The 72,089-nt window shown below is 32.6% G+C and overlaps 2 protein-coding genes and 1 pseudogene across 3 annotated transcripts; all 3 read right to left on the reverse strand.

Annotated features, from left to right (window-relative positions):
• Positions 1–17,127: 17,127 nt before the first annotated feature.
• Positions 17,128–17,904, reverse strand: LOC139855015 (uncharacterized). The gene has a single exon (XM_071844278.1). It carries the CDS (start codon positions 17,902–17,904, stop codon positions 17,128–17,130), a length of 777 nt encoding a protein of 258 aa, XP_071700379.1.
• Positions 17,905–19,270: 1,366 nt separating this feature from the next.
• On the reverse strand, positions 19,271–22,680 carry LOC139855016 (serine/threonine-protein kinase Aurora-2-like; annotated as a pseudogene).
• A 4,240-nt stretch (positions 22,681–26,920) lies between these two features.
• LOC139856000 (uncharacterized) lies at positions 26,921–37,172 on the reverse strand. 2 transcript variants are annotated; one of them, XM_071845240.1, is made up of 22 exons: positions 36,160–37,172; positions 34,949–35,064; positions 34,642–34,850; positions 34,436–34,555; positions 33,132–33,260; positions 32,928–33,053; positions 32,310–32,365; positions 32,119–32,218; positions 31,916–32,033; positions 31,436–31,648; positions 30,993–31,326; positions 30,809–30,902; positions 30,413–30,521; positions 30,053–30,321; positions 29,522–29,649; positions 29,159–29,393; positions 28,856–29,044; positions 28,278–28,522; positions 27,907–28,126; positions 27,552–27,794; positions 27,374–27,453; positions 26,921–27,257 (listed from the first exon to the last, which is right to left on the reverse strand). In XM_071845240.1, exons 1-22 carry the CDS (start codon positions 36,984–36,986, stop codon positions 27,107–27,109), a joined length of 4,311 nt encoding a protein of 1,436 aa, XP_071701341.1. In that variant the 5' UTR covers positions 36,987–37,172; the 3' UTR covers positions 26,921–27,106. The 2 variants fall into 2 exon arrangements, with proteins under 2 accessions (XP_071701341.1, XP_071701342.1); XM_071845241.1 differs by having other exon boundaries at positions 34,915–35,064; positions 36,160–36,284.
• Positions 37,173–72,089: the final 34,917 nt, after the last annotated feature.

The following is a 72,089-nucleotide window of genomic DNA, read 5'->3' on the forward strand; positions in this document are numbered from 1 at the left end:
GACCTTTTTGCCCACAATTGTAACATGTGGTCACGTGAACACTAGGAGCACCCTTCTTCACGCTACCAACACTTTTGGATACTCCTTTACTCTTCTTGTTCGAAAAACTAGAAGCTTTAAACTTTCTTTTACTTGGCGCATAACTAACCGGACTCGGAGCTTGCGCTTCAAACCCCTTCGCCACCGCCAAAAGCTTAGCAAAAGTCTCAACATGATCGATACTAATTTTACCCTTCAAATCATCTCTAAGGGTTGCATGAAAGTCTTCCATTAGCATTTGATCATTTCCCGCATACTGGGGGCAAAAACGTGCCTTGGCGAGAAAGTTAGTTTTAAGAGTGTTTAGGTCCAAAGACCCTTGACGCATGTTCCTTAATTCGTTGCGCAATTTAGAAAGATCTGCTTACGTACGATATTCAAGGAAAAACTCCTTCTTGAAATCCGCCCAAGATAACTCTACAAAAGCCGCATCACCCACCATGTCAATCTTGCCATCGAGCCAATCTTTAGCATGGCCCCTTAACAAACTAGTAGCAAGCCTTGTTTTTTTTCCGGGAGGGCACTCGGTCGTGCAAAAACAACCTTCAACATCGGAAATCCAAGCCGCACTCTTCATGGGGTCGGGATCCCCGTGAAAGTGAGGAGGCTTAGTCGCCAAGAAGTTCTTATAGCTAAACTCCAACTCGCCCACATTTTGAGGTTTAGGAAACCTCCTTTCAACTTCTTCTTTAACGGCATTGGTCATCCGTTCTTGAATCATATCGACAATTTGTTCTGAAACCGACTCTTAGAATATTTGTTTAACCCTTCGTGAGAAAACCGAAACATAGTTTTCTAAAGCGGCTTCTATCTTGGTAGTCATCTCATCTTCCTCCACATGAGAGGGACCACCATTTCCATTCGTATTCGTTCCGATTCTCGTCTTCATTCTAAAGATTAAAAATGGATTAGACATCACCAACAATTTAATACACATATATACCTATGCATATTACTGCACACACACCACATCTAGCTCGATACTTGTCGCACATCCTTGCTTGACTTGACTTGCAACCGTAATAGTTGAAAGGACCCGTCCTAATCCATCCGGACAAAGTCCATATCAATTATAAACGATTCACAACAGTTGATTACATCGTGAGGTACTTGACCTCTATATGATACATTTTACAAACATTGCATTCGTTTTTCAAAAGAAAATCTTTCATTACATCGAAAGTTGACGGCATGCATACCATTTCATAATATATCTAACTATAATTGACTTAATAATAATCTTGATGAACTCAACGACTCGAATGTAACGTCTTTTGAAATATGTCATGAATGACTCCTAGTAATATCTTTAAAATGAGCAAATGCACAGAGGAAGATTTCTTTCGTACCTGAGAATAAACATGCTTTAACGTGTCAACCAAAACGTTGGTGAGTTCATTAGTTTAACATAAATAATCATTCCATAATTTAATAGACCACAAGATTTCATTTTCAGTTCTCATAAATATACGTCCCATGCATAAAGACAAAATATCATTCATATGGATTGAACACCTGGTAACCGACATTCACAATATGCATATAAGAATATCCCCATCATTCCGGGATCCTCCTTCAGACATGATATAAATTTCAAAGTACTAAAGCATCCGGTACTTTGGATGGGGCTTGTTGGGCCTGATAGATCTATCTTTAGAGTTCGCGTCAATTAGGGTGTCTGTTCCCTAATTCTTAGATTACCAGACTTAATAAAAAGGGGCATATTCAGTTTCGATCATTCAACCATAGAACGTAATTTCGATTACTTGTGTGTATTTCGTAAAACAGTTATAAAAGCAGTGCATGTATTCTCAGTCCCAAAAATATATATAAAAAGGGAATAATGGAACTCACCTACTGTATTTTGTAGTAAAAATACATATGACTATACTGAACAACGCAGGGTTGGCCTCGGATTCACGAACCTATATCATTTGTATAATTATTAGAATATATAATGAAATCACATAATTTCATTTATTAGTATTTGTTATTTATATAATTTTAGTTATATAGAGTCTATTCTAAATTCCATTAAAACTTTTACTTATATTATATCTTACATTATATGTTATATTTATTTATTTTGTATTTATATTTAAAATGATAAATATTTATATATATATATATAGCTGTGTCAATATATTTATATGATCAGTATTATTTTTAAAATCATTAGTTGGTTAAATGTAAGTATTTATATAAATATTATTAATATGTTTGATATATTGTATATGAATATTAATGTACTTTTAGTATAAGTAAAGAGTATATTTTATGTACAAACTATTTAGCTGTTAACAATGTTAGTTTTGATAACAAGGATTTACTCATAATAATAATAATAATAATAATAATTTTATTGATAATGATAATACTAATAATTACATAAATGATATTAATACTAATATTAATAATAGTTCGTAATATTTTCATAACAACATTTATAATAATAATCTTAATTTTAATAGTACTTCTATTGTTATTATTATTAATGATACTAATAATAACATTAATAATGATGTTACATAATAGTAAAGTATTAGTAATATTAATCATAATCTTACTAATATCTAATAATAATAATAGTTGTTACTTACTACATCTATTAGTAATATTGATAACAATAATAACAATAATATTAATATTAATAACAATAACAATAATAATCATAACAATAATAATAATAATAATAATAATAATAATAATGATAATAATGAAAATAATAATAAAAATGAAATATAAAAGGGTATACCCTTTTTTCTAAAGCTTTTTCAAAAAAAAAATTACCCACAACGGGGCTCGAACCCGAGACCCCTCGCTCACCGGAAACACCCATGACCATTACTCCAATTCGTTTTTCCTGGAATCTTATCCAAAGAGTTTAATATAACCTGTCTGTTTTCTGTGTTTTTACTTTCTTCTTCTTCAAACCAATCAAGCAGCCCAACAATCAACCATAGCTATCCATTAGGGATTTGGTTTATGAACGAAAATAAGAACGAATTATATGTGGTGTTTCGATTTAACAGAAAAAGAAAATTAACGCGAAATAAAAAAAAAAAAAAGGCTGCTCAGCCCGTCACTGTATAACAAAGAAAAAAAATGATTTGTGACATTGGAACGTTTTTTAGACCTCCAAACCTTCATAACATATTTTCTACATCATCATTATAACACTCTAGAATTATTAATTGCATCAGAAACAACATACAATTCATGAATTTGAAGGAAGGAGAAAACAGTTGACTTTTAAAATTTCAACTTTGACTCGAGAATTCGTGTTTGATATAACGAATTAAGACCTGCGAATTTGAGGAAACATTCACGAGATGATTTCGGACACTTCTGTAATTTTACATCTGGTCAATTCGTTTTGAATCAAATTCAAGGTTAAATGGGTTTGAGAGGAAGAAAGAAGAAAAAAAAAATAAAGTCAGGTGTTTTCTATTTGCGTTTCTGTTTGATTCCAATTAATGATATCAGATATGCACATATTGGAACCGAATGATTCATATAGAATTAATAATTGATCAAGTTGTTTGAAGGGTTGTTGAAGGTTGACTAGTTCCCTGATCACAGCAAGAAAAGGCAGAAAAAATAAAAATGGTAGGGATATAGAATATCACGGGTATATTAGAGATACAAATAAATAAATAAATAAAAAGTACTGATGATGATATCAATAACTAGATAGCACGCGGAAAAAAAAATCAGATTATATATGTGCATTTTATATACGAAGTATTTGTATTTATATTTATATATTTGTATAATATGATGTATTATAATAAATCTTATTACTTAACAAATATAACAATAAGAATATTACTCTTAATGTTATAAATAATAAAATTTCTTTAATAATACCCTAGTAATAATAATATTATTATTAATGATAATAATAATAATAACTATAAAATTTATAACCATAATAATAATAATAATAATAATAATAATAATAATAATAATAATAATAATAATAATAATAATAATAATAATACTGATTATAATAACACTAATATTATTATTGGTAGTAATAATAATACTATGGAAATTCATATATTTCAAACTTCATATCTATATTATATATTATATTAGTACAAATAATAATATTAATATTAATATAAATAATAGTGAAAGTAATAATAATAATAATATTGATATAATATTATATCTAAATTTGTAGTTTATATATTATTAACTATGTAATATTTAATAATCATACCATATATTATATAATAATTTTATTGAATATTTATAATTTATAAATTTTCTATATATCATGATACACATATGATAATAATTATACCTATAACTTATATTATATATATATAGATTCATTTTTAATTACACTTACCTATCTTGTATCCTATTTAAAATATTTAATTCAAATGTTAAATTTATATTTTTAGTTTCAATTTATTATATATATGCTTACATTTATATACATATTTAATTTACAAGCAATTGTTCGTGAATCGTCGGACATTTCAAAGTTTTTGAGATTTCAACATTACAGACCTTGCTTATCATACCGGGAATATATAAAGATTAAGTTTAAATTTGGTCAGAAATTCCCGGGTCATCACAGTACCCACCCGTTAAAGAAATTTCGTCCCGAAATTTGAGTGAGGTGGTCATGGCTAACAATAAAAATGTTTCCATGACGATTATGAGCTGATAAATTGAGTTTTATCATCATTTAGTAATACGGATAGAAATAATTCGATTATTCGAAGAGTACGAATGAAGCTATCACAAAAGAGTGAAATGAGAGGATACAATTTCGTCATAACCTTTGACGTAGTCATGGTTGAATTCAGAAAATAAGGTGCGTCTTATCTTTTGACGTAGTCAGGATTGAATTCCGGAATTTAAGGGATTTAAAAGAAAATCTAGGAAATCTATAAGATCTGGTTATTCGGGATTTATGGAAATTAAGATTCCTTTAATTAAATGCGATTATCTGTATCGATTGCTTTGTCTGGTATCTTCATTATAAATGAACTTCTTCCGTTCCCTTATTTTCATCATTTCTATACTTTCATTCTTAATTCTTACTTCTAAAAGGTTGGGAAATTGCTTCATCCAGTTCTACTCCTTGATATTTTCGTAATTATCATTTCTGTCATCCTTCTTTTCAATCTTCCACCAGAAGAATCTGTTTACTCCTACTATTACCTTGGGGTAATACTATTCTTAATTATACCATGTCTTTATATTGTTATTTGTATTAATATCCACGGTTTGTAACCTCCGTGTTGTTATTGGGCTTTATATTTTCTTTTATATTTTGGAGCTTTGTCCCTTCATTTCTTCTTCTTGCGATTAAACACTGCTTGTAATGGTTCAGGATTCGTAGATATAAACTTCGGAATGAACATTGTTAATGTTCTAAGAAGGAAATCGTAATGGTACGATTTGTTTTGTCAAATTACCAGAATTACTGAGAATAGAACTATCAAGAATATATTTTCTTGATATGTTCGGAGGTGAAGTAGAATGAACGAGTCGTGTAACATGGCACATATTGATGGTATGATCTACTGTGAACCATCATCACGTTTCATTAGAAACTCAGCATGACTTACTATAATATAATCACGTTGATCAAGTGTCATTATATTATACTAGTTCATGCATCAGTTCTCAACATTACTTCAATAACATTCATATTTTAAGCTCGAAAGTTTACAGAATATAGAAACTAACAGTTTCTATATGATGTAACACTGATAGCACGAAGAGATTAATGATTTCAGATAAGAATAGTTATAAAAATATCTCCAGAAATATGGAGGATATTTATAATGAAAGATACGATAATATCTCGGAATATCTAAGATCAGAGGATGATAGAAACTATTGTCTGCAAGGGTTTAGAGTAAGGAGCAAGATATTCACTAAAAACTTTAGCAGACATTGAATCATTTGGATTCTTTGAAGTTAAACTTATTCTTTGTGATTTGTCCACGGCTTTCTTCATAGTTTCGCATAATCTGCTTTTCGGTACTAAATTTTCTATTGAATGTTTCCAATATAATGATACACAGGAAGCACGAAGAGGTATATAATTTCGGACGAGAATATTTATGAAAATATCCTCATAAATATCGAAGATATTGATGATGATATTTTGGAATTTTTAAATTCGATGGTTGATGGAGAAAGATTTTCCGCAAGATTTTTAACATGACTTCGGAGCAAGATATTCTCTAAGATTTCAACGGATCCAGAATTACCTGAATCCTTTGAATATAGGGTTTGGTCCTTGTATTTGTCCTTGGTCTCCTTCATGAGTAGCTCAATCTGTTTTTCAATACCCAATTTTCTATCGAACGTTCCTAACACTCCTTTCTTTATCATCAAACTTTTGGTCATTTAAACCATCTACCATTTTTCTGTTTCCTCTGCATTTAATGCTACGATATCTGAATCATCGGCTATTAATCCGAGGTGGTTTCAGGAAAATTGTATTTTTAGAAGATTAAACGCTGATGGTAATATGGTGGAATATGAAAGGTTCCCTGGTAACGATAAAAGAGAACGCATATATATCATCGTTATAATAAGGTTGTTTCATACGAAAAGTCGAAGTTGTCTTGCTGGAGCTGTGACAAAACTGGCTATCTCGAACAGCAGATGCAAAGTTATTTTCGGTAATAATAACGCTAAAGGAATTAGTACAGCTACGTGTTAAATGTTTACTCAGGTTCCGAGTGTCTTCAGGTGCATAACTATATGCATCAATCTTTTCTCCCGTAAATGAAGTGCGGTCGGTTCATCCTCTCGATTGAGGTGTTTTCAAGAATCATGAAAGGTTTGAACGCAGAATGTAATCGTCAAGATACAAATGAGATTTAAGGTGAAATCAAGTGGCAAACTTGAAGAATTGTTTAGTTTCATATGTTATAGTCAATATTTTAATTCATTTTAATTGTCGAATGTTATTAGTCTACAGTCGATAGTCCACAGTTGACAGTCCAATAATTCATTTTCATATATAATATTCGAATTAATTAATACGTGTCGTGACCCGTATACGTCTCAGACTCGATCACAACTCAAAGTATATATATTATTATAGAATCAACCTCAACCCTGTATAGAGAACTCGATCATTACTACATATAGAGTGCCTATGGTGATTCCAAATAATATATATAGATGCGTCGATATGATATGTCAAAACCTTGTATACGTGTCCCGATATTTAAAGTGCGTAAAATAAATACAGAAATTAAATGACGATAAAAAAAATGCGTAAAGTAAATAACAGAAATTAAATAACGATATATAAAATTGCGAGAATTAAAATTGCGATAAAATAAATTGCGATAATTAAATTGCGATAAATAAAATGTAATATGGAATTAACATTTAGCTACTAACAGTTAGCTAGGATTTTGTTAGCGTGGTTTCTTAACAAAATTTCATATTGTCAATTAGTCTGTTTCTAATAAATTTTATTTTGTCAAATGTTTTCTTCATTATGCCACTTGTTGGATTCTGATAGGTCAAAATCCAAATATGAAATTGAATGAAAATGGTTATTAGGCGGTGAACGGATACGTATACCTGTGGATGTAAGTAGGATAGTAAAAGACTATTGAATCAGATTCGAAGAACGTACAATGTAACTTATTAATGTGAAATCTTAAATATCCCTCGGGCATTACCTACCCGTTAAAATATTTTCACCATTAACAGTTTGTACAAAAGAATTTTTAATTACAATCTTTATGAAAACATATATACATATATATTTTCTTCAGATGTAATCATGGATTTAATGAGTTAACTTAATATTAAACTCATTTAGTTTTCGGTTGGAACTAGAATAAATAATCTCTAAAACTTTAGAGATTACATATTCGCCATGTCGAACGAAGATAAATGAGGTAGAACGATACATTAAACGAAGATCATACTCGAAGTACAGATGGTGATATTGAAGCATGGATTGTTGATGGTACTGGTGCTGTTATTGATGGTAAAGTAGGTGCCGGTGATTTTGCTGAAGCTGGTACATTTTGCACCATATTCTCTGATTTGATTATTCGAGCGCGAAGTTCGTTGACTTATTACTCCAGGATGATTGTCGGTCAGAACGAGCGGATGAATAAGATTCAGATTTGTGGATAGAATATAATCTTGTCGAGTTATCCTGGAAATGAGACTGAAAATGGTGTCTCGAACAGGTTCGCCGGTAAACGCTTCAGGTTCATTGTCAAGAGGTGAATTCGGTTGGTGGAAGGGATTACCTTATGCATTTTTCCATTAATTAAGTCTACTACGAACCCATCAGATGAATTGATAATGGCTGATTGGTTGATTCATGCCGATGACGCTGTTTTCGGAGCTTAGGTGAACATCTATGTCGGAATAGCTGTCGTTATAACTTATCGAAATAGCTATCAGAATCTGAAGGACTCGAACTGGTTGAGGGATTCATCTCGTACGATCAGACGAAAGATTTTCAATAAGAAATAGATTATAGGATGTAGATTAGTACCCTGCAATACATAATTTACATATGCATATATAATACTAAAATCCCATAAGTTACGGAGGAATCTACGGAAGTTGTCAGGCAAAGTTACAGTAACAGATACGCTAAGATATGAAGTAGCAGATACGTTAAGATATGAATTTTGTCTATACACTATTCATGCAGTCAATGCAGTAAAACGTGTCTAGACTAAGAATGATAAGCAAGTGATTCTCTGAGAATGATAAGCAGGTAATTTACTAAGGATGATAAGAAAAACTTTTGACATGCAGACACGGTCGAAGTCCAGACTCACTAATGCATCCTACGACTTATCAGTTAGACACATTAATGCAGACCCGGTTCACTAAGACCACCGCTCTGATACCAACTGAAAGGACCCGTCCTAATCCATCCGAACAAAGTCCATATCGATTATAAACGATTCACAACAGTTGATTACATTGCGAGGTACTTGACCTCTATATGATACATTTTACAAACATTGCATTCGTTTTTGAAAAGAAAATCTTTCATTACATCGAAAGTTGATGGCATGCATACCATTTCATAATATATCTAACTATAATTGACTTAATAATAATTTTGATGAACTCAACGACTCGAATGCAACGTCTTTTGAAATATGTCATGAATGACTCCTAGTAATATCTTTAAAATGAGCAAATGCACAGCGGAAGATTTCTTTCGTACCTGAGAATAAACATGCTTTAACGTGTCAACCAAAAGGTTGGTGAGTTCATTAGTTTAACATAAATAATCATTCCATAATTTAATAGACCACAAGATTTCATTTTCAGTTCTCATAAATATACGTCTCATGCATAAAGACAAAATATCATTCATATGGATTGAACAGCTGGTAACCGACATTCACAATATGCATATAAGAATATCCCCATCATTCCGGGATCCTCCTTCGGACATGATATAAATTTCGAAGTACTAAAGCATCCGGTACTTTGGATGGGGCTTGTTGGGCCCGATAGATCTATCTTTAGAGTTCGCGTCAATTAGGGTGTCTGTTCCCTAATTCTTAGATTACCAGACTTAATAAAAAGGGGCATATTCAGTTTCGATCATTCAACCATAGAACGTAATTTCGATTACTTGTGTCTATTTCGTAAAACAGTTATAAAAGCAGCGCATGTATTCTCAGTCCCAAAAATATATATAAAAATGGAATAATGGAACTCACCTACTGTATTTTGTAGTAAAAATACATATGACTATTCTGAACAACGCAGGGTTGGCCTCGGATTCACGAACCTATATCATTTGAATAATTATTAGAATATATAATGAAATCACATAATTTCATTTATTAGTATTTGTTATTTATATAATTTTAGTTATATAGAGTCTATTCTAAATTCCATTAAAACTTTTACTTATATTATATCTTACATTATATGTTATATTTATTTATTTTGTATATATATTTAAAATGATAAATATTTTTATATATATAGCTGTGTCAATATATTTATATGATCAGTATTATTTTTAAAATCATTAGTTGGTTAAATGTAAGTATTTATATAAATATTATTAATATGTTTGATATATTGTATATGAATATTAATGTACTTTTAGTATATGTAAAGAGTATATTTTATGTACAAACTATTTAGCTATTAACAATGTTAGTTTTGATAACAAGGATTTACTCATAATAATAATAATAATAATAATAATTTTATTGATAATGATAATACTAATAATTACATAAATGATATTAATACTAATATTAATAATAGTTCGTAATATTTTCATAACAACATTTATAATAATAATCTTAATTTTAATAGTACTTCTATTGTTATAATTATTAATGATACTAATAATAACATTAATAATGATGTTACATAATAGTAAAGTGTTAGTAATATTAATCATAATCTTACTAATATCTAATAATAATAATAGTTGTTACTTACTACATCTATTAGTAATATTGATAACAATAATAACTATAATATTAATATTAATAACAATAACAATAATAATCATAACAATAATAATAATAATAATGATAATAATGAAAATAATAATAAAAATGAAATATAAAAGGGTATACCCTTTTTTCTAAAGCTTTTCCAAAAAAAAATTGCCCACAACGGGGCTCGAACCCGAGACCCCTCGCTCACCGGAAACACCCATGACCATTACTCCAATTCGTTTTTCCTGGAATCTTATCCAAAGAGTTTAATATAACCTGTCTGTTTTCTATGTTTTTACTTTCTTCTTCTTCAAACCAATCAAGCAGCCCAACAATCAACCATAGCTATCCATTAGGGATTTGGTTTATGAACGAAAATAAGAACGAATTATATGTGGTGTTTCGATTTAACAGAAAAAGAAAATTAACCCGAAATAAACAAAAAGAAAAGGCTGCTCAGCCCGTCGCTGTATAACAAAGAAAAAAAAATGATTTGTGACATTGGAACGTGTTTTAGACCTCCAAACCTTCATAACATATTTTCTACATCATCATTATAACACTCTAGAATTATTAATTGCATCAGAAACAACATACAATTCATGAATTTGAAGGAAGGAGAAAACAGTTAACTTTTAAAATTTCAACTTTGACTCGAGAATTCGTGTTTGATATAACGAATTAAGACCTGCGAATTTGAGGAAACATTCACGAGATGATTTCGGACACTTCTGTAATTTTACATCTGGTCAATTCGTTTTGAATCAAATTCAAGGTTAAATGGGTTTGAGAGGAAGAAAGAAGAAAAAAAAAAAAAGTCAGGTGTTTTCTATTTGCGTTTCTGTTTGATTCCAATTAATGATATCAGATATGCACATATTGGAACCGAATGATTCATATAGAATTAATAATTGATCAAGTTGTTTGAAGGGTTATTGAAGGTTGACTAGTTCCCTGATCACAGCAAGAAAAGGCAGAAAAAAATAAAAATGGTAGGGATATAGAATATCACGGGTATATTAGAGATACAAATAAATAAATAAATAAAAAGTACTGATGATGATATCAATAACTAGATAGCACGCGTAAAAAAAAATCAGATTATATATGTGCATTTTATATACGAAGTATTTGTATTTATATTTATATTTATATATTTGTATAATATGATGTATTATAATAAATCTTATTACTTAACAAATATAACAATAAGAATATTACTCTTAATGTTATAAATAATAAAATTTCTTTAATAATACCCTAGTAATAATAATAATATTATTAATGATAATAATAATAATAACTATAAAATTTATAACCATAATATTAATAATAATAATAATACTGATTATAATAACACTAATATTATTATTGGTAGTAATAATAATCTCTGTTGCAAAACACCCCGTCTCGAGCCGTTGCGACGCCCGTCTCGACGGTTTGGTGACTAGCCCGTCCCGTCTCGAAGAAAACCGTCTAATATGACAGTCAACGGTCAAAATTCGGGTCAAAGTTGAAAAAATCGGGTCAAAGTCGGTCAAAATTCAGAAAAGCGTGAAAATCGGTAAAATCGGTGAAATATATCGTATTTTAGTTTGAATTTTTTGTATTAAATTGACGATGATAGCAATTATGGGTACAAATTAATCAATTGAAGTTTTTTGCTTTAAAATATGTGTACATATATGCATTTTTATACTTAAATATTTAAAAGTCAACTTTGGTCAACGTCCGTCTCGACCTCCGTCTCGACCCCGTCTTGAACGTCTCGACCTTTTTAGGACCTGACCGTCTCGACCCCGTCTCACGTTTTTTGCAACCTTGATAATAATACTATGGAAATTCATATATTTCTAACTTCATATCTATATCATATATTATATTAGTACAAATAATAATATTAATATTAATATAAATAATAGTGAAAGTAATAATAATAATATTGATATAATATTATATCTAAATTTGTAGTTTATATATTATTAACTATGTAATATTTAATAATCATACCATATATTATATAATAATTTTATTGAATATTTATAATTTATAAATTTTCTATATATCATGATACACATATGATAATAATTATACATATAACTTATATTATATATATATATATAGATTCATTTTTAATTACACTTACCTATCTTGTATCCTATTTAAAATATTTAATTCAAATGTTAAATTTATATTTTTAGTTTCAATTTATTATATATATACTTACATTTATATACATATTTAATTTACAAGCAATTGTTCGTGAATCGTCGGACATAGCCAAAGGGTAATTGATTACATTAACACATTTCAAAGTTTTTGAGATTTCAACATTACAGACCTTGCTTATCATACCGGGAATATATAAAGATTAAGTTTAAATTTGGTCGGAAATTCCCGGGTCATCACAATAGTGGTCGCGACTCACTATTACGCTCACATGTCGTGCCATGCTCAAACGTATCACAACCATCTTGCTCGATGTTCAAAACAATAACACACGGTTAGTAACATCATAACATAGCATAGTTGTCCACTTATGCATCAAAGAACTAATCAAACCCCGTACTGACCCGTAATCCTACAAGTCCCGCATATAATTCCTCAACACAAAAGTCTAAGTCTAGGCGCCTATCTCAAGTTACCTAAATCCCTTAGACCATGCTCTGATACCACTTGTAACAACCCAACCCGCAATCCATACGATAATTTTTTTTTATACAACACAATTACACGCCAAATAGATATGTAACCCATTACACGAGTTCCATTTAAAACGCACAACATTTAGTTGTTTACAAAAGGCACGTGGCCACGAATAAAGTTTTGTACAAGTTTGACCCATTACAAAATGATAATTTACAATCCAAACGACACTTCAAGCATGGTTTGGGACTAAACTACCCAAAACGTTGGGCCCACATCAAAACTCCAACAAAGCATCATCACGGAACACCTAATGTCCGATAACCCCCTTGCCCTTAACTGCGCCTGCATCTAAAAAGATAAACAATGAGAGGGTAAGCTAACGCTTAGTGAATGCAATAATTATACATATACATATATAATACACCTACTTGCAAGCACTTACACAAATACCTCATACACGCTAACAATATACATAGCATACCATCGCAAGTATAACTCTAAACCCTTCAAGGTCACAAACTAGCACAAACCATCGCATATATATATATAACCCGAATGATATAATATACTACAAGACAACGCGTAATTAAAGTTAACCAACACACAAGGGAATGGTACTTCGAATTTCCCATCGGTGTTCATAACGACCGTTAGTGTACAACGAAATATATCACTAACCCCAAGGCGACACGGACAACGAAATATCCGTTCAAGAAATCGTTAGTGTACAACGAAATATATCACTAACTCTTGGGAAATTTGGACAACGAAATATCCATCATTAGTGTACAACGAAATATATCACTAACTCTTGGTGGTATAGACACGTATACCCGGCCCCATCCCCCGCCCTACAAATAGATACATTATATACACACATGTATAATCATTCCACTCACCTCAAGACTCTTGTAGAAGCTAACCGAGCTTGCAAACCTTCAATGTAACGTACCTATTACATTATGCATTTATTAACATACAAACTAGTTGAATTAAATGCCAACCATAACCCTTGAGCATTTAATGACCCGTTTGCATTAAAAGATTCAACTACACCAAAACCGCCCATTAATGGCCATGCCTCGTCATAAATCACTAAAAGCTAGTGATTAGGGTTTAATAACATCAACTAACATAAACTTGGTGTATTTCATAACCATTTCGCCCGATTAGGTCAACTAGTGCTCTTTTGACTCTTTGACTCACAAATCAAGTCAAACTTACACAATAACAACTCTTTCATCATTTTAAAAGTGCATTAATGACTAACAACATCATTTAGCACTTACAACCTCAAATCACAAGACCAAACCCTAGATAATAGCTATTTAGGGTTTCCTTTAACAATCCAACCCAAAATCCACCCATTTAACCCTCAAATGGGTCACACAAGTTCCATATGAACCAAACCCTAACTTGAACTAAATGAAACTCAAAACATAGAGTTAAGACTTACCAATACAATCACAACGTAGCTAGAGACGTAGGGAACAACTTTAAAACTCGGACTTAGGTGGGATTTGGTCTTCTTCTTCTTCAAGTGAGCTCTCTCTCACTAAACCTTAACTCTCTCTCTAGGATTTAATTGGTGAAGGTGAAGATGTGATAAATGAGGATTGGGTATGGTTGAATCAGCTTTAAACTCCCCAAAACCAGCCACAAGTGAAGGGACTATTATACCCCCAAAAGATGCCATTTAAAATGGCTAAAAAGTCATTTCAGCGACATTTGTCGCGTTTCGCGACACTTCGTCGCGTTTCGCGACACCAGGACGCGATAAACAGCACTCAAACGCGACAAAGTGGTCAGAAATCACCATCAGAACTTGTCTCGTTTCAAGCATGTTTGTCACGGAACGCGACACACTAGAACGCGAAAAACTGCACTCAAACTCGACAGATTACCTGATGTACTCCAATTTCACTTTTAAAACATCCCAAAGTCAAACGTGGTCAAAGCATTACATCCAAACTATTAAATAATCATTCTTGGACTTCAAATGATGCCCCGAGCGTCATGTTTAGATAAACGGGGTGTTACACCTGGAAAGGAAGTGTGTCACCACTGGGAGCACTCTAAATAAGGGCATTCGTTAGGTTTGCGATTCAGTTGGCATAATTAGTTTGGATTACTCGATTTTTCTGAAATATTTCTGAGACCCGATAACTAAATCAAATTTGTTAAAACAAATCCAATCCAATAAATATAAAATCGGTTTATTTGAATTGATTTCAGGGGAGAGTCCAGAGCTTCAAGGGTGGGGTCCTATCGGCTTTTATAAAAGGTGGCGGAATTGGATAAAAATGTGCTTGTATAATGCGAAGACGTCAATTTTAATTAACGGAAGTCCAACGGGAGAATTTCGGTTACATCGGGGTCTACGTCAAGGTGATCCGACCAGCGCTTTTTTGTTGCTCATTATTATGGAAGTGTTACATTTATTGTTGAAAGAAAAAGTTGACGCGGGTTTGATAAGTGGGGTAAAAGTTGGAAATTCAAACATTGATATATCACACCTTTTTTATGCGGATGACTATCATTTTATCGGAGCGGAATAGAGAGAGTCTATCGAATACCCTTGCGACTCTAAATGATTTCCATAGAATGTCGGGCCTAAAAATATAAAAATAAATGTGTCTAAATCACATCTATTTGGACTTAGTATCGATGAGCTCCAATTAGATGCACATGTTCAAGAAATGGGTTGCTCGAAAGGTACGTTTCCTTTTACTTATTTGGGTTTACCTATTGGTATTGATATGAGTACGATTGCAAACTGGAAGCCGTTAGAAGATCGGTTTAACAAAAAATTGTCGGGATGGAATGCTAAGCTTTTATCGATTGATAGTAGATCAACACTAATAAAGGCGGTTTTGGGAAGCGTAGGTGTATACTAATTATCATTATTCAAATGTTCGGAAACGGTGTTATATAAGTTGAAAAGTTTACGGGCCGGGTTTTTTTTGGGGAAGTATCGAAAATAGTAAAAAAAAATGCATTGGGTTAATTGGAATCAATTTTTGGGATCATACGAAAAAGGAGGGTTGGATATCGGTAGCCGTCATGCTCTTAATTATGGACTTCTATTTAAGTGGTTATGGAGATATATGATTTCGCCTAACTCTATCTAGGTTTCGGTTTTGAATGCTTTGTATGGTCCAAAAGCGGGTTTAGATGGCACGCCTATTAGTTGCAAAGGTACTTGGTACAATATCGTTAACTCTTTCGTTAAAGTTAAAAATAAAAGTCTTTTACCGAATAATGTTCTTAAAGCAAAAGTTGGGGATGGTCCTTCAATTCAATTTTCGAACGATAATTGACTTGGTAATGGTTCGTTACGTTATAATTCGAGAGATTGTTTCATTTGGACTCGGATGCAAACTGCACCCTTGCGAGGTATAGATATTAATATATAGTATCGTCTACATATCTCAAAAGCAATTTAAAGAGTAGTACACGTTAACAGTATCTATCTATGGTTAATATTAAAATCCTATAATGATGATGCCATTATTAGATTAATTTCTTTGTTGAGAAAAAATCAAAAAGAAAAAGAAAAAAAATCTAAGCATGGTGGGTGATGTCATTAATCTAAATAATTTTGAATTAAAATTAAATCTTATTAATTAATTATTATTACTAAATCTTATTACTAATTATTTTAATTATTAAAATTAAATAATTTTGAATTATTTTGAATTAAGTACGAGAAAGTATAAAAGCTAGCCAGAAAGAAACTGTACAATACATAAAATGACTGTACAATTATTTTGAATTATTTTGAATTAAATTACACTTTTTAAATAAAATGACAATCAATATTATTTTTTTATTGAAAAACAATCAGGTATTTGTATTATATAATATGAAAATGTACAATACATAGCAAAGGGCCAACACTCTTTGACTTGGCCCATCCCACAATTACAAAGAATCACCAGAACAAACTACAAACGGAAACTTGAAAAAACACTTAACTAAGCTAGCCAGGATCCAGGTTGTTTACGCGAGGGAAACCCATGTTACTTTGGTTCAACAACCATTGTTGCCAATCAAGAACTTTAGCATGTGAACGATTATTAATCCACCCGTAAACTTTCACTTGAATTTCGTTGATGATCTTCGAGGAGGCCCACGAGTTGTTATGAAAAACTTTTTGATTTCTATTTTTCCAAATGAGATAACCCGTGACCCACTCAACCGCTTGCCATATATCTTTGCTTTTACTTGTGAGTCCCTCAAAACCCGAACCTTTGAAGAGATTATCATAGCTAATATCAGGGGGCCGATTCTTACCCCACCACCTATATACACCGTCCCAAATTTCTTTCGCGTGATTACAATTGTATATGATATGATCAAATGTTTCCACATCGTCACCACACATTGGACAAAGTAGAGAATCAAGATCGATCCCCCGTTTGTCTAGTTCAAACCGTACCGGAAGTCTCTTCTTTGTCGATCTCCAAATAAAGATGCCAATTTTGTGCGGAAGAAGCTTATTTCGCATTGTTTCTTGACCCGAAGAGCTGCTCGAGAGTAGAGATTCGTCAATTTTAGCTGCAACAGACCTTGAGGTGTAACTTCCGTTACTTTCCAAGTTGCAAATCCATGAGCTGCTACCGTTCCCAAGTTTAGCATTGTCTTTAATTAGAGAAACTAAATTGTTTAGATCATTTACAGCTCTACCATACGGATTTCTCAACCAAGACCATGTGAAGCTCCACAACCCGTTCAGAAACTGCACTCTTTCACTCATAGCGACTGATTTGAAAGCCTCCAACCTGTACAATCTTGGAAACAAATCTTTAAAATTTTACTCGCCCGCCCATGAATCTTCCCAAAACAGAATATCATGCCCGTCGCCTAGTTTACGTTCAAAAAATGAGTTGATGTTTATGACAATCAATATTATCTCTTATAATTGGACGTAGATTGTTTAATATGCATTTGAGGTGTTTGATGAAATGTTCAGCTGACGAGTTTCTTAGTCGGACTATGTGGTTCCACGGGTCATTAAACTAAATGACTTTAGCATTTACGTTCACTTAATACCTAAAACATACCATTAAACTGTTTCATTTAAACAAACCCGTGGTTTCATGGGTCATTTCACTAGTTAATGTATTAGTATCCTTATATGACATTGCATATATTGCATATATAAGTATATAACAAACTTCTAATAAACAAATAGGGGATTAAAATGAATCACATATCAATCTCTACTAATGTATTTTAGGGCGTTGCCTTATAAAAAATAATCACACATAAAATATAAAATAGACCAACTATAAATATATATAAAAAATGATGATTGTATTAATTCGATTTTTTGAGTTAAAACCATTTTTGTATTTTTAATCTCATAACCGATCCAAAAACCACTTTTTAATTCAAGTGTCACCAGAAAGCCGAACTAAATCCACAATAGCCAAATCCGTTTCATCCAAAATCACTTGGATCAGTCGGATTTTCGGATTGAACCGTTTAAAGAACACCCATATTTCTAAATCATCATTTACTCTTATTAATATTAATTAAGATTATGTAATATAAGAAGTATAATTTTAAAGTTTGTGAGTTAACGGTATGTAAAAACGTGTGCATAATAAAAAATAATTCGAGTAAAATCATCATATTGAAAAACAAACAACATGTAACTTTACGGGCTTTGGTTACTACACTAACACTCGGGTAAAAGTTCATAACTCAACGTACGTACTCAGATTTTAAAAATTCATGGTTCGATCAATAGTTTCTGTTCTCGTTTCCTGAGAACGATTAATTAGAACACGCAATAAGGGTTATGTTTGCTTCTGTATTCAAGTTATATCTCATTGTGAATGAAGACACTTAACAGAGTTTATAATAAATAAATAAATTGTTAACTTTTAGCTTCATATCTTAGTGATATGAAAAAGTAAACTGACCCATAACCAATGAAGATATAAAAAGTTGAAGAAGAATATATCAAAGTATAGCACGATCAATCAAGGTCAGAGGAACCAAATCACGCGCGACACTATACATGTATAGGAGCAATAAATATGTCGTTTTTTCAGATGAATAATGAATGAAATCGTTATTTGTACAACTCATTGAGGAACCACATTCAGCTCAGCTCACAAACCACGGTACACACCAGAAGGGTCTGCATTTTGGATAATCCAAGGGTGTTCAAGGAGCTTGTGTAACGGAAGCCGTTTAGATGCATCCTTAACAAGCATCTACATCAAATGTTAATACATGTTAATAAATCGATATTCTAACCTACATTGGACATACTGAGCTAAGAACATATTTTCCCTTCCATTTTTTCTGTTTATAGTTTATGTGTATATCCAGATAACTAATCATAATACAGTGTTAAGGATTTATTCAGGAAAAGGTTTGGTGAAACCTGACTAATGAGGTCCTTTGCATGTGAGGAAACTTTCGAAGGGAACTTTAGGTCTATTTGTGTTATCCTGCATGATCAAGTCAATAATGCCTACTGTATTAGATAACCAAACCTTCATTAAACAAGAACACATTGAGGGTAATTTTGTAAATAGCATCATCACCTTCTATACGTATCAGAGTGCTCTTCTGCTTCAAATGGAGGGAGACCATAGAGAAATTCATAGCACAAGATTCCAAGACTCCATATATCTACACTCGCGTCATGCTCCTTGCTCTCCACTGCGTAAATTTTAGCACCATATGTATACTTGAAACACCAAAAAAAAAAAGTATAAAAATAATGGATATATTTTGTCATGCAAAGTCTTACCCATTTCAGGTGGGAGATAATCTAGGGTGCCACACATGGTTCTCCTGCGACTGAATGTGTGTACGGACCAGCCAAAGTCAGCAATCTTCAGTTCGCCCTGAAAAAAATATAACCCGTGTGTTATACAAAATAAGCACTCATTCTCTTTCTTTCTCTTTGATCAAATAAAAACCAAACGAAAAAGAAAAAAAAATGTTATGAATTTTTTTTTATTTTGTTTACCTGTGCACCAATCAAGAGGTTCTCTGGTTTAATGTCTCTATGAATAACATGCTTTCCATGACAGTATATCAGAGCCCGTGCTAATGCTGAAACATACTGTTTAAATAAAAAAAAGAAGTTGTTATAAAACATAATATGACCTGACATTCACCCGGTACCAGGTCTCGCGCTCGGGGGGCTTGATTACCCGAGGTTTTACCTTCTATGGGGAGCCAATGTGCACGTTCATAGGAGGGTTTCCTCGCTTATCAAAAAAAAAAAAATATGACCTGACCCTCAACGTGCATTAAATTTTTAGTAAGGAAAACATACAGTAGCAGAACGACGTTCACTGAAGTATTTGCACTTTTGCAGTTCCTTGTAGAGTTCACCCTTTGTAGCATACTCCAGAATCAAGTACACCCTTTTCTGTTTGAAGTTATTAGCAATCCATTAGAAATGTCAAAAAAGACCCTTTAAGATATGGGGTGGTTATTCTACGGCACCTGATCATAGAAGTAACCATAAAGCCTTAGAATATTAGGGTGTCGAAGATGACTTTGAATTTCAACTTCACGACGAAGTTGGTGCTCCACTTGAGACTGTTTTAGCTGAGTCTTTGAAAGTACCTTCAATGCCACAATGATTGTTAAAATAGAATGCAAATTTAGAATAATATGGAATTAATAAATGTATATGGGTAAAATATCTAGATATTAATATGTATATAAAAAATATCTAGATATTAAAATGTATAGAAAAATCTAGATATTTATATGTGTAAGAAATATCTAGATATTTATATGTATAAAAATATCTAGATATTTATATATCCATGGAAATATCTAGTTTCTAGAAACTTCCATGGAGTAGTATAAATATAGGTGGTGGGTTCATTTGTAAGGTGTGAAGTAAGTTGTGAGAGTGAAATAAGAAGTGAGTTGTGAAAAAGAGAAGAAGAGTGTGAGTTAGCGAAAGTAGAGAAGAGAAAACTTGTAAGTAATATTGTAATTGTAATTTAATATAAGTGTTTTTGTTAAGTTTCCCGATCAAGCCTTAATTTGTGTTTAAGTTCTTAGTGCACTTTTGCTGTTCTTATTATATGGTCGGCTCTGCCGCCTAAGTAATACATGGTCGGTTATACCGCCTAAAGATATATGGTCGACACTGTCGCCTAAGTACATTGTGCACTAAGGATTTATAAAATTAAAGGCTAATCAACGTCAAAGTGTTGGTGTAGTGAGTCTAGTATAGTCTAGGTCCTCTATAGTGGGTGTGTTGAGCTCGTCGAAGCTTCCAGCAATGATTGCTCTGTAGAGACAGAAAAAAGATGAAACTTTTATTAGCTAGCTTATAAGGTCTCAATAAATGATAAATTGACCTATATTAAATGGCTTATAAGTTGACATAATTTATATGTCATTAATCTATGAGTCTATGAACTCATTATCTCGTTGTCTTACTAATGAACACCATAAGACATTAAGCCAAATTTTAGGCCTATCTTTAGGCACGTATATCATTGATCAGGATGATAAGATAGAATTTGCTAAAAATTGTCAACTATATTTGGTTTGCTCACCCTATTTTCTCGTGCGATATAGACATGCCCGAACTTTCCCTTCCTAATGGCTTCCCGATGTCGAAGTCACTAAGCGTCCATCTCTTTTTCTCTCCCGCGGTCTCTGTAGAAACCTATATAAACAAAAGACAAACCATCCGGATATAAATCGTGCATGGAAAATATCATAATTAGTTCATCATTATTACTAAAGCAATTCATCTTCTTGCCTAATCAAAAAGTGCAGCTACCAACCTTATTTAAAGGTAAATCAATGAGAAGAGGATCAAGGATTATTTTCCTATAGTAACGGCTTTCCGAAATCCATACTTCAGGTGCTATTAATCCAATATCAGGAAACCTTGCATATAATTTAATGATAAAATACATATTTTTTAAAAAAAAGAAAGGATTGATTTATATTTTCGGTTACACATAATCCTTCCTTTAAGTGTAAATTGTTCATCCTTGAATAGTTTGATACCTAAATAATCACATAAGCCTCTATCAACCAGTACCATTTACACAAAAACAGAATAACATGTATTATAAAGTTCACAATTGAATTATTAAACTTCCCAATGGAATGATTCAAACATTATTTCCAAATCTTTATAATTAGAAACTTCATAGTTACTAAGTACGTATAATCCAAATCAACCTAATTAAACTTCACAATTAAATGATTTCAAAATTATTACTACAAATCAACATAATTAAACTTCGCGATTGTATGATTTCAACATTATTTAGAAATCGACATAATTTAACTTCACAATTGAAAGATTTCAACATTATTTAGAAATCAACATAGGGGAACTTCACAATTTATATTTCAAATCTATAATCAAATCAAGCATAATTAAAGAGAGACAAAACGCTAACATAAATCGTAAATAAAATAAATATACCTAAGAATAACATTTCTTATAAGGGGGAAATGAGGGTGTGATTTTTACCTTTTGTTGTTGAGGTAGTATCTCCTTTGATATTGCCATGATAGATTTTAGAGAGATAAAAGAGAGATTATAAAAAAGAGAAAGGGGGAAATTTTGGGGGTGATTTTGAATGAAACTGAGGGAAGAAGACGTATGATGGTTGTTTTCTACAACGGTCGGATTATTGCTGGCAACAATAAAATAATATGGAGAAAAATTTAGAGATATTAATAAATAATTATTTTATTATGATTTTTAAAATCGTTAAGGTGCTTAAAAAGCTTATACATAACGGTCGGATTATGTTAACTTTTAAATAACGGTTATTGAAAATTTACAAGTATTTAAAATATATTAACTACAACTCTAAGGTTAAGGCTATTAATTTTTTTTTAATATTTAATTATAGAATTAATTATGGATATCATTGAATTATGGAGTATGGATTATGGATTATGAACGGATTTTGCGTTACATGTTATGCGTCAAATTACATTTAACAAACTTATATATTCTTAGAAATATCAAAATCAGTAATTACACAATATAGTCAAGAAACTAAATTCACTACATAGACGTTAAATAATGAACATACAAAACCATTTCTTACAATGAAGAATGTTGTGGAGTTATTATATGACGTGATAATGTTGTTAACAAAGATGATTGTTATGAATAATGTGATGACCCGAAAATTTCTGACCAAATTTAAACTTAATCTTTAACGTTTCCGACACGATAAACAAAGTCTATGAAGTTGAATCTCAAAATTTTAAACTATTCAAATACCCTTCGATTTTTCTCAACGATTCGCTAACAATTATATGTAAATAGATACATATATATACTATAACTTGAAAACGTAACAAAGTGTTATGAAAATGATACTGTGCATTAACCTTGTTGGTTTGATTATCTGATTGATATTTAGATAAGTTAACTTAAACGTTTAAGATGAACCAGTAAAACACTAATTTGATACGGTATTTTCGAATTGCTACAGTACCCGAAAAGCTACAGTGTTTTCGAAAATCACTATTTGCTACAGTAAAAAAACTTTGCTACGGTAACTTTGCTACAGTAAAATACTATTTCAAAATGAAAATGTATATATATATATTTTACAAGGTGATAAAATAAAATATTAACTTAATCTTAAAAAGATTTGATTTAAAATAATATTATTAAATATATATTAATAAATAGCGAGACGATGATTTAAAGAAGTAAATGACCAAAACACTCAAATGTATAAATTATATTTCGAGTGATATAATTTAGGGATAATTTAAGGCTATATTTTGACAAAGGTACGTGTCCCAAAATGTAAATTACAAGTTTTCACAGCATACGAAGGGACACTCGAAAAACCGGAACCGGGACATAAGTCGCGTGATGACGTACGACTTATCGGAATAAAAATTACAAGTCAACTATGCACGTGAATTTAATATAATATATAATTAATTATATAAATTATATATTATAAATATAATTAATAAATATGTCGACAAGCGCAGGACAAAACAGATGTGAGCTGGATTTTTCAGCCATGCGATCGCATGGCAAACCAGTGCAAACCCCGTGTGATCGTATGGGGTACTTTTTCAGGCCAGGTCCTATAAATTCATTCGTTTTCTGTTTTGATCGAACATATATCTTTCCATCTACTCTCTCTGTAGTATTATTATTATTATTATTATTATTATTATTATTATTATTATTATTATTATTATTATTATTAAGATTAATAATATTAATCTTATTATTATTAGTATTAGTATTATCAGATATCGTTACCGTTATTATTAGTATTTTAAATAAAATATTACGACGAGGTTATGGCCAAACAATTTCAAAATGGGTTTTCGAGCGGGATAAAGCTAAGAAAATTATGGGTTATAGCCATGGAGGTTATGGGTATGATTTGAGGGTTTTGCTCGTGAGTCAAACTAGTGTTTATCATCTCTGTTGCGTCTACGTACTTTCCTACAATATTGAATCTCAATATTGATACGTAAGCACTCATATTTTATCTTTTATATATTAATTGGGTATCCATGTCTAGTGCTCGAGTATATATATTTATACATGCTTGTGTGCGCTTGTATGCTAAATTTCGTCGCTAAACAGTTAATAATGAATCACGAATTAAATACAAATATTACTGGTAAAAGGTATATGATATACATGTTTTTGAAAAGCTGGCGAAAAATCAATAACTTTTCATTTAGATATCGAATAGTTTCGATGAACGGATTAAAAGATATGATCAACTGAATTATAATTGACGTTAATTGGAATTGCTTTTGAATCTGCAATTAAGATTTAAACAACTTGTCTACGAGATTGATAAAATGGATTTTTAAATATTACCAACCGAGTAAATGAATCCTTATATAAGGTACGTCTCGTTTTGTTAAACAACTGTCAAAATTGACTTTTTGAAACGACTTTGGATAACTTTTGTATCGATCTCGAGCATTAGGATTGTGATACACTATGACCTGACCTAGCTTGATAGACATTTATTGACCAACATATGTTCTCTAGGTTGAGATCTACGATTATTTGGTAATCCGAGTTTCGGTCACATTACGATGAACAACTTTATGTGCTGCTAAGGTGAGTTTCATTGCTCCCTTTTTAATTGCTTTTGCAATCTATATTTTTGGGCTGAGAATACATGCACTTTATTTTAAACGCAATGGATACAAGTACATACTTAATTCTACACTGAGTTTGAACAGAAAATCTCTTAGCTTTGGTAACTAGTAACTGCCGGTTATAAGAACTGGTGGGCGCGAGTAGTTGTATATGGATCCATAGGGCTTGACATCCCCGTCTGTTCCAGGTATAGAAACCCTAGCCTGAACTATAAAACAGACGTATGCTATTTGAGTGTATTGTACATGTTGGTTACATGTTAAACACAGGGGTACTTATTATATAGACGTTAAAGCTTAGTTACCAGGCTGCTCAATCTTGTAGAATATTTTGATAAACGTTTCTGGATGAAACAACTGAAATCTTGTGATCCACCTTTACATACAGATTATACGAAACAATAAAACTATGAACTCACCAACCTTTGTGTTGACACTTGTTAGCATATTTATTCTCAGGTTTCCTAAAAGTCTTCTGCTGTTTGCTTATATCTTAGACAAGCTATGTGCATGGAGTCTTACATGACATATTTTTCAAGGAAACGTTGCATTCACCAAATCATCATCATGTATCTTATTTTGACTGCATTGTCAACGGAAGTATCATTGTAAACTATTATATTACGGTGATTGTCTATATGTAGAAATCATCAGATGTCGAAAACCTTTGATTTAAATATTCATTTATGGTGTGCCTTTTCAAAAGAATGCAATGTTTACAAAACATATCATATAGAGGTCAAATACCTCGCAATGAAATCGATGAATGACGTGTTCGTCCATATGGATTTGGAGCGATCGTCACAAATAAGATTGTTGAATGTTACGGCTTAAAGGTAATATGGTAAAATATAATTAGTAGTTGAGTAAAAAGAGAGATAAAAAAGATTTAATTTATTGTCAAGAGCCAATAAAATAAGCAAATTTGTTGTTGTATCGTGGTTGAATGTCCCACGCTCCAAAAATATTGTTCCACGACGCCTCATAAACGACGTTGCGAGCGTTGTCATAGTGCCAAATCACAAAACGAATCAACGCACTCTAGGACATGGTCTCACACTCTAACTTGACGATTCACACTCTCATTGGTCATTCACATTCAAATTGAAAATACCAAGTTACATTTAGTAGTAATTAATTACAATTATTATTATTATAGTCATAGAAGTATTCGCTTTTTACTCATATTAATCTTCATTATAGATGGTAAACCAAATTTTGAGTAGTGTACTACCTTCATTTGTTTCTCCTTTTTCATGTATTATCTGTGCAATGGTAGCGTAATGTTTAGAGACATCATCGTAAAGTGGAACTCACTAGTTCAATACGGAATTCATTAGTTCAATCCCAACTCATGTCCCTTTAAGCATTTATTCATGTACTAACTAATCCTTAATATCTGTATAATGAATAGTATCAAAGTTTTTAATAAGAAAACGTAAAATGTAGAAATTTTTGCAAACATACGATATAATAAACTCCTCACCTGTTTGTAGAGGGTTGCGTAAAAAAAAAAAAAAAAAAAAAAAAGGTTTACTCAACAACTATCAACCAGTTCTTCTAAAACACATAATCATCATTTTTCACCTTTTTTTAAATGGAGGTCAAACCCATGTAAAAACACTAGAGCAGATTATTTATATTTTTATATATACAATACAATGGAGGATACATTTTGAGCATTTCTTTTTCTTTTATATATATTTTCACTCTACCTACATTGCAACACATCTTTCATTTTGCCTACACTACAATGAATACCCAAAATAACATACTTTTAAAAATGATGTTCCAAAACTCATCTAAAATACCTACAATTACTACGATGATTGCCAAAACACCGCACTGTCATTACTATATAACGAACGATCTTGAATCTCCAAGTTTGCTATGTGCCAATTTATAAGTTGTGACTGGATGCATTTACACAAAACTAATGCAACTGGAAAAATCCACCACTCACTCTCCTCCCTGTACCAACAAACCAAACTGTCACAACAAGGTTTTATCATTCTGCCTAGACGTGGTAAAATGGGTAACGGGTCAAATACGAAACACATAGTATTAGAGCTTGGTAATGTACTCACATGGTCCATGCCTGAACGTCTGAAGGTGTTTTACTAGGCTGAGAAGAGTAATGAGCGTAGCCACAAATAAAAGCAACCACCTGTCAAAAACATAAAGTAGAATCATATCACCTAATGCATAAACATGTATTTCTATATCAAGCTTTAGAATCTGTAAATGTTTTTTTTAGACACTTACCACATTGACTAAGGACGTTATGTTCCAGAGAGCGTATATACGAGCCAGCCCGGCAGACCGTCTGGGTCCATGACTAAACAGAGCATTAATACCAGCCGGAAATGGAAGCAATATTCCAAGAGGTAATATGAATAGAACCAAGAACACGTGTGCTAAAGAAAATGAATATAACTGGAGCAATGTTAACAAAACAAGACTAAAATCTGCTAATAACAGCATTGAGATCACCAAACCGACAAGATCCTGCACCAAACGTTAATAGATTCCGTTTAGAAACTGAGAAGAGAACATGCTGGCTATAGGTAAATAAGTAAATATTTGTTTATTAAAAACAAGATGGATGAAATAAAGTTACCTGGTGGCCCACAGGCTTGGTGTTATGAATTATGAAAGAGAGGGGAAAGAATACATCTCTGTTTTCCTTGAGTGCTTTCAAACTGTTGATATCTAATACCATAATGTAACTCTTTTTTTGTGTCATATTATTATCATTGGCAACCACGTGCACTTGATTTGAATCCTTTTGTTCTCTTGAATCATGAGTTGAATCTTCTTGAAAGGTGATATCATTATTACTGCCAAAATTAAAAGAGGTTGATGAATACATAATGCAGAGGTTATTATGAGTTAATATTATACTAAACTGATCAATTATAAAACACAAATCCAAACATACACTTCCGTTAATTTAGAAAATATAGAGGTAGATAACTTGAGTAAAAATACCTTCTGATAGTTCCATCAACCCGTACAGAAGAAACCAAAAGTCCATACTGAAAACTGTTCCCATTTGTAGCTTGAAACAACGCAAGGTCAACCCGTATACCATAATTTTTCAAAGTCGGGTTAGCATAAGTTTCAATCCATGTAACAACTGTACGAAACATTACCCCAAGTCGACCTTGACGAACTAATCGTAGTTGTGCATTTAAACCGGCTACAAAGCGATACCAAGTAGTAGGCGGAACAGACTGAAAATAACAAGAGATTATGCATAACAGGTACAACAAGTAAAAAAAAATTGCAAGAAGTTGATCTAATTAGACCAACAATTTCTAACTTCTCACCACATATCCAACATTTAACCCATTTACTTAATAACAGATAAATGTGTAAACTCAAATTAACTATAGCCAAAATTGGATGAGATCAACTAAGTTGGAAGGATAATCCACATATGTCTATATCTAATGCATAAAACATCCTATATAAGTTTTGTAATCTATACAAGAATTGCTTGTATAAATTTGTGGCATAACACAGCAAATTTGTGAAATCGAAGTCCATGGTAACAAGTAAAAAACCTGATTCATAAGAGTTGTAACCACATTGTCACTATGAAGTGAGAAAGGAGCCATGTAACTTCCATCTCCTCCAAACAAAAGAGACAATGGGAGTCTTTGATGAAGACGAGGAGGAAGATCGCTTCTCTTTTCATCACCACCAAGAAAAAAGTCCACGTAAGCTAGCATTAAATCAGACGTTGCAGCAACCTGCAAAAACATATTATCATAAGATATAGTTGATGATAATGACTAAGATAATAATGAGACTTCACCAAAGTCTTTAAATGAGACTTTAATTTGTTTACTTTATAATGGACTAACCTTGAGGCCTTCATAGAGAGCGCGTGATCGACATGAACGCAAGCAAGCATGATCATACTCGGACCTAACGAACTCACGCAGTCGTTGCAGTTTCAACTTCTGCCTCCATTGTTGCCATGACCATGCAAGAGGATAAGCCAGAAAATAAAGAATGCTATACACTGATCCCTCCCACCATTGATAAGTCGCTAATGCATTAATATCTTCTACAAATCTATTGAATGCCCCCTCATACCTGCAATTATGATCAAATACTTTTAAAGATTTGTCACTCACCAACTACTCTAACTAAAAAACTAACCAACACACTGCAACACATGAAACAAAACAAATGGAGCATAGCAACAATGGTTGAGAATTTACACTATATCTATCACTTGATCTGGAGGTGTGTGAGGAAGATGCCAAGGTTCCCTGAATGTATTTTGTCCCATAAAGTACATCCTATGAACATGGCCTTGAGACTGGTCAACCCTGTTGGTTTCCAAAACCTGCAAGCCAAAGGATATGATTAAAGGTGGCATTTTGACCTCTTTACTTATGACTAAGCTTGATCCAGACTATGTTTTATGACTGCTAACTCCAAATGTGAATTGGATGAAAAGGTCAAACGGGTCGAAGGTCATCCAAAGTGTATTTTCAGTGCATTAACCTCCTAAATCATTTGATTAAAAAAAAAACCTTACTACTACCATCTTATTTTTCATTATATTTTACAAACTAATTATATAGAAATTCTAAAACCTGACTCAACCATCCCTATTTGCCCCCTTCTGTATATTACATCATCATTGTTCATGAAGAAGTTTTATAGTCAGAGGGTTTATAACCATTTTCATCAACGTGCATGTATAATATGTCGACAAAGGCACAATACGAGTAGAAATAAAGAACCTCATTAAGAGACTCCAAGAAAGGAAATGAGTGATCTATCTGAGATCCTTGGGTTGGACCAGGCCCTGTTGACTCATCAAACCCTACAAATTTCATCCTTGCAACACTAAGCACAAGCGCCAACAGGATAAGAAGTCCTGATAGAAGAAGCCCAAATAACCACGGCCCACCAAATGTGTCCATCAACTCTTCAAGAGCAGTGTAACAATTTGGCATATGATATTTGTCTGAGATGCATTTATAAGGACACGGAGTTTCGGTAGTACCCCCTATAAAATTTATATAGATAACATTAATTTAAAAGGAGGCAAATAACTCATAAGATCAATACAATAGAATAAAAATCGGCGAAGTCAATACCTCGTATGTAAGTGTAATATGCACGGTGAGGAAGCTCATTGGATGGACACTCAAAACAAAGTTCCTTTTCAGAACCTGTAATATTCTTGTACGTACCAATCGGGCATTCCTGTATAAAAACATACTCTCAAAAAAGTGAAAAACAAATATCGTTTCCATTTAACTATAGATATAGCTACAACAACCATTGCTATAATCAAATGTATGTCATTTTAGTAATATATAGCACATGCAATGATGCAAATCATTGAATGCCTCACTAATGCGAAACAAAAGTGTACTGGCCAAGGTGTTAAGCAAAAAACTACGTATCATCTAAAAACTACTCAATTTGACTGAAAAAGACACTCATAATAACACTTAAAGATATCATTTTAAGCCATAAAGTTATCATACCTCACAAAATGTCCCATAAAGCCCTTTAGGACAAGATTTACCAGTGACACTTCCAGTTTCCCCATCACCACCTTCATCTCCACTCAGTCCACCCCTATATAAAAAACTTAACAATATTAACAACTTAAAATTCCACATCATAAAAGTAATTTGACATAGGATAGGAACCAAGGTTTTATCGAACCAAGTAGAGATGTTTCCTTTAACCGTTGCAACGGGTTGATATACATCCCCAGTAGGTATATGTGACCAATGAAAATGAATCCTTCCGCCACCACCGCCGCCGCTCCCGTTTGGACTACCTCGACCGCCGCCACTTGAAACTGTTCCAGAATTACCAACAGTCAAAGCATTCAAGAACACAAGAATCGTTCCACCAGATCCACCACCAGATCCTTGGAACCAATCATCAACATCATGTTTTTTGTTGATAATATTTTCAACATAACTTCCTCCATCAGCTCCTAATGAACCATCAATAGACAAACTTGACAAAGGATGTTGTGATGAACCAATCACTGCATACATAAAGACATAAAAACATAAAAGTTACTGCCTTTTTTTATTAACAAACTGTATAAACACTTGGCCATAAATTTTACCACGGGAAAAAAAGAAGGAAAATACCTAAAATACCCCCGCCAGCAGTGGAGTCAGTGTTATTCTTATTTCCACCTCCACTGCCTAAAAAACAAGGCAAATTTGGATCTCCATATGGATGACCACCATCAATGCAGGTCCCATTATAACAACCATACCCGCCACTACCACCATAACCACCGCCACTACCACCATAACCACCACTCAAGGCTTCACCCCTGCCAATACCACCTTTGCAACCTGTTAATCAACATATGTATTGCAAATTCAACATCACTTAACTATAAAGGGGCACAATTTTTACCCTTAAAAATGTATAAACGGTTGATTTGATCATATTTTGCCTAATGGACAAAATTTAGTAAATGTTTGAAGGGTCAAATGGTTTGAAATCATCTAATTTGTTTTCAAAATGCATACACCTCCTAATCATTAGAATATTAGATTATCAATGTAACAATAATTTCTTTAAATACATTACTTATTAGTTTAATGACTGATGTGTACCCATATTTGAGGTGCTAATGGTCCCAGTTGATTCAACAGTAACAGTCCTTGCCCTATGAAAATTTACAATAGACCCTCTGATAACACCTTGAACCAGGATATCTTCAACACGACATATCTGAAAAGAAATAACCTATCAGTGTTTACAAAATACCCTAATATGTGTCCATCTCTCATGATGTGTAACTTCTTTTATAATTTACCTGAAGAGTAAAGGACAATGAAGCATTGACATTACAATCGTCAGGTGGATTCAGTAATTCATCTGGACATTGTTGAGAGTTGCAATACAGTTTTGGTGTCCTGAACATTAAGCAAATTAGTACTAGTATTTAGTACCAATAATGAAGCACGATGGGGGTAAGCTACAGTTGTAAAACAGAAACAAACTTACACAGCATTAGCTGTGACATTCTCCAAGGGGCCCCGCAAAACAGATCCTGGACCCACCTTTGAACAAGAAATAGAAGGATCCATTACTCAAGAAGAATACCAGAAATAATAGTTGATAGGAACCAAAATGCACAAGGGTGCAAATAAGTTATGTACATGTAACTTGACAGCTATAGGTGGCAAGATGGGCAGATCAAAAGTTGGGTCAAAACAGGTTACATATAGGCTGGATTGGTAAGCGATAGATTTTTGGTGCAGACATTATGATTTTGAGCAATCATTAGCAGGTCAAGTATGACGACAAATATAGATTATTTTTTGATTAATCAAAATGTTTAAACGAACAAATTGAAGGTTTTATACTATTATGCATATGAGTGCACCTGGGATGACTTCCAAACCAGTGAAACCCATTTGACCAATTTCCTTTAACAATTTAGTGGAGTATAGTTTACGCATCTGACTTATCAGATCAAACATCCGTGAATCCAGCCACTCATACATAATTAGGAAAGGGGTTCATATTTTCTCATTTAGTGACAACCAAAATTACCATTTTGTTACTTGTCTACATGCAAATACAACTATCAGATCACATTAGAAGAAAAGATGCACTTACATTGACACCATAAAACAAAGATAGAACAAGACGTTGAGCTTCAATACAGTCTCCAGGGCCTGATAAGTTCAATAAACCTTGTCCATGAATCCCAAGATTGGCATTTGAGTGTATGGTAGAAGATCCCTAGAAAAGCAAAAGGGTGGTCAATCATAGGAAATCATACCAGACAACTATGGACAATTATAGTCTTATAAAAAAAACCTTGAGAACGATAAGATTGCTAGCCTCAAGAAAAGAATTCTGCACATTCTTGTCACCCTCGACATCAATAAGCAATTGTGCATCCCACATTAAGAACATTTTTACAGTCATGCGCAGAGCACCATAAACCTGAAAATAACAAGATTTAACGTCAAACATAAGATGTTACAGACTTACAGTAACAGATACATTTTTAGGTTATTAAAGTAACAAATACATTTGCATATTATTCGTACTCATGTTTTTAGTTGCAAAGTTTATGGACATGACTAGTGACTGAAATGACAATAAGGATCAGGGGATGGGCACATATTCTACAAACAGTTATATACTAACGTATATTTTACTGCAAATTATGTCAATTGATTCGGCAAGATAACATGTGTCCTCATAGTTTTATCCCTCAATTTCTTCTGTTTATCTTGTCATGTGTTGTTGTGGGTTTGTTTTTGAAGTTTGTTGCATCAAACTATGAAATTTGATGTAATACAAGACAACAAACAAGCAAGATTTATTATTACCATTAGATTCAGCTCAATAAGGTAGGATTCCAATTCTTGCTAGCAATATAACGTAGACGGATAAGGTTTTCCTATTAAAGGCTACCCAGGGAGGGGTAGTATTTTACTTCAGGTTATCCCGTGACCGTTTCTGACCCTTTCCCTGGCCACCCCCAGATATGAGATTTGAACCTAAGACCCCCTGTAAGGATATTAGGACCCTAGGGTAACTGTGAATAGTTAAAAATACCACTATAATAAATTAAAATGGTAAACGGATAAGGATTCCAATCTTCACTTTAGATTTCTTAACTTATCTGTTGTCAATGTGAATTTGTTTCTGAAGTTAAATGCATCTAACTTAATAATTGATAAAATAGTGACAAATGATAAACAAGACAAGGTGATGATTTCATAATTCAGGAAATGAAATACTAATACCATAATTTTTCCTAAATTTATGATTTGACATTTATACTACTGTACGTGCTATACACAACAAAGTTTTCCAAGTATGTACAGTATTTGTGGATACAATAAAAAATAAATATCAACTAACACTTTACCAAGTCAGGAGGCATTTAATGCTAAAGATGATATAACATATACGCATGAGATCTTAGAATATCACACATTATAGCTTGCAGTTAAAACTTAAAATTACTGCTGGACAAGGAATTAGTGTGATCAAATAATCTGTGACCTGTATAAGGTTGGGTGCAAGGCCTTCGTATTCAAACAGCTTAGTAGAATTATACTAATGTATATACAAAGACGAAAATATTCAGATAAAGTGGTGCTTGCCTTTACTATCGAATCACTCATCAACAGCTCTTCTGCAAGTATTTCGAATTCTGACAAAGCATACTGTGATAATCCAAAGCTCAAAATACCTCCATCCAGAACACTGATTTGCCCTTGAACCTAGAAAAATCATCATGATAGGTATGTAAACTCAATCTCCTATTGAAATAAAAAATTAGATCATTAAAAGATCTTATTACACTAACCTGGATACGACTCCAAAGCAAGGGAACAGAAACCTTGGCGAAATTTTGAATAAATATATTTGTCATAAGAGGCTGATAAGAGACCTCCATAAAAAGAGTGTCTGTGTCAGTTGTCATGTTGAAATTATCAACTGTAAGGCTTCGGGTTACAGAATCATAAAAAGTGCCTGCAGCACCCGCATTTGATGGACAGCCTACACTATTACCACCTGCAAAAAAATAAAATTATAAGCAAATAATTCTGTTATCTAAAGGCTTAACAAGATATTCAACCTTGTACTACTATGCGATAAATGCTTAATTCTACCATGGACGAAGATTTTAGGTTCTTCATGCCTGCTAAACACGTCACTAGATATTCTTCCCCCTCCCCCACCACCAAAACCATCACCTCCACAAGCACTTATACTGCCATTTCCAGTCCTGCACATAAAAATGTTGATAATTTCATTAATCTTCAATTACACCTAGAAAAACAGGGACGATTGATAATATTAAACTATCAGTTGAAAAAAGGTTACATTCCTTCTTTCCGAAAATGACCTACTGCATTATATGCTTATAGATGATTTGTTCACTACCTGTTTACTAGAGGGCTTCTGTAGAAGATATTGTGAAGAACTATGTAACCTAAGTACCAGGCTACTTCAAAAGGTAGAGCTCAACAAGTACTACAACTTAAGAGCATATATAAGCTATTAATATATGTAAGTACTATACTCTGAAGCATATCTAAAAATTGCAGTATAAATTTTGGAAACGATAAACACATCACTAATTAAACAAAATATATGATATAGGGGTTGTAGCAGAAACTTATTTAGCTTTTGGATTGCTTAGCCACAATGTTATTCCTTTTTGCAGTATAAAAACCTTTTTAAAAGGTTTCATTTTCCTAAACAAAAGAAAGTGAAAGAAAATATGGCAATTTGCCCTGGCTTGACCAGATTCTGTGAGAACTATATAAGCCAAAAGACACATGAAGGTATACCATCAAGCTATTGTGGCAATTAATTAAACACCCCTGCTATCTAACATCATTGAAATAATTTTAGCAAGCCAGCAATACTATAACTAATATACAAGGTTTAGCACACAACATCCATTTTCCATTTAAAGAAGATAATAATATCATAATGACACTGTTACCAAACCAACTGTTTCAGATTATCCAAATGTTATTCAGTCAATAGCACTCTAACAATGTCCCAGCGATTTGAAAATTGAAATAAATTACAAAATATAACATGTGAATAGGCTTTCCTGTTCGGGTTACCGGGAGGGCGAGTATTCTTACTTTGGTGTACGAGGCCTAACCGGGTTAATTGACCGTTTCCAAACCCTTCCCAAGCCCACCACAAGAATTGAACCTAAGACCTCTTGCAAGTTTGAACCTAAGACCCCTTGCAAGGATCTCAGGGCCACAAGCATTGACCCACACTGGCTCTTGCACTTAGTGATGGTTAACTACAGAAAATAACATGTTATAAAAAAATGTAATGAAGTGTGAGAAATTACATTTTATAAGCCTTAAGGAATATGCTGCCACCTGAACCACCACCACCCTTTGTACCACCATCTCCACCGTCCGCCAACAAAGTGCCATTCATCTCGATATAACTATTTACCCAAACTTTAATCCTCCCACCACCACCACCACCATAATCATCTTCCTTACTTGTAGTCCCACCTTTACTTCCATAACTCCATGGATTCTGTAAACTCGACCACGAATACGCATCACCTCCCCAAACATCCTCCTGACGCTTCTTATCACTTAACAAACACGCCGCACCTCTTCCCCCATATCCTCCACCAGCTCCACCAACCCCTTGAGGAGTCCCACTAGTCTGCTCAGGTGGATCACCAGCTAAACCAGTGGTATTCACAAGAGAACCTATCCCAAAACTCGCATTTGCAGCGATAACCTCAAACGTCCCAGCTATAACAATGGCGTTGTCGTCCAATCTGAAGTCACCTGTAATATTTATTCCAATCTCACACCCTGGAATAACCGAACAACTCACCGTCACATTAGGAAGGATATAAAAATTCCCCTTTCCTGCTATATACATATTCTGAGTTAAATTCAAACTATCAACTAACTCACAAGTAGTATCTAACGAACCAACGCCACCTAATCCATCCTCACATGTTACCGACGGAGGACGCGGCGGAGGTGGTGGCGGCGCCGGCGGCGAGTAATCCTGATGAAACAATCTCACAAACTCATCACTATTATCTCCAAAATCATTCAAATCCAATTGTGAACCTAACACATCACTGTTTATTACAACGAAAACGAACATAATCCGTACGATTAGCGAATAGATACAGTTCGCCATTACTAAATCGATGAAAATGATGTGTCATTACATTTATTGCATCGTAAAAATGTAAACTAACACAAAATTCACCGTAAAAAACGCTAGAAATTTCAGTAGAACACTCGAATTAGATGAAGTAGATGATGAATTAGATTACGAGATATGTAATATCGATAACGAAATTTTAGGGTTATGAATTGTGAAAAAGGGGTTATTGAAAACCCTAGAGAGTGGTTTTTGTTCTAAAAAGGAGGGTTGTGATGTGTGTGGTTTGGTAGACGAAAAAGCAGTTCAAGTTTGAAGCAAGCTAAATTCTATTTTTGGCAAACCAGCTAATGTTAATTCAGAGATAAACTCGTTACACAAGTAGTGTTTTGTGCATTAATGGTTGTACGTTTTCTTGATTTGTTGAATTTTAACTCTGGAATAAGAGGATTTAAGTGTTCAAGTCAAATAACCAACAACCACCATTTCCCAAAAATTCGACGAGATGACGATGAGCACGTGATTTGCATGTGGATGACTATAATAAAGAAATGAAAATTTAATATTTCGGTTTGCGTAGAGTTTAATTTATTTATTTCTTCAATTCTTAAATTGTACGTACACTACGAGTATTAAAAAATAAATTTTCATATGGAACATCTAGATCAGTACCTTTTTTATATTTTAGAACGTGTACGCTAAGCTATTTATAAATAGTTACGACTTACAATTTGCCTTAAAAAAATCACGACATACGACTATGTATTATTATTATTATTATTATTATTATTATTATTATTATTATTATTATTATTATTATATTATGTAATGCAATGCAATGTAAATTAATACATTCTAATTTATCATTTAGACACTTTGAAGCTATATTTTAAAACTACTTTATATATTTTAATCATTTAGACTCTGTTTTACAGTTTCAATTTAGAAAGAAATGAAAATGAAGGAATTTTTTTTTAATCAATTGGCGTCTTCATGAGTTTTCATATGAAAGAAAAGGAAGGAGGTGGATTAATCATTTTAACGTAATTTTCTCTCAAACTCTTCCTTTAAAATTGGAAGGATTCAAGTTCTCTTCCTTTCATCTCATTTCATTTCTTTCATAAAATAACTCTGAAGCATAGCTTTAAGCTGATTTCATTCAAAAATATAAATCAGTAATTTGGTATGCAGTTATTACTATAGGTTGCAAGAGAAATTTAGCTAAGGTTGAAAGATGTCACACCCCTAAATAGGGTCTGGGATATTTGTGACTAATTATATCAAATCACAGTTGTATAAACGAGAACGACTCTATATGAGACGTTTTATTGAGTTTTGCAGCGGAAGATAAATAGATTACATTGTATATAGAACATTAAATGTCTTTAATTGATATGATATGTAATGAAGACTCCAAGCATAGCAAGCAATCATCATCAAAGCAGTAGATATACAGCGGAAGCAATATTTAAGTACCTGAGAATAAACAAGCTTAAAAAGTCAACACGAGGTTGAGTGAGTTCATAGGTTTATCATAAATCAATAGTTCAGTATAGCATTAGACCACAAGATTTCAGTTTAAATTTGATTAATACCAAATATATCAATCAAAAGAGTTGTTGTTTGTAATATCGCGACTAAACAAAAGTTACCCCGTGACACTTGTTATTCATGTCGTTGAATCATTATTATGTAGCCAGAGACCAACGGTCAAATGGACAGAGACGTTACTCTCAATAGCGCTATTCATAATAATTAAGTTTGCATCTTATACCTCAGCAATTAACGATATTACGGCAGGGATTTAGCATGACAAAGCACGTATATAGCATAAAAGTTTGAGTACTTGTGTCTAACGTGTAAAACAGTTATAAAAGTTGCGCATGTTCTAACAACTCGTCCTAATCCATCTGGACGAATACATTACAATTGGTTACATCACGAGGTACTTGACCTCTATATGATACATTTTACAAACATTGCATTCGCTTTTAAAAGACAAACTTTCATTACATTGAAAGTTGACGGCATGCATACCATTTCATAATATATCCAACTATAATTGACTTAATAATATTCTTGATGAACTCAACGACTCGAATGCAACGTTTTTTGAAATATGTCATGAATGACTCCAAGTAATATCTCTAAAATGAGCAAATGCACAGCGGAAGATTTCTTTCATACTTGAGAATAAACATGCTTTCAAGTGTCAACCAAAAGGTTGGTGAGTTCATTAGTTTATGTCAACCAAAAGGTTGGTGAGTTCATTAGTTTATCATAAATTATCATTTTTCAATAATATAATAGACCACAAGATTTCATTTTTCATAAACATCATTCTCATATCAGGCATTTCGCAAACTGCATAGAGATAAAAATCATTCATATGGTGAACACCTGGTAATCGACCTTAACTATATGCATATAGAATATCCCCATCATTCCGGGACTCTCATCGGACATGATAAATTCGAAGTACTAAAGCATCCGTAACCCGGATGGGGCTCGTTGGGCCCGATAGATCTATCTTTAGGATTCGCGTCAATTAGGGTTTCTGTTCCCTAATTCTTAGATTACCAGACTAAAAAGGGGCATATTCGATTTGATAATCCAACCATAGAATGTAGTTTCGATTACTTGTGTCTATTTCGTAAAACATTTATAAAAGCAGCGCATGTATTCTCAGTCCCAAAAACATATATTGCAAAAGCATTTAAAAAGGGAGCAAATGAAAATCACTATACTGTATTTCGTAGTAAAAATACATATGATGTCATTGAACAAGTGCAAGGTTGGTCTTGGATTCACGAACATATATCAAGTATATATATTAACACATATAATCACATAATTCCTTCTATATAATATTTATGTGTATTAAGTGTTGTAGTTATATATATATATATATATATATATATATATATATATATATATATACTTTATTTATGTTTTATATCTTCATTTATATTTTATATATGGTTATTTTGTAAAATAGTCAATATTCATACATATAGTTATATTAATATATATATATATATATATATATATATATATATATATATATATATATATATATATATATTTGTAATTGGTATTATATCAAAAATCAATAATTTGTTATAAAAACAATACTATTAATAATAATAATAATGATTTTAGTAATAACAATAATAATAATAATAATAATAATAATAATAATAATAATAATAATAATAATAATAATAATAATAATAATAATAATAATAATATTAATAATAATAATAATAATAATACTAATGATAATAGTAATTATAATGATAATAATTTTAATAATAATACTAATACTATCATTTAATATATATATATATATATATATAGTGGTAGGATCAAGAGGGAAGTAACCAATCGGGGGGAAGCGGGAGAAAGCAAATTTTTTTTTTCGTTTTTTGAAAAAACTTTGTTCACGAACATTATAGATTGGATGAAAATAAGAACATTTAGAAAAGACACTTCGTGATAAATGTTATTATTTTGGCGGAAAAAAGCTCGAAGAAGTAATATATAACAATTATCGTGTTTTTCGAGCGTATGTTGAGGTTTTAGACATTAGGGTTTAGATATTAGGGTTTATAGGGTTTAGATATCGGGGTTTAGAAATTTAGGGTTTAGGGTTTAGATTTAGGGTTTAGATTTAGGAATTAGATCGAGTTTTAACACGAACGGTTTAGAGTTTAGGGTTTAGGGTTTGGTGTTTTGGGTTTATGGAATAAACCCAAAACACCAAACTCTAAACCCTAAACTCTAAATCGGGCTAAATTTTACTTCACAAAACATGAAGAAAAAAAAACGTTAACATTCTTCACGAACAATATTATCTTGAATGTTATTTTTGTCGATCGTTTTCCCGCCAAAATAATAAAATTCATCACGAAGTGTCTTTTCTAAATGTTCTTATTTTCATCCAATCTATAATGTTCGTGAACAAAGTTTTTTCAAAAATTGAAAAAAAAAATTGCTTCCCCCCGCTTCCCCCCGATTGGTTACTTCCCCATTGATTCCGCCCCTATATATATATATATATATATATATATATATATATATATATATATATATATATATATATATATATATATATATATATATATTTGTAATTGGTATTATATCAAAAATCAATAATTTGTTATAAAAACAATACTATTAATAATAATAATAATGATTTTAGTAATAACAAAAATAATAATAATAATAATAATAATAATAATAATAATAATAATAATAATAATAATAATAATGATAATACTAATTATAATGATAATAATTTTAATAATAATACTAATACTAATACTATCATTTAATAATAATAATAGTTATATGTTAGTACTGAAAATAAGGATTTTAGTAACCTTAATAATAATAATAATAATAATAATAATAATAATAATAATAATAATAATAATAATAATAATAATAATAATAATAATAATAATAATAAGTAATAAGTAATAAGTAAACTACCTCAAAGAAGTAGCCCTTATTAAAATTGTCCAAGTCCGGGTTTGAACCCGCGACGTCCCGTAACAGTTTTACCATCCCTCTGTTCGTGTACTTCTGAAATTATTACCACCCCAAAATATACATGACCCGTAACATCTAGTTCAAACCCACACCCGCCTAACCATTCCTCTACTCTCATTTTCTGTTATAATCTATACTTAAATTTTATTTAACATATATCGTATATGTTTCTTCTTCTTCTTCGATTTAATCGATCAGAGGTAACATAACCATCATAATCATAATCATAATCATATTGACTATCATCACCATCATTTTTAATCTATTACTATCATCATCACCATCATTATATTCATCATTTATCATCGTTACCCATAACCATACGCGTATCATTATCATCATCGTCATCATGTTTATGCACCGTTGCCATCATAATCATTTATTGTTCCCGTTTTCATTTAATTCGGAAAAACAGTCAATAGATCACAAAACCATACGAACACAGCCCAAAAAAATGATATAGCATGATCACGGCCCAATCATACTATCATGTATATGACCCAAAAGAAAAATAGAACCTAGTGGCCCAATCTTACACCCCATTTTACGGCCCAAATAACATGTTCAAATAATAACATGCTAAATTGATTTGAACGAGAGATTAGTGGAGAGTAGGGTCGTTTGTAAAGCATCGTCATTCTTTATCACCATCTATGTTTTTTTTTATGATAGGAACACAAACTATAACAGCAGCGGTATCAATATCATCTTCCTCATTCACCCAGAAGCATAAAAGTAGAAACAGAAACAGTATCAAAAAGCAAAGTTTCGATGAATGGGTGGGAATACTTGTCGGTTTTAAATAAAAGAAGAAAACAATACAGCAGCATCAAACAGTAATATCATTATGTGTTTACTGATCGTGAAAAAAAAATATAAAACAAACGATGTAGCTGTAGCAGTCTAAATGGTTGGCGGCTTAGGGTGTTTGGTTAACTAGAAGTCAGAAGAAATAGCAGCTTTGCAGTAGCAGTTTACAAGTTTTATGGGTGGCGGTTTTTAATAGTGGTATTGGGGTAGAAAATGGTGGCTTGTTTCGAGTGAAATAAAAATGAATATTGCAACCGTAGGAATTTAAATGGGTTCGGTTTGTGTTTATATCGAGCAAATGGTGAAGTAGTCGTACGGTTGTAGTGTTGGAGAAAAGTGGTTTGATCATTGTAGTCGTGAAAAGAAACACGAAAGGTGGTGGTGATTTGTATACCGTTTTTGGTGGTTCTATGATGTGATGGTGACCGGGTTGTGATGATTCTCCGGTGGTGGAGAATGATCGTGAGGTGATCAAGGTGAAATGGGTGGTGTTAATGTGGTGGTGGAGGATGTAGGTGATGGTTTAGGATAGTAATGTGTGGCGACTGAAAGGTGTTATAGGGTAGTGATTAGGGTGTTAAGGTAGTGGCGGCAGTGGTTTGATGGTTGAGATGGGTGACGATGGTGGTTGCTTGACAGTCACGATGATGGTTGACGTAGGAACACCCATGGTTGATGTATGGTTAGTAAAATTTGTCAAAGGAAATTTTAGTTTGTTAACTGAGTGTGTGAATATATTATTGCATATGAAATATATAATATTAATTGTGTACCTCTTTTGAATCATTAAATTTAAAAACGTTGTTACAGCTAAAAGGTGTGGACATCAGACTGCCGACACTTTCATTGGGTATATTTCGTAGTCCGTTGTTATTCAGTTCCGGATAAATGTACGCAGAAAATTCCAAACTTTTAGATTAACTATATTTATTTATTTTGGTCATTATGGTATAAAATTCGATCCTTAATTTGTTAAATAAAAATTATATCAACTGTCCCTCTCATTTATGGGTAAAATATAAAAAGTGTTAAAACTTAACAAATAGTTCCTAAATACGTTTTTAATAAGCCTAAAATTTATAGAACTCATTTTCGTATCACCGTTTATTTTAAAATCACATAAGTTTGTATTTAACTTGTTTAATAGCGATCGACTGACAAACGAGTGCTGTTATTGTTTACTAAATAAATTCGAAACCATATAAATATACATTCAATATACCTTACATATATATATATATATATATATATATATATATATATATATATATATATATATATATATATAGATTTATTTTAATATCATATATTATTATATTTACATTATTAATTAACTCATATAATATTTTAATTTATAATAATTAATATCTATATATATATAAATATATATTTATTTACACATAATGATTCGTGAATCGTCAGGAATAGTCGAAGGGTAATTGATTACATGAACACAGTTCAAAGTTTTTGAAACATCAACATTACAGACTTTGCTTATCGTGTCGGAAACATTAAATCATATAAAGATTAAGTTTAAATTTGGTCGGAAATTTTCGGGTTATCAAAGTACCTACCCGTTAAAGAAATTTCGTCCCGAAATTTGAGTGAGGTGGTCATGACTAACAATAAAAATGTTTTCATGACGCATATGAGTTGATAAATAGAGTTTTATCATTATTGAGTAATACAGATAAAACAATTCGATTATTCGAAGCGTATGAGTGAAGTTATCACAAAAGAGTGAAATGAGATAAACAAGTTTCATCATAACTTTCCACTAGTCATGGTTGAATTCCGGAATTCAAGGGTTTTAAAGAAAATCTTCGAAATCTAAAAGATTTGATTCTTCGGTGAATAAGGAAATTAAGATCTCTATAATTAAATACGGTGATCTGTCCCGATTACTACTTCTGATATTTCCATTATAAATTTACCTTTTCCGTTCCATCAGTTTTCACCACTTCTATACCTTCTTTCTCAGTTCATATATCCAAAAGATTATAATAATGCTTAATTCAGTTCTAATCTTTGATTTTTTCCTAATTATCATTTCTGTCATCCTTCTTTTCAATCTTCCACCAGAAAAATCCGTTTACTTCTACTATTACCTTGGGGTGATACTATTCTTAATTCTACCATGTCTCTATATTGCTATTCGTATTAATATCCACGGTTTGTAACCTTCGTGTTGTTATTGGGCTTTATATTTTCTCTTATATTTTGGAGCTATTTGCCTTTTTATTCTCTTCTCGACCTCTAATAAAGCGAGTAATGGTCCAGAATTCGTAGGTATGTAGTTTGAAATGAACATAATTAATGTTCTAAGAAAGAAATTGTATTAGTACAATTTGACTTGTGAAATTATCATAATTCAAGAGAAAAGCTAGAACTATCAAGAGAATATTTCTTGCTATATGTTTGGAGATTAGGTAGAATGTAAGAGTCGTGTAACATGGCACATGATGATGTTATGATCTGTGAATCATCATGTTTCATTAGAAACTCAGCATGACTTACTGTAATATAATCACGATGATCAAGTGTCATTATATTATACTAACTCATGCATCAATTCCCAACACTACTTCAAAAGACATTCTTATTTTAAACTCGAAGGTTTCAGAATTTAGAAATTAAAATAATTTCTTTTATGATGTAATGCAGATAGCGCGAAGAGGTAAATGATTTCAGATAAGAATAATTGTGGAAATATCTTTAGAAATATAGAGGATATTTATAATGAAAGGTACGATGATATCTTAGAATTTCTAATATCAGAGGATGATGAAGAATATTGTCTGCAGGGGTTTAGAGTCAGGAGCAAGGTATTAGTTAATGAATTCAGCAGATACTGAATCATTTGAATCCATTATGTACAAGTTTAATCCTTGTAATTTGTTCAGAGTCTCCTTCATGATTTGCTCAATTCATTTTTCAGTATCAAAATCTTTGAGCTTTTTCAACATTCTGAGTATTGATTCGTAGACTGGGTGCTTTTCAGAATTTCAAAATGAAAGATCATAATTCTAAGAGGTAAAAGTTATATGTATACATATAACTGCTAATGTAGAAACGCTGCGAGATTCGAAATACTAATCAATGCTTCCCGGTATTTGGTATGGCAACTATCGTTACAAGATGTCGATGAGTACATGATAGGGGTTTAATAAATAAGTATAGAAATTTTTCGGAGAGATTTAAGCCAAGGAGCAACGAGGTTGCTGGTACATCCGTTGGTAATATTGTAGAATATAAAAGGTTTCCCGGTAACAAAGGCGAAAAGACAACGTATATATCAAGGTTATAATAAGGTTGTTTAGAACGAAAAGTTGAAGTTGGCTTGCTGGAGCTGTGACAAAACTGGCTATCTCGAACAGGAGTTGCAAAGTTATTTTCGATAATAACAACGCCAAAGGAACTAGCGCAGACACGTATTAAACGTTTACTCAGTTTTCGAGAGTTTTTTCAGGTGCATAACTATATTCATCAATCTTTTCTTTCGTAGATGAAGTGCGGTTGGTTCATCATCTCGATTGAGGTGTTTTCAAAAATCATGAAAGGTTTGAACGCAGATTGTATTCGTCAAGATACAAACGAGGTTTAAGATGAACTCAAGTGGCAAACTTAAAGAATTGTTTAGTTTCATATGTTATAATCAATATTTTAATTCATTTTAATTGTCCAATGTTGGTAGTCCTCAGTTGATAGTCCACAGTTAGCAGTTCAATAATTCATATATAGTTTAATATATAATATTCGAATTAATTAATACGTATCGTGACCCATTGTATACATGTCTCAGACTCGATCACAACTCAAAGTATATATATTATTATAGAATCAACCTCAACCCTGTATAGCTAACTCGATCATTACTGCATATAGAGTGTCTATGGTTATTCCAAATAATATATATAGATGCGTCGATATGATATGTCAAACCATTGTATAGGTGTCCCGATATTTAAAGTGCGTAAAATAAATAACAGAAATTAAATGACGATAAATAAAGTGCGTAAAGTAAATAACAGAAATTAAATGACGATAAATAAAATTGCGATAAATAAACTACGATAAATAAAATGTAATCAGTTAGCTAGGAACAGTTAGCTAGGATTTTGTTAGCGTGGATTCTTAACAAAATTTTCTCATGGTTAATTTGTTTGTTTCTAACAAATTTTATTTTTGTCCAATGTTTTCTTCATTATGCCACTTGTTGGATTCTGGTAAGTCAAAATCCAAATATGAAATTGAATGAAATGGTTATTTTGTGGTGAACGGATTCGTATATCTGTGGATGTAAATAGGATAGTAAATAACTGTTGAATCAGATTCGAAGGATGTACAGTGTAACTTATTAATGTGAAATCTAAATATTCCTCGGGTATTACCTACCCGTTAAAATATTTTCACCATTAACAGTTTGTACAAAAGAATTTTTAATTACAATCTTTATGAAAACATATATACATATATATTTTCTTCAGATGTAATTATGGATTTAATGAGTCAATTTGATATTAAACTCATTTGATTTACCGTTAGAACGAGAATATGTAATCTCCAAAATATTAGAGATTACATAATGCCATGTAGAACGAAGATAAATGATGTAGAACGATTCGTAGAACAATGAGTAAGTTCGAGGTATGGATTGTTGATGGTACTGGTGCTGTTACTGATGGTACTGTTGGTGCCGGTGATGTTGCTGAAGCTGGTAAATTTTTGCACCATATTTTCCAAATTGGTTACTCGAGCACGAAGTTCGTTGACTTCTTCTATTATTCTGGGATGATTATTGGTCAAAACGAGAGGATGAATAAGGTTTAGAATTTTAGATAGAATATAATCGTGGTGAGATATTCGGGAAATGAGGGTGAAAATGGAGTTTCGAATTGGTTCACCTGTGAGTGCTTCAGGTTCATCGCCAAGAAGAAAATGTGGTGGATGGAAGGGATCACCTCCTTCTTGTCTCCAATGATCAAGTAGGCTACGAACCCATCTCCAATTCATCCAGAATTGATGATGGCTGATTGGTTGATCCATTCCGGTTATACTTCTTTCGGAGCTCAAGTGTGTTTCCATATCGGAATAACTGTCGGAATAACTATCGAGATAGCTATCGGAATCTGGGGGACTCGAACTGGTTGAGGGATTCATCTCGTGTGATCAGATGAAGGATTTTCAGTAAGAAATAAATTATAGGATGTAGATTAGTACCCTGCAATACATAATTTACATATGCATATATAATACTAAAATCCCATAAATTACGGAGGAATCTACGGAAGCTGTCAGACAAAGGTAACAATAACAGATACGCTAAGATATTAATTTATCTATACACTGTCTATGAAATAGAGGCAGTAAGACGTGTCTAGACTTTAAGGATGATAAGAAAATAATTTTCGACACGAAATGATAAGCAAAACTTTTGACATGCAGACACGGTCGAAGTCCAGGCCCACTAATGCATCTAAACAACTATCAGTTAGACACACTAATGCAAGACCTGGTTCGCTAAGACCAGCGCTCTGATACCAACTCTAACAAACCGTCCTAATCCATCTGGAGGAATACATTACAATTGGTTACATCGCGAGGTACTTGACCTCTATATGACACATTTTACAAACATTGCATTCGTTTTTAAAAGACAAACTTTCATTACATTGAAAGTTGACGGCATGCATACCATTTCATAATATATCCAACTATAATTGACTTAATAATATTCTTGATGAACTCAACGACTCGAATGCAACGTCTTTTGAAAATATGTCATGAATGACTCCTAGTAATATCTCTAAAATGAGCAAATGCACAACGGAAGATTTCTTTCATACCTGAGAATAAACATGCTTTCAAGTGTCAACCAAAAGGTTGGTGAGTTCATTAGTTTATCATAAATAATCATTTTTCAATAATATAATAGACCACAAGATTTCATTTTTCATAAACATCATTCTCATATCTGGCATTTCGCAAACTGCATAGAGATAAAAATCATTCATATGGTGAACACCTGGTAATCTACCTTAACTATATGCATATAGAATATCCCCATCATTCCGGGACTCTCATCGGACATGATAAATTCGAAGTACTAAAGCATCCGTAACCCGGATGGGGCTCGTTGGGCCCGATAGATCTATCTTTAGGATTCACGTCAATTAGGGTTTCTGTTCCCTAATTCTTAGATTACCAGACTAAAAAAGGGCATATTCGATTTGATAATCCAACCATAGAATGTAGTTTCGATTACTTGTGTCTATTTCGTAAAACATTTATAAAAGCAGCGCGTGTATTCTCAGTCCCAAAAACATATATTGCAAAAGCATTTAAAAAGGGAGTAAATGAAACTCACTATACTGTATTTCGTAGTAAAAATACATATGACGTCATTGAACAAGTGCAAGGTTGGCCTTGGATTCGCGAACATATATCAAGTATATATATTAACACATATAATCACATAATTCCTTCTATATAATATTTATGTGTATTAAGTGTTGTAGTTTATATATATATATATATATATATATATATATATATATATATATATATATATATATATATATATATATACTTTATTTATGTTTTATATCTTCATTTATATTTTATATATGGTTATTTTGTAAAATAGTCAATATATATATATATATATATATATATATATATATATATATATATATATATATATATATATTTTTGTAATTGGTATTATATCAAAAATCAATAATTTGTTATAAAAAAAATACTATTAATAATAATAATAATAATGATTTTAGTAATAACAATAATAATAATAATAATAATAATAATAATAATAATAATAATAATATTATTATTATTATTATTAATAATAATATAATACTAATGATAATAGTAATTATAATGATAATAATTTTAATAATAATACTAATACTAATAATATCATTTAATATATATATATATATATATATATATATATATATATATATATATATATACAGTGGTAGGATCAAGAGGAAAGTAACAATCGGGGGGAAGCGGGAGAAAGCAATTTTTTTTTTCGTTTTTTGAAAAAACTTTGTTCACGAACATTATAGATTGGCTGAAAATAAGAACATTTAGAAAAGACACTTCGTGATAAATGTTATTATTTTGACGGGAAAGACACTTCGAAGAAGTATGTAAATTAGGTCTTAAGTATCATCACCATTCACTGATAATGCCCAATTTATACACATTTTTTAACGCGTTATCGGTTCTTTACGTCATTACTTTGGCTTAAATTTGAAGACTTTAGTGTCTGTATGAGCTTAACATGAAGATTATTGATCAAGATTATTGATCAAGGAAGAGTTTATGTGAGTTTGGGTAATATTTGACAAAAACCGACGTCGAGACGAAGACAAATGACAAGCGAGCAAAAAGAATAAAAAAAATAACTTCGTGTTCCAGCAAAAAAATAAAATAAAAATCTCGCGTCCCAATATGATGATTTCGAGTTTCAATTTTTTTTAGCACAACGCGAAGATGGCAATTAGTGGATCGGTGTTTGAATTCCTTTAATATAGTTCGGTGGCTTTGTACTTCAAGTTGGGCTCTAAGCTTGATTTGATCATATATTCTCAGCCGACATCACCCAAATTGGGGTGTATATATCTCGAATTTCATACTCCACGAAACAGACCCAATTAGATTAGGTTTTTACTCCGTAAAATTTTCTTTTATCACCTCTTAAGAGGCAAGTTGGGGTGATCCCACTTGGGAATTTATTTTGTCGACTAGCAGTAAAGGCAAGAAACAATAAAGGCTAATTGAAGACTACACCTTTTCTACTCATTGGATTTCGATACAGACAACTAGAAGGGAGGCGATATTATGTTTTCTTAGTTCATTATAAGACTTTAATGCATATTTTTGTTATTGTTCATGAACATATTTAATTATTGGTACTTTGATTTAATTATTTGTGTCTATGCGAATGATTAATTATTTGTGCTATATGAATTTGTGTTTGTGTTCAATCGATAATATGAACTAATCGTTCTTGTATTTGCTTAGATGATTGAACCTAGGTGAAGGATTGCTTAATCTTTTGTATGTATTATTAATTACTCTTGATTGTGATTCTTAGTTACTCCCATTAATTGACCCATTGATTACTAGTTTGTTGGTTGATGTAACGAGAGTTACTAGATCAATTAATTTATCTAGGTTATTGAGAAATAAATAGATAAGTTGAATAACATACGGGAGACCTGTGTGATTAGATTAGTAATTAATCACATCAATTGAGTAGGTAATTGTGAAGCCTAAAGAGGGACACCGACTTACCCTTCAACTGAATCATAATTTTGAGTAGTTACAACTGATTGAATGTGTTCTTCAGAAGCGTATGGGAGACCAACGTGAAAAACCGACACTTTCATGATAGAATTAGTATCTAAGTTAGGGACACCAGCTTATCTTACAAATTGATTAATGAACTTGATTAACGAGAGTTATACTTAGGGATTTAATCACATTGTTCTTAATAAAAGCAATCCAGAACCTAGGGAATTGAATCTAAGTGAATACCCCTTTATCTATTTGAATTCGTATTTTCTTTCTTTGTTTTAATTAATTTTAAATCAAAACCCCATTTATAAAACTTAAATCTTTAGAATAATTATTAGTCTTTAAATCTTAAACACTGCTCTCTGTGGACGAATTCGTAATCATATTACAATTAGATTATGTGTGTTTTACGCATATCAAATTTTTGGCGCTGCTGCCGGGGAGCGGTGTGTTTTAGGATTTTAATAGCTCTTAGTTGTTCGATCCTTTTGTGGGAATTCGTTTCTGCAAAAGTTACTTTTTGTTATTTTATTTTGTTTGGTTTTACGCGTTTGTTTGTTTTTGGTGTGATAAGCTAGATGGCCGGGCAAGAATCTTTGTATGACTTCTTATGGGCAAGAGTAATGAATGATGGTGAACAATTGGGCACGAACGATGATTCTGTTTATGGGTATGTGAATGATGGTCACATGGGTAATCATGATAATGGGTGTATGGATTCGTGGCAAGCTAATGGTGAGTCGGATGGTTATTGTGCTGCTTATGATGGTTGTTATCGAGACAGGGGTTATGATGATAGTTACATGAATGATTTCGCCCCCATCGATCAACCTTGTGATAATGGTTCCATATCTAATTTTGACTCTTTCAATCAACCAATGGACTATTGTTATGAGGGGGATGACTCGATATGGGATTCTTCACAACATCAATTCCAAGAGACGGAATCTGTTTTAAATGTAAGGATTGATCCGAGAGATGTTGGTGGAGGTTACCGTTTGGTCAAAGATATTGATCACATTCCTATGTATATGTTGGAGAGATACCATTTGACGGGGAATTATAATGATATACCCATGTTTCTACTAGAGGAAATCCCAACGGTCCCACCAAGGGATGAATATGAGCCTATAACTACTCTTCCACCTACCACCTCAGTTCAGACGACAGACATTTATTCATGTGATAATGATAAGGATGAGGATGTTACGCCTGAGATATCTGCAGTATATAATGAGGCAGTTGGGTATAATTTTGATAATGAGGAGGTGTTAACATTTGAGGATGAAGTGGTGGAGTCATCAAAGATTATTGAGGATGAGGAACTTGTTTTAGAGGAACCAATTGAGGAGTCACCTATTCAGGTGGAATTGGTATATCTTCACGAGGTTAGCACTTGGAATATAATGAAAGATGATCCGTTTGGACACCATCCACCTGTGAGAGTTAACCTGTTATTGCAAGCCGCATTTGGAGGGGAGTCACTTATTGACTCTTGGGTTAGTTTAGTCTTTCTCATGAAAATGAAAAAGATTGTTTTACTTGTCTTATATACTATCCGAGGAGTTAATTACTGGCTCACATTACTTATTCCTGGAACGTTTTCCACTGATTTCATATGTCGTCCGATAAGTGTGGGGGAGGATGACCCCACTAGGCTTTAAAAGAAGGGGTCAAGTCGGGTGCACGATGAAATGTCCCGTTCTTATTGATTAAAAACGTTCCATATTAATTGATTTCGTTGCGAGGTTTTGACCTCTATATGAGACGTTTTTCAAAGACTGCATTCATTTTTAAAACAAACCATAACCTTTATTTCATAAATAAAGGTTTAAAAAGCTTTACGTAGATTATCAAATAATGATAATCTAAAATATCCTGTTTACACACGACCATTACATAATGGTTTACAATACAAATATGTTACATCGAAATCAGTTTCTTGAATGCAGTTTTTACACAATATCATACAAACATGGACTCCAAATCTTGTCCTTATTTTAGTATGCAACAGCGGAAGCTCTTAATATTCACCTGAGAATAAACATGCTATAAACGTCAACAAAAATGTTGGTGAGTTATAGGTTTAACCTATATATATCAAATCGTAACAATAGACCACAAGATTTCATATTTCAATACACATCCCATACATAGAGATAAAAATCATTCATATGGTGAACACCTGGTAACCGACATTAACAAGATGCATATATAATAATATCCCCATCATTCGGGACACCCTTCGGATATGATATAAATTTCGAAGTACTAAAGCATCCGGTACTTTGGATGGGGTTTGTTAGGCCCAATAGATCTATCTTTAGGATTCGCGTCAATTAGGGTGTCTGTTCCCTAATTCTTAGATTACCAGACTTAATAAAAAGGGGCATATTCGATTTCGATAATTCAACCATAGAATGTAGTTTCACGTACTTGTGTCTATTTTGTAAATCATTTATAAAACCTGCATGTATTCTCATCCCAAAAATATTAGATTTTAAAAGTGGGACTATAACTCACTTTCACAGATTTTTACTTCGTCGGGAAATAAGACTTGGCCACTGGTTGATTCACGAACCTATAACAATATATACATATATATCAAAGTATGTTCAAAATATATTTACAACACTTTTAATATATTTTGATGTTTTAAGTTTATTAAGTCAGCTGTCCTCGTTAGTAACCTACAACTAGTTGTCCACAGTTAGATGTACAGAAATAAATCGATAAATATTATCTTGAATCAATCCACGACCCAGTGTATACGTATCTCAGTATTGATCACAACTCAAACTATATATATTTTAGAATCAACCTCAACCCTGTATAGCTAACTCCAACATTCACATATAGAGTGTCTATGGTTGTTCCGAAATATATATAGATGTGTCGACATGATAGGTCGAAACATTGTATACGTGTCTATGGTATCTCAAGATTACATAATATACAATACAAGTTGATTAAGTTATGGTTGGAATAGATTTGTTACCAATTTTCACGTAGCTAAAACGAGAAAAATTATCCAATCTTGTTTTACCCATAACTTCTTCATTTTAAATCCGTTTTGAGTGAATCAAATTGCTATGGTTTCATATTGAACTATATTTTATGAATCTAAATAGAAAAAGTATAGGTTTATAGTCGGTAAAATAAGTTACAAGTCGTTTTTGTAAAGGTAGTCATTTCAGTCGAAAGAACGACGTCTAGATGACCATTTTAGAAAACATACTTCCACTTTGAGTTTAACCATAATTTTTGGATATAGTTTCATGTTCATAATAAAAATCATTTTCTCAGAATAACATCTTTTAAATCAAAGTTTATCATAGTTTTTAATTAACTAACCCAAAATAGCCCGCGGTGTTACTACGACGGCGTAAATCCGGTTTTACGGTGTTTTTCGTGTTTCCAGGTTTTAAATCATTAAGTTAGCATATTATATAGATATAGAACATGTGTTTAGTTGATTTTAAAAGTCAAGTTAGAAGGGTTAACTTTTGTTTGCGAACAAGTTTAGAATTAACTAAACTATGTTCTAGTGATTACAAGTTTAAACCTTCGAATAAGATAGCTTTATATGTATGAATCGAATGATGTTATGAACATCATTACTACCTTAAGTTCCTTGGATAAACCTACTGGAAAAGTGAAAAATGGATCTAGCTTCAATGGATCTTTGGATGGCTAAAAAGTTCTTGAAGCAGAATAATGACACGAAAACAAGTTCAAGTAAGATCATCGCTTGAAATAAGATTGTTATAGTTATAGAAATTGAACCAAAGTTTGAATATGATTATTACCTTGTATTAGAATGATAACCTACTGTAAGAAACAAAGATTTCTTGAGGTTGGATGATCACCTTACAAGATTGGAAGTGAGCTAGCAAACTTGAAAGTATTCTTGATTTTATGTAACTAGAACTTGTAGAATTTATGAAGAACACTTAGAACTTGAAGATAGAACTTGAGAGAGATAAATTAGATGAAGAAAATTGAAGAATGAAAGTGTTTGTAGGTGTTTTTGGTCGTTGGTGTATGGATTAGATATAAAGGATATGTAATTTTGTTTTCATGTAAATAAGTCATGAATGATTACTCATATTTTTGTAATTTTATGAGATATTTCATGCTAGTTGACAAATGATGGTTCCCAAATGTGTTAGGTGACTCACATGGGCTGCTAAGAGCTGATCATTGGAGTGTATATACCAATAGTACATACATCTAAAAGCTGTGTATTGTACGAGTACGAATACGGGTGCATACGAGTAGAATTGTTGATGAAACTGAACGAGGATGTAATTGTAAGAATTTTTGTTAATTAGAAGTATTTTGATAAGTGTATTGAAGTCTTTCAAAAGTGTATAAATACATATTAAAACACTACATGTATATACATTTTAACTGAGTCGTTAAGTCATCGTTAGTCGTTACATGTAAGTGTTGTTTTGAAACCTTTAGGTTAACGATCTTGTTAAATGTTGTTAACCCAATGTTTATAATACCAAATGAGATTTTAAATTATTATATTATCATGATATTATCATGTATGAATATCTCTTAATATGATATATATTCATTAAATGTCTTTACAACGATAATCGTTACATATATGTCTCGTTTAAAAATCATTAAGTTAGTAGTCTTGTTTTTTACATATGTAGTTCATTGTTAATATACTTAATGATATGTTTACTTATCATAGTATCATGTTAACTATATATATATCCATATATATGTCATCATATAGTTTTTACAAGTTTTAACGTTCGTGAATCACCGGTCAACTTGGGTGGTCAATTGTCTATATGAAACATATTTCAATTAATCAAGTCTTAACAATTTTGATTGCTTAACATGTTGGAAATATTTAATCATGTAAATATCAATCTCAATTAATATATATAAACATGGAAAAGTTCGGGTCACTACAGTACCTACCCGTTAAATAAATTTCGTCCCGAAATTTTAAGCTGTTGAAGGTGTTGACGAATCTTCTGGAAATAGATGCGGGTATTTCTTCTTCATCTGATCTTCACATTCCCAGGTGAACTCGGGTCCTCTACGAGCATTCCATCGAACCTTAACAATTGGTATCTTGTTTTGCTTAAGTCTTTTAACCTCACGATGCATTATTTCGACGGGTTCTTCGATGAATTGGAGTTTTTCGTTGATTTGGATTTCATCTAACGGAATAGTGAGATATTCTTTAGCAAAACATTTCTTCAAATTCGAGACGTGGAAAGTGTTATGTACAGCTGCGAGTTGTTGAGGTAACTCAAGTCGGTAAGCTACTGGTCCGACACGATCAATAATCTTGAATGGTCCAATATACCTTGGATTTAATTTCCCTCGTTTACCAAATCGAACAACGCCTTTCCAAGGTGCAACTTTAAGCATGACCATCTCTCCAATTTCAAATTCTATATCTTTTCTTTTAATGTCAGCGTAGCTCTTTTGTCGACTTTGGGCGGTTTTCAACCGTTGTTAAATTTGGATGATCTTCTCGATAGTTTCTTGTATAATCTCTGGACCCGTAATCTGTCTATCCCCCACTTCACTCCAACAAATCGGAGACCTGCACTTTCTACCATAAAGTGCTTCAAACGGCGCCATCTCAAAGCTTGAATGGTAGCTGTTGTTATAGGAAAATTCTGCTAACGGTAGATGTCGATCCCAACTGTTTCCGAAATCAATAACACATGCTCGTAGCATGTCTTCAAGCGTTTGTATCGTCCTTTCGCTCTGCCCATCAGTTTGTGGATGATAGGCAGTACTCATGTCTAGACGAGTTCCTAATGCTTGCTGTAATGTCTGCCAGAATCTTGAAATAAATCTGCCATCCCTATCAGAGATAATAGAGATTGGTATTCCATGTCTGGAGATGACTTCCTTCAAATACAGTCGTGCTAACTTCTCCATCTTGTCATCTTCTCTTATTGGCAGGAAGTGTGCTGATTTGGTGAGACGATCAACTATTACCCAAATAGTATCAAAACCACTTGCAGTCCTTGGCAATTTAGTGATAAAATCCATGGTAATGTTTTCCCATTTCCATTCCGGGATTTCGGGTTGTTGAAGTAGACCCGATGGTTTCTGATGCTCAGCTTTGACCTTAGAACACGTCAAACATTCTCCTACGTATTTAGCAACATCGGCTTTCATACCCGGCCACCAAAAATGTTTCTTGAGATCCTTGTACATCTTCCCCGTTCCAGGATGTATTGAGTATCTGGTTTTATGAGCTTCTCTAAGTACCATTTCTCTCATATCTCCAAATTTTGGTACCCAAATCCTTTCAGCCCTATACCGGGTTCCGTCTTCCCGAATATTAAGATGCTTCTCTGATCCTTTGGGTATTTCATCCTTTAAATTTCCCTCTTTTAAAACTCCTTGTTGCGCCTCCTTTATTTGAGTAGTAAGGTTATTATGAATCATTATATTCATAGATTTTACTCGAATGGGTTCTCTGTCCTTCCTGCTCAAGGCATCGGCTACCACATTTGCCTTTCCCGGGTGGTAACGAATCTCAAAGTCGTAATCATTCAATAATTCAATCCACCTACGCTGCCTCATATTTAGTTGTTTCTGATTAAATATGTGTTGAAGACTTTTGTGGTCGGTATATATAATACTTTTGACCCCATATAAGTAGTGTCTCCAAGTCTTTAATGCAAAAACAACCGCGCCTAATTCCAAATCATGCGTCATATAATTTTGTTCGTGAATCTTCAATTGTCTAGACGCATAAGCAATCACCTTCGTTCGTTGCATTAATACACAACCGAGACCTTGCTTTGATGCATCACAATAAATCACAAAATCATCATTCCCTTCAGGCAATGACAATATAGGTGCCGTAGTTAGCTTTTTCTTCAATAACTGAAACACTTTCTCTTGTTCATCATTCCATTCAAATTTCTTCCCTTTATGCATTAATGCAGTCAAGGGTTTTGCTATTCTGGAAAAGTCTTGGATGAACCTTCTGTAGTAACCGGCTAGTCCTAAAAACTGGCGTATGTGTTTCGGAGTTTTCGGGGTTTCCCACTTTTCAACAATTTCTATCTTTGCCGGATCCACCTTAATACCTTCTTTGTTCACTATGTGACCGAGGAATTGAACTTCTTCCAACCAAAATGCACACTTTGAAAACTTAGCGTACAATTCTTCCTTCCTCAATACTTCTAATACCTTTCTCAAATGTTCACCGTGTTCTTGGTCATTCTTTGAGTAAATAAGTATGTCATCAATGAAAACAATGACAAACTTGTCAAGGTATGGTCCACACACTCGGTTCATAAGGTCCATGAACACAGCTGGTGCATTAGTTAAACCAAATGGCATGACCATATACTCGTAATGACCGTAACGTGTTCTGAAAGCAGTCTTTGGAATATCATCTTCTTTCACCCGCATTTAATGATAACCGGAACGTAAGTCAATCTTTGAATAAACAGACGAGCCTTGTAGTTGATCAAATAAGTCGTCGATTCTCGGTAGTGGGTAGCGGTTCTTGATGGTAAGTTTGTTCAACTCTCGGTAGTCAATACACAACCTGAATGTACCATCTTTCTTCTTGACAAACAAAACAGGAGCTCCCCACGGTGATGTGCTTGGTCGAATGAAACTACGCTCTAAAAGTTCTTGTAATTGGCTTTGCAGTTCTTTCATCTCGCTGGGTGCGAGTCTGTAAGGAGCACGAGCTATTGGTGCAGCTCCTGGTACAAGATCTATTTGAAATTCAACGGATCGATGTGGGGGTAATCCCGGTAATTCTTTCGGAAATACATCGGGAAATTCTTTTGCAATGGGAACATCATTGATGCTCTTTTCTTCAGTTTGTACTTTCTCGACGTGTGCTAGAACAGCATAGCAACCTTTTCTTATTAGTTTTTGTGCCTTCAAATTACTAATAAGATGTAGCTTTGTGTTGCCCTTTTCTCCGTACACCATTAAGGGTTTTCCTTTTTCTCGTATAATGCGAATTGCATTTTTGTAACAAACGATCTCTGCTTTCACTTCTTTCAACCAGTCCATACCGATTATCACATCAAAACTCCCTAACTCTACTGGTATCAAATCAATCTTAAATGTTTCGCTAACCAGTTTAATTTCTCGATTCCGACTTATATTATCTGCTGAAATTAATTTACCATTTGCTAATTCGAGTAAAAATTTACTATCCAAAGGCGTCAATGGACAACTTAATTTAGCACAAAAATCTCTACTCATATAGCTTCTATCCGCACCCGAATCAAATAAAACGTAAGCAGATTTATTGTCAATAAGAAACGTACCCGTAACAAGCTCCGGGTCTTCCTGTGCCTCTGCCGCATTAATATTGAAAACTCTTCCGCGGCCTTGTCCATTCGTGTTCTCCTGGTTCGGGCAATTTCTAATAATGTGGCCTGGTTTTCCACATTTATAACAAACTACATTTGCATAACTTGCTCCGACACTACTTGCTCCGCCATTACTCGTTCCGACACCATTTGCTCCTTTCGTTCTATTAACCCCTGGTCCGTAGACCTCACACTTTGCCGCGCTATGACCATTTCTTTTACACTTGTTGCAAAATTTGGTGCAGAACCCCGAGTGATACTTTTCACACCTTTGGCATAGCTGCTTCTGATTGTTGTTGTTGTTGCGGTTATTATTGTTGTTGGGATGATTGTTGTAGTTGCTGTTGTTGTTGTTGTTGTTGTTATTGTTATTGTTGTTGGGCCGTTTGTTGTAGTTGCGATTGATGTTGCGATTATTGGGATAATTGTTGCGATTATTGTTGTAATTGCTGTTGTTGTTGTATTGGTGATTCTTATCACCGTTTTCCTCCCACTTTCTTTTGACTTGCTTCACATTGGCCTCTTCAGCAGTCTGTTCTTTAATTCTTTCTTCAATCTGGTTCACTAGTTTGTGAGCCATTCTACATGCCTGTTGTATGGAGGCGGGCTCGTGTGAACTTATATCTTCTTGGATTCTTTCCGGTAATCCTTTCACAAACGCGTCGATCTTCTCTTCCTCATCTTCGAATGCTCCCGGACACAATAGGCACAATTCTGTGAATCGTCTTTCGTACGTGGTAATATCAAATCCTTGGGTTCATAACCCTCTAAGTTCTGTCTTGAGCTTATTGACCTCGGTTCTGGGACGGTACTTCTCGTTCATCAAGTGCTTGAATGCTGACCACGGTAGTGCGTACGCATCGTCTTGTCCCACTTGCTCTAGATAGGTATTCCACCATGTTAACGCAGAACCTGTGAAGGTATGCGTAGCGTACTTCACTTTGTCCTCTTCAGTACACTTACTTATGGCAAACACCGATTCGACCTTCTCGGTCCACCGTTTCAATCCGATCGGTCCTTCAGTTCCATCAAATTCCAAAGGTTTGCAGGCAGTGAATTCTTTGTAGGTGCATCCTACACGATTTCCTGTACTGCTAGATCCAAGGTTATTGTTGGTATGTAGCGCAGCCTGTACTGCGGCTATGTTTGAAGCTAGAAAAGTACGGAATTCCTCTTCATTCATATTCACGGTGTGTCGAGTAGTCGGTGCCATTTCCTTCAAAATAGTCAAATGGAACAAGTTAATCATATAGAATATTAAGAGTAGTTAATAGTATTTCGTAGCATAATATGAACTCATTTATAAAAGCTTTTTCTTCATATTAGCATTTTATAAGTTTAAATTCGGGTAGTACCTACCCGTTAAGTTCATACTTAGTAGCTAATATACAATTCAACTACTACAATTCTATATGAAAAACTGATTATAATAATATTTCGCGTTCAAACTTTTACACAATATTTTACAAACTTACAATACCGCTTATTTTACATATAGCATGAAATATAGCACACAATAAATTTGATCCAAGATGGTTGTGAAGATAATTCTAGCTAGTACACAAGTCGTTCAGCAAAGGCAATAAAGACACGTAATTCATACGTCCAGAAACAAGTCATGCATTCTGGTTTTACTAGGATTACTTCCCATCCTTGGTCTTGTGGAACATAACCGTTATGGCCGTTGATAAGACAGCGTGTTGTAACGTCGTCAAAGGGACGAGGGTTATGTAATGTCCAACAGTCCCGTAACAATCTAAAAACCTCATTTCTTACCCCAATTACCGACTCCGTCACTTGTAGGAACGTTTTGTTTAATAGTTGTAGGCCGATGTTCTTGTTCTCACTTTGGTGAGAAGCGAACATTACTAATCCGTAAGCATAACATGCTTCTTTATGTTGCATGTTAGCCGCTTTTTCTAAATCACGAAGTCCAATATTCGGATATATTGAGTCAAAATAATTTCTTAACCCATTGCGTAAAATAGCATTTGGGTACCCCGCAATATATGCGTCAAAGTAAACACATCGTAACTTATGGATTTCCCAATGTGATATCCCCCATCTTTCGAACGAAAGCCTTTTATAAACCAAGGCATTCTTGAAACGTTCTTCGAATGTCTTACAAACTGATCTCGCCTTAAATAGTTGTGCCGAAGAATGCTGACCGACTCTAGACAAGATTTCATCAATCATGTCTCCGGGTAGGTCTCTTAAAATATTGGGTTGTCTATCCATTTTGTGTTTTTATACTGTAAAATAGACAAGAGTTAGATTCAAAAAAAAAAAATACTTATTAATACAAGCAATTTTTACATATATCATAAAGCATAAGCACACTATATTACATATATTACACCACACGAATACAACTATCTTATTCCGACTCGCTTGTTTCTTCTTCTTCTTCGGTTTTGGTTCGCTTTGCCAAGTTTCTAGGGATATATGATGTTCCCCTAATACGAGCCGTAATTTTTCACATTGGTTTAGAAAAACCTGGTGGTTTAGAGGTTCCCGGGTCATTGTTACAACTTAAGGACTTCGGGGGTTGACGATACATATAAAGTTCATCGGGGTTGGAATTAGATTTCTCTATTTTTATGCCCTTTCCCTTATTATTTTCTTTTGCCTTTTTAAATTCAGTTGGGGTAATTTCTATAACATCATCGAAATTCTCGTCGGAATCCGATTCATCGGAGAATTGGTAATCCTCCCAATATTTTGCTTCCTTGGCGGAAACACCATTGACCATAATTAACCTTGGTCGGTTGATTGAGGATTTTCTTTTACTTAACCGTTTTATTATTTCCCCCGCCGGTTCTATTTCTTCATCCGGTTCCTCCTCTTCCGGTTCTGATTCTTCTTCCGGTTCTGACTCTTCTTCCGGTTCCTCTTCGGGAACTTGTGAATCAGTCCACGAATCATTCCAATTTACATTTGACTCTTCATTATTATTAGGTGAGTCAATGGGACTTGTTCTAGAGGTAGACATCTATCACATAATATCAAACGCGTTAAGAGATTAATATATCACATAATATTCACATGTTAAAAATATATAGTTTCCAACAAAATTTGTTAAGCAATCATTTTTCAAGTAAACACGGTCGAAGTCCAGACTCACTAATGCATCCTAACAAACACGATAAGACACACTAATGCAAAATTCTGGTTCTCTAAGACCAACGCTCGGATACCAACTGAAATGTCCCGTTCTTATTGATTAAAAACGTTCCATATTAATTGATTTCGTTGCGAGGTTTTGACCTCTATATGAGACGTTTTTCAAAGACTGCATTCATTTTTAAAACAAACCATAACCTTTATTTCATAAATAAAGGTTTAAAAAGCTTTACGTAGATTATCAAATAATGATAATCTAAAATATCCTGTTTACACACGACCATTACATAATGGTTTACAATACAAATATGTTACATCGAAATCAGTTTCTTGAATGCAGTTTTTACACAATATCATATAAACATGGACTCCAAATCTTGTCCTTATTTTAGTATGCAACAGCGGAAGCTCTTAATATTCACCTGAGAATAAACATGCTATAAACGTCAACAAAAATGTTGGTGAGTTATAGGTTTAACCTATATATATCAAATCGTAACAATAGACCACAAGATTTCATATTTCAATACACATCCCATACATAGAGATAAAAATTATTCATATGGTGAACACCTGGTAACCGACATTAACAAGATGCATATATAATAATATCCCCATCATTCCGGGACACCCTTCGGATATGATATAAATTTCGAAGTACTAAAGCATCCGGTACTTTGGATGGGGTTTGTTAGGCCCAATAGATCTATCTTTAGGATTCGCGTCAATTAGGGTGTCTGTTCCCTAATTCTTAGATTACCAGACTTAATAAAAAGGGGCATATTCGATTTCGATAATTCAACCATAGAATGTAGTTTCACGTACTTGTGTCTATTTTGTAAATCATTTATAAAACCTGCATGTATTCTCATCCCAAAAATATTAGATTTTAAAAGTGGGACTATAACTCACTTTCACAGATTTTTACTTCGTCGGGAAGTAAGACTTGGCCACTGGTTGATTCACGAACCTATAACAATATATACATATATATCAAAGTATGTTCAAAATATATTTACAACACTTTTAATATATTTTGATGTTTTAAGTTTATTAAGTCAGCTGTCCTCGTTAGTAACCTACAACTAGTTGTCCACAGTTAGATGTACAGAAATAAATCGATAAATATTATCTTGAATCAATCCACGACCCAGTGTATACGTATCTCAGTATTGATCACAACTCAAACTATATATATTTTGGAATCAACCTCAACCCTGTATAGCTAACTCCAACATTCACATATAGAGTGTCTATGGTTGTTCCGAAATATATATAGATGTGTCGACATGATAGGTCGAAAAATTGTATACGTGTCTATGGTATCTCAAGATTACATAATATACAATACAAGTTGATTAAGTTATGGTTGGAATAGATTTGTTACCAATTTTCACGTAGCTAAAATGAGAAAAATTATCCAATCTTGTTTTACCCATAACTTCTTCATTTTAAATCCGTTTTGAGTGAATCAAATTGCTATGGTTTCATATTGAACTCTATTTTATGAATCTAAATAGAAAAAGTATAGGTTTATAGTCGGAAAAATAAGTTACAAGTCGTTTTTGTAAAGGTAGTCATTTCAGTCGAAAGAACGACGTCTAGATGACCATTTTAGAAAACATACTTCCACTTTGAGTTTAACCTTAATTTTTGGATATAGTTTCATGTTCATAATAAAAATCATTTTCTCAGAATAACATCTTTTAAATCAAAGCTTATCATAGTTTTTAATTAACTAACCCAAAACAGCCCGCGGTGTTACTACGACGGCGTAAATCCGGTTTTACGGTGTTTTTCGCGTTTCCAGGTTTTAAATCATTAAGTTAGCATATCATATAGATATAGAACATGTGTTTAGTTGATTTTAAAAGTCAAGTTAGAAGGGTTAACTTTTGTTTGCGAACAAGTTTAGAATTAACTAAACTATGTTCTAGTGATTACAAGTTTAAACCTTCGAATAAGATAGCTTTATATGTATGAATCGAATGATGTTATGAACATCATTACTACCTTAAGTTCCTTGGATAAACCTACTGGAAAAGTGAAAAATGGATCTAGCTTCAACGGATCTTTGGATGGCTCGAAGTTCTTGAAGCAGAATCATGACACGAAAACAAGTTCAAGTAAGATCATCGCTTGAAATAAGATTGTTATAGTTATAGAAATTGAACCAAAGTTTGAATATGATTATTACCTTGTATTAGAATGATAACCTACTGTAAGAAACAAAGATTTCTTGAGGTTGGATGATCACCTTACAAGATTGGAAGTGAGCTAGCAAACTTGAAAGTATTCTTGATTTTATGTAACTAGAACTTGTAGAATTTATGAAGAACACTTAGAACTTGAAGATAGAACTTGAGAGAGATCAATTAGATGAAGAAAATTGAAGAATGAAAGTGTTTGTAGGTGTTTTTGGTCGTTGGTGTATGGATTAGATATAAAGGATATGTAATTTTGTTTTCATGTAAATAAGTCATGAATGATTACTCATATTTTTGTAATTTTATGAGATATTTCATGCTAGTTGACAAATGATGGTTCCCAAATGTGTTAGGTGACTCACATGGGCTGCTAAGAGCTGATCATTGGAGTGTATATACCAATAGTACATACATCTAAAAGCTGTGTATTGTACGAGTACGAATACGGGTGCATACGAGTAGAATTGTTGATGAAACTGAACGAGGATGTAATTGTAAGCATTTTTGTTAATTAGAAGTATTTTGATAAGTGTATTGAAGTCTTTCAAAAGTTTATAAATACATATTAAAACACTACATGTATATACATTTTAACTGAGTCGTTAAGTCATCGTTAGTCGTTACATGTAAGTGTTGTTTTGAAACCTTTAGGTTAACGATCTTGTTAAATGTTGTTAACCCAATGTTTATAATACCAAATGAGATTTTAAATTATTATATTATCATGATATTATCATGTATGAATATCTCTTAATATGATATATATCCATTAAATGTCTTTACAACGATAATCGTTACATATATGTCTCGTTTAAAAATCATTAAGTTAGTAGTCTTGTTTTTTACATATGTAGTTCATTGTTAATATACTTAATGATATGTTTACTTATCATAGTATCATGTTAACTATATATATATATCCATATATATGTCATCATATAGTTTTTACAAGTTTTAACGTTCGTGAATCACCGGTCAACTTGGGTGGTCAATTGTCTATATGAAACATATTTCAATTAATCAAGTCTTAACAAGTTTGATTGCTTAACATGTTGGAAACATTTAATCATGTAAATATCAATCTCAATTAATATATATAAACATGGAAAAGTTCGGGTCACTACACACGACTCGTTAAATATGCACCATATATCCTTGTACATTATATTGCGTGTGTTTTAAAACTAAAAACCCTAAAAATTTGAAAAACCCAAAATCCAAAAATATTTTCCTTTTTGTGTTTTGTTCTTTTATAATCATTGCAGGTACGATAATGTGATGACAATCGATGAATGACCGTCAGTGCAGAGCCATCTGTCACTCCGTTGCACGATTATATTGCTCTACATTCGGTTATGTGAAAGGACCCGTCCTAATCCATTCGGATGAATACATTACAATTTATTACATCGCGAGGTACTTGACCTCTATATGATACATTCTACAAACATTGCATTCGTTTTTGAAAAGACAACCTTTCATTACATCGAAAGTTGATGACATGCATACCATTTCACAATATATCCAACTATAATTGACTTAATAATAATCTTGATGAACTCTACGACTCGAATGAAACGTCTTTTGAAGGATGTCATGAATGACTCCAAGTAATATCTCTAAAATGAGCAAATGCGCAGCGGAAGATTTCTTTCATACCTGAGAATAAATATGCTTTCAAGTGTCAACCAAAAGGTTGGTGAGTTCATAAATTTATCATAAAATAATAAAATTCATCATTTTGATAGACCACAAGATTTAAATCCTGCATGGTACAAATGGGCCCGAATCCTATACCCACCTGTAATATACATGCGATATCTTTTAAATACAGTACACCTTTCTCGTGTACGAAATCATCTTTCATAAATCTTAGTAACAGTACACATATCTTGTGCACAAAAATAACATACACATAACCTGTGTATAAAATCATTCTCTCGATACATAACATTCACTTTTCATTACTTTCATAGCTTGGCTTGGTAACCGACCTTAACATATAATGCGCATAAATAATATCCCCAAAACAGAACATCTCGTCTGTATAATAATCATATAATCTTCGAAGTACTAAACACCACGCCCACTAGCCCTTCCGTCTAGTGAACATTCTGAGTGGGGGTGTTAAACTCGGTAGCTACCTTTAGGATTCGCGTCAATTAGGCGTGCACTAATTCTCAAAATTAGTGATGTTCCCTAATTCTTAGGTTACCAAGCAATAATAATCAGGGGAAAAATATTCATATCAATTGTGGCAATTATCACGTCCACATAATTCAATGGTGGCAATTATCACGTCCACATAATTCATTCGAGGAATGTTTTGCTTGTGTCTATCTCGTCAAACATTTATAAAAGCATTTCATGTATTCGCAGTTCAAAATGTATTTCAAAAGCATTTAATAAAGCAGTTGTAAAAGTAGTGCATGTATTCTCAGTCCCAAAAATGTAAAGAGTAAAAGGGAGCAAATGAAACTCACCATACTGTATTTTGTAGTAAAAATACATATGACGACATTGAACAATGCAGGGTTGGCCTCGGATTCACGAACCCTCTTTAATTATTTTTCTAAAAAAAAATGCTCCAGATGAGACTCGAACCCGTGACCTCCCGCTCACACCACAACACCCAAGACCATGGCTCTATCGCCTAATTTCTGTTTTTATACACGTCTTATATCTATATAACCCATTACTATCTCGGCCCATCATGATTTACTTAACCCAATAGAACCTTAAACCTTAGCCCAATCATTACCAATTCGAAACCCAAGTATTCAAGGAAGAAGCCTACTAGCTAATCTAATATGGGCTTAACTTGTGCACCTTCCATTATTAATTTAAAAAAAAAAATTGCCCAGCCTAGTATCGAACCCAAGACCTATCGAAAATCACCAATACACTTAACCATCACGCTACCAATTTATTCCTGATATACTCTCTGATTAAAAATTATGTAACCCGTATTTCTGTTTTCTTTCATCTTCTTCATCATTTATAAATATCATCATCATCTTACGTTATACCTATTACCATCTATCTATCATTAACAGTAAATCATCATCTTCATGATCATTTATCATCTCATCCTCAACATCGCTATCATAATCATATATATAACGTCATCAACATAATCACCTAAAACCATAATCTTAACATCATTGATAAACCCGCTATTCATCATATCTTAAATCGAACCCCATCATCATCAACATAATAATCATCATTCTTGCTATCCGCCATCATCATGATCTCGAAGGGCATCATTATCATAATCATGACAATCATAACCGTAACTTCATCAATCTAAATTTCATTTTCGTTAACCTTCATACAGTAAAATATAGGATTGATTTCTCCCGGCTCAATAACTTACACATGATCGAGGCCCAAGCAGAAAATAGTTAAAGCTTTACGGTCCCTTTATGGAGAAAAAAAAAATTAAAACGACCAGTTTATTATTTGTTCTACTTTCGTTTATAAATATATCCCACTAGTGGACTTTTACTAAAACATAACCACTTTCAACCCCACTTTATAATCTATATTACTTTCTGTAATCTTGCTTATGATTTTGTCGGTTAAAGAGGAAACCAAAGAAACATGCCAAAACAAATTTTAATTGATAAAGTCATTTGTGTGGAGGTTTATATACTTGCATCGATTTTGATTGTAATGGTATTAAATGGGTTTCGACTCCAAAACAGAAAGTAAAGAAACAGGTACAAGCAGGTGGTGTTGTGTGGTGACGATTTAAAGTAGTGGTGCAAGGTGGCGTAACAACAGTAATTTTATAAGGGTGTTGAGGTGTCGGTAGTGATGAGGAAAGTGGTAGCTCGATAGTGATGAGGATCGTATATCAGACCCGTAGTGAGCAACGATAGTTGCAATGGTGATTGTCGACTGTGGACTAGAGTGATGCGTGAAAGGTGGCCGAGGATGGTGTGGCTGTTCATTACCGAAAACAGCAAATCAAGTAAGGTTTGTTTTACGGTTCAATGGAGATGATGTTTATATAATATACCATAGGTGGTTAGTGGTGTTTGAGGTGGTGTTTGCGGTTCGCATAAATATGAAGAAGGAAAGAAAATGCAGCAAGGGTCGAGCAATTCTTTGTGGTTTCGTTTAATGAAGAATATGGGTGGTGATTACATGATGGTAGCCGGTGGTGGCGATTTGGATGAGTGAAAATTACGGTGTGCGAGTTCATCATGTAATATATGTAATTATATATACACTGTAATATACTTAATGATGAGGAGAAGGAACCAAAAACAGAATATCAATTAAAAATAGTAATTCAATCTTACACAGTGTCACACAGTAATGCAGCCACATTTCTTGGAATTTTATACTGACACTTTTAACCTAAAGTATTATATTGTGTCCATTGATAAACAGTTAACGTATAAAAGTGTTCCTAAAAATTCCAAATTTTTAGATTAAATATATTTAATTATTTCACTCATTAACTGTTTGAAACCTGATCAAAAAGGTTCGATAATTATTTATTTTCTGTTCCAATTTTTGTGTACGGAGTACTAATATTTAAATTTAAAAAGGTGAAAATATTTTTAACAAAACTAAAATCTTCGTAATCAATTTACAGTCCAACTTTTATTTTGATCCTTCGTATATATATATATATATATATATATATATATATATATATATATATATATATATATATATTATATTTATATGAACACTAACGAAATGTCAACCGAATGTTACAGACGTTTACTATTTAAGCTCGATATCATTCATATTTCATTTTCTTTCTCTATATATATAATTAGTTTTTAAATAACAAGTTTGCCATATTAATATATATTATATACTTTTAAACAAATAGATTTAGTATAATTTTATATATTTACAAATAATATTTATGTACATGTATATATATATATATATATATATATATATATATATATATATATATTTATGATAATAGTTTTCATTACATCGCATAATATTTTACATATTCATTTCCAACAATTTAAATCATATATTATTTAAAATAATATTTCAAATTATTATATATATATATATATATATATATATATATATATATATATATATATATATATATATATATATATATATATATATATATCTCTTTATAAATAATTGTTCGCGAATCGTTGGGAATGGTCGGAGGTCATTTGAATATATAAACAGTTTAAACTTTTTGAGACTTCAACATTACATACTTTGCTTATCGTTTCGAAATCATATGAAGATTAACTTTAAATTTGGTAGTACATACCCGTTAAAGAAATTTCGTCCCGAAATTTGAGTGAGGTTGTCATGGTTAATAATAAAAATATTTTCATGACGAATTTGAGCTAATAAATAGAGTTTTATTACTGTTAAGTAATATGGGTAAGGTAATTCGATTACTCGAAGGGTACGAGTGAAGCTATCACAAAAGAATGAAATGAGAAAAGTAAGTTCCGTCATATCTTTTGACGTAGATGGGTTGAATTCCGGAGTTCAAGGGATTTAAAGAAAATCTTCGAAATCTAAAAGATTTGATTCTTCGGCGAATTAGGAAATTAAGATCTCTATATTTAAATACGGTGATCTGCCTCGATTACTCTGTCTGATATGTCCATTATAAATTAAACTCTTCCGTTCCATTATTCTCACCATTCCTATACTTTCTTCCTTAGTTCATACATCTAAAAGATTGTGAAAATGCTTAATCCAGTTCTGATCCTTGTCCTCATCCTTACTATCGCAACAATCATCCTCCTTTTCCAACTTCCACCAGAGGAATATGTTATCTTTTATTTCGCCCTTGGGGTTATAGTATTTTTAATCCTCCCGTGTCTTTATGTTGCGATAAACATTGATATACACGGTTTGTAATTTATGTGTTGTTATTGGGCTTTATATTCTCCCTTATATTTCGAAGCTCTATGTTTTTGTTTTCTCTTCCCGACTTCAAGTCAAGCGAATAATGGTCCAGAATTTGTAGATATAGAGTTTCGAATGATTATAATGTTCTAAGCAAGAAGGAACGTGATAGCACGATTTGATTTTCAAATTTATCAATATCACGGAAGATAGAACCATCAAGAATACATTTTATTGATATGTTCAGGAGTTAAGTAGAATGAAAGAGTTATGAAACATGGCACATGATGACGTTATGATCTGTGAATCATCATGCTCCAATAGAACTTCCAGCATGACTTACTGTAATATAATCACGTTGGCCAAGCATCATTATATTATACTAACTCATGCTCTAATTCTTAACACTTCTCCAGAATTCACTCATAATTTATACTTAGGTTTTACAGAAGTTTCCAATATAATAGAATACATATAGCACGAAGAGGTATATAATTTCGGACGAGAATATTTATGAAAATATCTTCAGAAATATAGAAGATATTTATGATGATATTTTGGAATTTCTAAGTTCGAAAGTTGATGAAGAAAGATTTTTCGCAAGATTTTAACATGACTTCGGAGCATGATATTCTCTAAAGATTTCATCGGATCCAGAATTATCTGGATTCTTTGAATATAGAGTTTGGTCCTTGTATTTGTTCTTGGTCTCCTTCATGGTTAGCTCAATCCGTTTTTCAGTACTAAACTTTCTATCGAGCGTTTCCAACACTCCATACTTTATCATCAAACTCTTGGCCATTTAGGCCATCTACAATTTTACTGTTTCGTCTGCATTTAATGCAGCCATATCTGAATCATCGGTTATCAATCGAGCTAATTTCAAAAGAATTGTGTTTTAGATGATTAAACGCTGATGGTAATATGGTGGAATATAAAAGGTTCCCCGGTAACAATAAAGTGCACACATATATATATATCAAAGTTATAATAAGGTTTTTTCAAACGAAAAGTCGAAGTTGACTTGCTGGAGCTGTGACAAAATTGGCTAATTTGGAAAAAGATTGCAAAGTTATTTTCGGTATTAGTAACGCTAAAGGAATTAGCACAGTTATGCGTTAAACGTTTACTCAGTTTCCGAGAGTTTTTAAGGTGCATAACTATATGCATAAATCTTTCCTTCTGTAGATGAAATGCGGTTGGTTCATTCTCTCAATCGAGGTGTTTTCAAGAATCATGAAAGGTTTGAACGTAAATTGGAATTGTCAGGATACAAATGAAGTTTAAGATGAACTCAAGTGGCAAACTTGAAGATTTGTTTAGTTTCATATGTTATAATCAATATTTTAATTCATTTTAATTGTCCAATGTTGGTAGTCCTCAGTTGATAGTCCACAGTTAGCAATATATAATATTCGAATTAATTAATACGTGTCGTGACCCGTGTACATGTCTCAGACTTGATTACAACTCAAAGTATATATATTATTGTAGAATCAACCTCAACCCTGTATAGCTAACTCTAGCATTACTGCATATAGATTGTCTATGGTTATTTCAAATAATATATATAGATGCGTCGATATGATATGTCAAAACATTGTATACGTGTCCCGATATTTTAATGCGTAAATAACAGTATTTAAATGACGATAAATAAAGTGCGTAAAATAAATAACAGAAATTAAATGACGATAAATAAAATTGCGAGAATTAAAATTGCGATAAATAAAATGTAACCAGTTAGCTAGGAACAGTTAGTTAGGATTTTGTTAGCGTGGATTCTTAATAAAATTTCTCATAGTTAATTTGTTTGTTTCTAACAAAATTTATTTTGTCCAATGTTTTCTTCATTATGCCACTTGTTGGATTCTGATAGGTTAAAATCCAAA

This window comes from Rutidosis leptorrhynchoides, chromosome 6 (genome assembly GCF_046630445.1).
Source record: "Rutidosis leptorrhynchoides isolate AG116_Rl617_1_P2 chromosome 6, CSIRO_AGI_Rlap_v1, whole genome shotgun sequence".
Lineage (NCBI taxonomy): Eukaryota > Viridiplantae > Streptophyta > Magnoliopsida > Asterales > Asteraceae > Rutidosis > Rutidosis leptorrhynchoides.

Coding starts and splice junctions, on each gene's coding strand:
- LOC139856000 (XM_071845240.1), bottom strand. CDS start 36,986: ATGGCGAACTGTATCTATTCGCTAATCGTACGGATTATGTTCGTTTTC. Junction 30,903..30,992: donor AAAGGAAACATCTCTACTTG/GTTCGATAAAAC, acceptor TTTTTTATATAG/GGGTGGACTGAGTGGAGATG. Junction 27,454..27,551: donor TAACGTCCTTAGTCAATGTG/GTAAGTGTCTAA, acceptor TGTTTTTGACAG/GTGGTTGCTTTTATTTGTGG.
- LOC139855015 (XM_071844278.1), bottom strand. CDS start 17,904: ATGAGTGAAAGAGTGCAGTTTCTGAACGGGTTGTGGAGCTTCACATGG.